Source organism: Tauraco erythrolophus, chromosome 5 (assembly GCF_009769465.1).
Source record: "Tauraco erythrolophus isolate bTauEry1 chromosome 5, bTauEry1.pri, whole genome shotgun sequence".
Classification (NCBI taxonomy): Eukaryota; Metazoa; Chordata; class Aves; order Musophagiformes; family Musophagidae; genus Tauraco; species Tauraco erythrolophus.
In genome coordinates, this window is record NC_141469.1 from 57,084,650 (window position 1) to 57,156,738 (window position 72,089).

A 72,089-nucleotide genomic window follows, 5' to 3' on the forward strand; every position below is an offset into this window, starting at 1 on the left:
TTTTGTGATTAAATTGCTCCTCTTGGACATGTTGGAAAATAACTGTCAGAACACGAGCTGAGCAGCCAAAGTCTTTTATTGTAGGTAACTAATACCAGTGGGGCAAAATCTGAATTAGAACCAAATGGTGGTAAGCTTAAAAAGCAATTGTAAGGGACGTGATGGCTTTGCTCTGTTATTTGAAGTGTTTCATGAACAAGTTTCAATGTGTTGGCCTTCCTGTATTTTCTGTAGCTTCTGTTATGGTTGGGTGTTGAACATTTCTGCGCTTCCTGTTTTCAGTACCCCGAGGTAAGGAGTACAAGACATGGGAGTATAAAACCCAGTTTCCTTGCTGGAAGGTGGAGAAGCTGCTTTTTGCCTGGTTGCCCAAGATTTTTGCAGATTTCATGAAAATGAGCAGCTAGGCAGCAGGACAAACCCAAAAGTTGGGCAATTGCCAACTATATGCAATCTGACAAGAGCAAGTGCCAGATTCTGCACCTGGGATGGGATAATCCTGATTTTTACATACAAACTGGTGGACAAGAGGCTGGAGAGCAGTGCCATGGAGACAGATCTGGGTGTTTGGGTTGATGGCAAGTTGAACATGAGTCAACAGCATGCTCTGGCAGCCAAAAGGGCCAACCATGTCCTGGGGCGCACTAAGCACATCATAGCTAGTTGGTCAAGGGAGGTGACTGTCCTACTCTACGCTGCACTGGTGTGGCCCCAGCTCGAGTTTGCAGTTTTGGACACCTCAATATAAGGACATCAAATGGTTGGACTTGTGGCCTTAAGGGTCTTTTCCAACTTAAATGATTCTATGAAACTACCAGAGTGTGTCCAGAGGAGGGCAACCAAGATGGTGAAAGGCCTCAAGAGCAAGGCTTATGAGGTGCGGCTGAGGTCACCTAGTTAGTTCAGCTTGGAGAAGAGAAGACTGAGGAGTGATCTCATCACACTCTACAACTTTCTCAAGGCAGGCAGTGGAGTGGGAGGTGCTGATCTCCCCTCTGATGACCAGTGATAGGACACAAGGAAACAGAATGAAGCTGCATTAGGGGAAGTTCAGATCAGACATTAGGAAAAAGGTTCTTCACTGAGAGAGTGGTTGGTCACTGGAACAGGCTCCCCAGGCATATGGTAACAGCACCAAGCCTATCAGACTTCAAGGAGTGTCTGGGTGATGCTCTCAGTCATATATTTTAGTTTTATGTAGTCCTGTGAGGAGCAGAGAATTGGACTCGATGATCCTTATGGGTTCCTTCCAACTCAAGATATTCTATGTTTCTATTTCTATGTTGTCTTCAGGACCCTAGAAGGCAAGAGCAGACTAGCTGATTGTTTCAATTTGACTAACACAGTATAAGCTGGTGGATTTATCATCCTAGAGAAACTGATTATAAGAAATAATTATCCATCAGTAATTTACCTGCACCCAGGCATGTAATTTTTACAGATATAATTTCATTCCATATTGAGGCATAGTAGAAGATTATTCTCAAAATTTGTAATAGTACAGTGTTTCTGTCATTATGAAATCTTGTGTGTAATGTGCATGCTATCTAGTTCATGGTATGATACACATTAATGCTTATGGTACACTTTACTAAAAAAGAATTCCGAGCACTCACTACTTAAGAACTGCTGTAAACGCTTACAAAAGAGGTGAAATTATCAAAGACTTTTGCTTTGTCTTCATAGATGCAGTCATCACTAAAACAGAAAAAAAGTTGTGTCAAGTGGAAGAATTGATCACTTGTACCTTTCAGAACCAAAGGAACTTGAAAAATGTACAAAGATTTGAGACTATTGGTTACCTCGCAAATGCTATGGAATATAACCAGATCATTCCATCACAGGCATTACTGTTGTTACTAAAGTAATTTAAGGTTTTTTTTGCACTGCTGCATTAGAATAGCTTCATCTGAGTAGATAAGGCACTAAGATTTGATGTTTAAAGATTTGCACTTCGAAGATTAACGTGAAGTTCACATGTACTAGAAAAGTAGAGCAATTCAGGGCTCTTACATCATCTTTAATGAAACAATCAGTAACGACTTTAGTTTTAATGAATTGCTGGACTGCCATCAAAATATCTGATTTAAAAACATATCTCAGCCTAAATAGCTTGGAAGATCTTGGAAAAACAGTCTTGAACGTCCTTTCACTTTGATACAGCATTTGGCCTCCTCTTCAGCTTAATCCAGATGCCATTACTTGGACGAAGAATCAGTTCTCCAGTTATACCAAGCTCTTCTGGCTTTTGACATGAGTCCACCCAAAAGCGCCGCAGGATGAGGGCTAGAAGAGTCTTCTCCTCCATTTGTGCAAAGCGCTGACCTACAAGTTACAGAACAGAAAAAAAAAAATTATGTTATTGTCAGGTTGCATCAACAGTTGCTCCATTTGCTTGCTCACAGTGAAACCCCTAGGACAGCAAAGACTGCATCTGCCTTGAGAACAGAACTGGCTTTACATGAAAAATCGAGGTCATACAGATACTACTGAAACTAGCACTTTTCTCTTCATGACAACTCTGGCCTTCCCGGGACCACAATCTCTTTCACAAAACTCAAACAGCAAAGAGGAAACAGTCAACGATTTACGTGGAACTAATACAAAACACAGCCTTGTCATGTCTCTTGGATGGACCAGGCAGGGAGGAACAGACCAGAGCAGAAGATGCAGCACAGGGACTGCAAGGAGAGACAAATCCCACTCTTCCATATATGCAGAGAGCAGCAAAGGAGATACAACTTTAACAGAATGACAGGCAGATCTTCCTTTGATGAACACTAAGCATCACACAGACTGACGATTTGGCAGCACAGAAGGCAAAGTTCAATTTACATTTCACAGAAAGTTCGAAAAGGAAAGGGGAGAACAAGAGAAACATAAAGGGAAACCAAAACAAGCATCAAAATCCAGGCAGTTCACTCAAACTAAACTGAAAATGGGAACAGGATACAGAGCCCAGTGCTCCAAACTTTTCCTGTGTTCCTCTCTGTATAATATGCATAGATGGATGTCTGCACACATGTACACAGTGATGTATTTCTGCAATGACATATCATGAACCACCTCTCCTGTACATGATCCTGTACACCCAGGAACTAGACAGACATGTAATATTAAATTAGATTCCTCTTTGGAACATGAGAAGACCTAGTCTGCTGTTCTTGTAGGAAGGGCACTTATTCTCAATGAGACAAATTAAAACCAAACAAACAAAAGAAAAACCCAACCCACAAAAAGAAACCAAACAAAATCAGAAACCCAGAAGAAGTTGTATTTCCTATTGACATAAATGCCATGACAATTGCTGAATTTTCCCCATCTGCACTTAAGATCAGTGCAGGGAACAGTCTTTTCATGTGTTTTACAGTATAAACAACAATGCCTCTACTTTGAGCGCAGATAAATGCCAAGTGTCTCAGTGGCAGCTGAAGAGCTAACAAGTTCTAGGATGGCAGTAAGAACACCAGAGCAACAGCTGTGTCAGAAAGAGGGAAAGAATACATCAGTTGCAGACTGCATGTTTGAGACACCCAGCTGAGATCGTGAGATAGACAGGCAAGATGTTTCCAGAGCAAAACAAGTGCAGGACATTTGCCTTCCCTCGCTCTGTCTTGCTGACACTGAGGATCAGAAATTTTGAAGCAATCCTGTCCTAATGCAGGAGCTCATTAACATGCTGCTGGGTTGCACGGGCAGCAAGGAGGAAACACCAGCAGGATAGACATTGCCCCTTGGGAAGAAACAAAACGTGGCAGCTCAAGCACCAGGCTTGCTGGGGAGCCAGTGCCCAGAATTCAAGGGCGGGGGCGGGTGGGTTGCGGGGTGAGGACAGGACACGACCAGCAGGCACATCAAGACTTAAATTTCTGATACACTCGCTACTATCGCAGTTACCACACCAAAAGCAGCACTGTCAAACTACAAGGGCTCCCTCTTCAGCCACCTACCAATGCAGTTCCTGGGACCAGCTGAGAAGGGCACATAAGCATACGGATGCCTTCCCTTACAATTTTCAGGGAGGAATCGCTCAGGTCTGAACTCCTCCGGGTCAGGGAAGATCTCAGGGTCTCTGTGCAGGGCATAAGTTATGACAAGAACATTTGTGCCTTTTGGTACCTGATATCCTCCTAAAGAGAAAAGGGAAAGAGAGAAGAACAGTCAAAAGAATGACAAATAAGTGACTTTCTATACATAATAGGACAGTAAATAAGTAAAACAATGCTGCCCTTTACTCGGGAAACACCTTCACTGAGGAGATGCTAGCAGAATAGGAAGTGGCAAACGCATGACACCACTTACGAATATAGCAATCCTCTCTCAAGGAACGGGCAAACAGCGGAACCGAAGGGTAGATCCGAAGGGCTTCTTTCACAACACACTCAAGGTATCGAAGCTTCTTCAAATCGTCCATTGTAACAGGACGCTCAGTGTTGCCTGTCCAAAACCAAATAGGGAGATGAGCAAGACCAAAACTCCTCATTTTTGGTTAACCAAATTTATCCCAGCTCCCTCCAGGAACTCTCATCATGCACCAAGACCACATAGGAGAAGGTGCTACACATACATTGAACATGTATGCCTTGCCTCAAAAACATAAGGTTGGCTGTATTCTCTTACAGACCTTCCCGCGCCTGTCCTAATCACCTCTAGCTATTGAAAGCTCCAGAAGGGTCACAAGGCATGTTCCTGCCTCCCCTTCTACATCTAGGCTTATAACGTACCACATCCCCACTCACAAATGCAACGACCACCACAAGCCCAATAAAGGGGGGAATGGAAACATACCAAACACCTCGTCCAGTTCTCTGTGAATTTTCTTCTGGGCTTCAGGATTATGTCCAAGTAAGTACAGGACCCAGTTCATAGCAGCTGCTGTTGTATCATGACCCTAGTGGTCCAGATTTACAGAAATATTAACTTCAACACTAATCCTGTGCACAAGTAGGGTTCATAAATACTTAGGTATACAGGTAGTATGGAAAGTGAGACTTGCTGGTCCAGTGACCATGAGAAAAAACAAAAATCAAGAATGAAGAACTCTATCCAACATGCTGATTATCAGCATGTAAGATGGCCCATGATTCTGTCAGGTGCCTGAAAACTGACCAAAAGGGAAAAGTACTGAAATAACTCAAGCAAACATCCCTCTCCTCCACCTCTCAGAAGCTGCATGAGCTACCAGTATCTACACAATGAAACAGATGCACACTAACTTTTTTGGTTACTGTCTATTCAACAACATAACATCTAGGGGGCCAACGACTACCACAGGAGAGATGCAATGCACTCAATCTGTAACCTTCAGAAAACTATCCAAAAAAGCATCTAGTGAGACCCAGTACAGTGGCCACAGGAGGGCTACTTCTTGGGTTCCTATGAGAAGGGCATCACAGCTACTACAGTTCTCAGCACTGTGTAAAAACTTGGAAAGGAAACAAAGCGAAGGGGGCCCCAAAAAACCCACCAAAACCCCCAAAAAACCCCAAACAAACAAAAACAGAGAACAGAAAAGGGAAAAGCTGACCAACACAGGATTTTTGTACTAAAAAGGTGCACTTGTAAAGTTCAAGATGTTGCATGTTTTCAAAATCCAGCTACAGAAGAGTACAGGAATAGAAGAGTATTTCTCTAGCTTACAACAGCAGTAATATGACTCTGAATTAAGCTCTTCCAAGATAGAATTCAGGTCCACCTAATGGAGGTATATGGAAAACCTGTGAAAGTCTTGTTTAGATCCTTCATTGGACAGAGAACCAGACATGAGAAGACAGTACACCAACACACAGCTGACAACAGAAACAGGAGGTTACAGCCAACGCGTCAAGAGACAAAATGTGAGGAGGGCTGACAAAATGCAAGGGAAAACACTGAAACCGTTTAGAGTTCTCGTTAGCATTAATGAGGTTTGCAACAGGAGCTGAGAGTCCATGGCTCACACATCAGCCATGAAGCTCTTATTATTCACCTGCTTTCATGAGTAGAGCCTGCTCACATAGGCAGGGCCTGCCACAGGTATTGCCCAACATTTTGCCAGGACACACAATTCTGGATCAAATGTGTCTATCCTTTAGTAGTTTCTATCCTACAGAGATTTCCTCTTAGGCTTCCAGGGCTAAAATAACTTCATACTAAAAGCAACCTCCTGAACTACGAAAAGGAAGACTCTACCTGCATACCTGCAAACGCTGAATCTCAAGTTCTAGAGGGGGAGAAAAAAACCAACCAAACAAAAAAACACACATAAAAACCCCAAGGGATTTGTTGGGTACCTCAAACATGAAAGTATCCACTTCCTCACGAATATCTCTGTAGCTCAACTTGTTCCCTTCATCATCTGTTGCACTCAGCAGCATGTCTAGGAAAGCTTTTCTCTTTTTGGAGCCACTTTCTGCACAGGTGCCATCAGCATCACATGTCGTTTGCTTGGTGTTTTCAAGTTCTGCAGCTTTTTCTGCAATGACCTGAGATTAGAACCATGACATTAGATACAATGCACACAGCACACACGCATAGTCTACATCACACAGGTTTGTCCCAACTTATTAAAACAACAACATCCACCTGTAGCAGTCTACATGAGCTACTCAGCACAGCTGTCAGCATTAGCTCATGAACTTTAACTGACTTCTTGTATTAGTAGGTGAAATAAGACCAACCCCTCTTGTCCTAAGCAATAGAGTGAACCTTGAATAGTCTTTGTGTGATGAAGAAAACAGATAGCCAAACTATGCAAACAACCTGTTGATCATCAAGAAGTATAGACACATCCAGAATATCTGGAACAAGCCAATCGTGAATGATAACAATAGCAACAGCAAATCAAAAGACACCACCACAATTTGAACAGACTGATCACTGAGAAGATATTCTCTACCCTATCCAATAACTAAGGAAAGAATCACACCTCCAACCTCTGGGGAACCTAGGAGATTGAAGAGAAGCCAGGGCACCCCATAACCCTGCATCGGGACTACACATAGCACAGCTGGAACTGCTACACTAAAGCTTCCCAAATTTTCTTCAGTATGAGAGCAACAGTTGAACTTCCCTTTTTAAGGTCAAAGCACAGCCCCAAGACACAGATTTCTTGCTGTCATGACTGTTGTCATAACAGCAAAACAGAACCCTTCAATAAACTGGTATTGCCATCAACAACAACAAAAATAATTAAAAACAAAGGCTGTAAAGAATGCAATTCTGTTCAGAGGAAGCATGGAATTGAAAAAAAAAGGCAGTTATATACACATACACACTGTTTCCCTCACTGAACATGCACATATAAAGACACACATTGAACCACCCTTTGTCTCAGTGCTTTCTGACAGCACACACACTCAGTGACATTATTATTTACTGCTCCTTCGTCATCTTCTAAGATTTGGCTTCTTATATTCAGTGCACAAACCTAGCATGGGAAGAGAGAACGTGTTGCCTTAAGAGCCTGTCTCATGTCTCACTGCTGCAATTCCCAATAAAAGGAAGCAAAACATGAACTACTTAAAAACAACACAGAGTCAATGTGGCTCATTATATGTAGTGAAAGTTCAGAGATTATTTCCTTTATCATGGACATTGACGCAATGACATCATGGGGTCCATACATCTATTTCAGGGAAAAGTAGCTTCTCTGGTAAGATCCTAACAGTAGATTTGGCAGGGCAATCATCAGCCAGAACAGCATGGGAACTTTATGGTGACAGAAAGGGGTGTTACTTGCACAGTCTAACGTGGTGAGAGAACACTACCTTTTATGCCAAGTCAGTGACGTATGCGTAATGGTTTCTGTGTCAAAGTGTCTTACTGTTGATGTGGGGACCTGCACATGTTTGCTTGTCTCAGCAGCTCTGCTCCAAATAGGGGAAAATGAATACAGGCTTCAATTCCTGAGGGCTGGACCAAGTGGTATTACTAAGAAGAGCCCAATGCTTACTGCTACAAACTTGGCAGTGAGCTGTTGCAGGTGATTCAGATGTGGAGCATCTGAGGCAGAACAAGAGTTCAGTGAATTCCTGAGTGAGCTCCTGACAGGAAGTCAGTTGTCTTTTTTTCAGCGAATTCCTCGGCATCCCAACAGAGAGATAGTTCTCCTCTTAATAGATGCATATCAAGGGGGCTGAACCTTACTCCCATTTGGAAGCTCTCTACTGAGTGCAAGACTTCATTTCAACAACTAAAATGTATCATTAAATAAATAAATAAATAATCTATACTGTATCTGTAAAATTGTGCAGGATCTTGAGGTTCCTCTCATGCTCTCTTCCTTCCTTGAACAGCATATATAAAAGATCAGGCCAAAGCCAAGGGCTCTTCTGTCGCTGTTGGATTAGATCACTCATCCTAAGGGCACAACAATTACATCATGTAATGTTTCTTGACAAAAAACAAATTTACAGCACACTTTCAAAAACAACAACAAAAAAGTTCTACCTCTCTCAATGAAGCAGAACTTGACATATTGTGTGGGTTTACACTCATTCATCTGAAGGGAAGGCTCTGCTTATTTGTTTCCTGATTTTAAACAATCTCAGAATTTCTGTCCCCTGTCCCAGCATCACCATGATTTATATCTCTAAGCATTTATCTCTGAGAAGGAGAACATATTCTCGTTTAGTTGGAATCCTCTTGAAACAGACATATTAAGTCATCCAATCCAGTCCCACTCCACATCAGTAAAGCATTGACCACGCTGAAAAAGACATGTACATCCTGAAAAGACTACCCATCCCAGGGTTCCAAATATCTGCCCCAAGACCTCAAACAGCCATCTGAAAGCGTTACGTTCCTACTTGGCTGTCCAGAGACCATATATGCCAGAGAGCATACAAAAAGTATTTAAAATAAAGAATATGAGACTTCAAGTATGCTCAAAGACAACTGGAGTACATTTGGAAGGGCTGACTGTCATTACTATTCAGCTCTTGCACATGCTTTTGGCTGCAGAGACTTCGAGGAGTGATTATTACATTCAGGCCAACTTCAGACCCACTTGCGGTGCAATTTGGGAAAGGTCAAGGAACCGATGACAATCAAATCCTCTAATTCCACCCTTTTTTTGTAACATAGGTGTCTCAGCAAGCCCCATCAAAGGCTAGAGGTGAGATGCCACAGGCAGCTACATCTCATCTAGGCTGACATGAGTGTGGCAGGAACACAGACCACACTTTTCCTAATCCACTGGACAGTCACATACAATTTGAATGGTGTAAATACTGCCGTGACCTGCAGAGTAGCAGTGTCTCAGCTTTAACATGCTGTCTAAAACAGAAGCCTCCTAATTCTGCCAGTCATGTTGATGTGAAATGTTGCAGCTCCATTTTTTTTTTTTTAAAAAAACTCCTGTACCAATGGATTAACTGAACAGCAGTTGACACCTTTTCAAAGCCTCAGCCTCCCATAGCATGTACTTGTATCAGAAAACACATCAAAACCTGCAGGAGTTTTTCCTGACTTCTTGGCTTTCTACCTCCATCTGTGACTCCCTGGCCCTCCCTCCTGGCTCACAGAAGATGAACTCCTGACACCAGCAGCATCAGATCCTGCCCAACTACAAAGTAGTAGTCAAGGAAAATGTCCACTTACCTGTAGATAGCACGAACATACTCAGAATCCTTATTCTCCTGAGCACCCACATTCTTGCCCATCGCCGTTTCTAGGAGGAGGAGATCATCAATGGTTCAGGAGTGCAAAGTGAAATGCAGAGTCCGTATGCAGAATAAGTTACTACTATTCCAAGCTTCCAACTGTCCACACCGCCCCTTCGACAGGTGAATACGCACATCCCTTTCCAGGTGATGACCCTGCTTTACATTTTCATGCCCAGGAACCCTGCTCCTCAACACAACCTCACTTCAGACTGCTACCTCTGCCCTGCCCATCCCACAAACTCACTTGCTCAGATGCACACAAGACACCCTAGGAGAAAGGATGGCCTTGGGAGGATGGAAATGCATTCACACCACATGCAGGGACATTCCTCTTCATCAGTCTCCTTGTAAGGCACAGCACAGCTGTGCTCATGAGCCTCTGCATCATTCACAGTCCCACCACAGTAACTGAAGAGGACTTACCACAGATGATATCAAGGGCACACAGAGTGACATCTAAAAAGATATCAAACGGTTCCTTGTCAACATGCTTCTCAAGTTTCTCCAGCAAAATACCTCCTTGTTCATTCATAACCTCTAGAAAGTCAGTTAAGATTGTGAAATGGAATGTGGGAGTTATCATCTTCCTCCGCAACCGCCACTTGTCTCCAGTGCTGCAAAATGAACAGGGAGAAGGAAGGGTTAAAAACTCCTAGTCAAAAATAAAACTCTCGCCATCACAGGAAGTACACAGTAAAAACTGCAGCCTGGAACACCTTCACAGATGGTCATGCTGTAGATGACTCTTCAAGCTGTCCACAGCACTCCCCAGAAGAAGCAAAATGGAAATATTTCTCACTCCAGCTCTCCGAAGCACAAGCTACCATTTCTATAGCTGCTCTCAACAGAAGCAGATGCCAACAAACCTTTAAGGCAATACAGCCTCATTCATCCAATGACTAGAAAACAGGATTGCAGAGAACTAGGGTCCTTGACGTTATACAATGACTGCCTCAAGGTCTGACAAAAAGTACTTCCTTGGAGACAGGCAATCATCTCCCACATGTCAGTGAAAGAGCATGGAGACACAGGGGTGACATCAGCTTCCTGGAGATTCTTCTTCACTTTTTCTGAATCACATGCCCCATAGGCACAAAACTGGCAGCTCTGCTTATAGGGTAAACCATCACACCACTTCTGTCAAGCTGCTATTGGGGCATGTCTCAGGCTAGCTTATCTGCTTGCTGTCTACCACTAATACCCTTAATCAGCCTTCTTAAGGGCCACGAACGAAACTCAGCATAAAAGGCATTCCTCGTTTTCTCACATAAACTTGTGCCTCCCACACCATGTGACCACAGCTGGCTTTTACAACACCATGATCCCATCATGAAGCGCAAGGAGCTCACCTCTGAGGGCTCCAAACAGGCAACAAAGCTCCACTACTATATGGGGAGACCTTGACCTTCTCGCAAAAACACCAAAGAGGCACAAAGGCACCAGAGCCACTCTACACTCACGTTGCTCTGACTCTTGAATATCTGCATGATCCAGATTAAACCTTCCTCAATTCTCCCAAGACTGGAGGACACCAAACCCTTACATCACTGCTCTTGCCTTTCTCCACTCGACTTGCACCCTTACCCAGGCTCACCTCTTAAAAGTCTCCACTTCATGAGGGAAGTGAAGGACAGAGTGCAGATGCTCTCCCATCCTACCCCAAAGCATCACTAATCTCAGGCCCATCCTACTGGTTTGCAGCATCACCAGCTGAGATAAGCAATGCACACAGTCACAGCTCTGCCACAGTCCAGCCAGTCAACACGCATCACAACATTCAAAACATCCAGCACATAGCATTGCAGACCAAACACCACCACTTGCCATAGGATACAGCTTCCCAAAACTCACATTCGTTTCAAGCCTCTGGACAAAAAAGTAACAACAGCCAAATTTGCCAAGAAACAGATAATGCCAAAAGATTTTTATCAGACATTGACTGCTAAATAGCAATCAAGACCATCACAAGTAGTAAAGACTTCTAGAGCTATCATCTACATCTCTGTCCAGAGATACACAGAGCATTCCAGCCACCAAGCCCTCTTCCTATCCTATACCTTATGAGTTTCGAAAAAACAGCAATGCACCCACATTTCACCATACCTTGTCAGAAGTCCAGTACCCAGCCACGGCTGCAGGAATGTGTACAGGTACGATTTCTCTATATGTTTCGAACTGCTCAGAATAACCTGTCGGAAAAATGAAAGAAAAGGAAAAAATATCACTTGTTAGATGGAGAGAGATTTCTTCATCTGAGATTACTTCACATAACCTGAGTTCCTCCACAAAAATGCCCCCAGCCTCAGTAAAATGATCATAGAATGGTTTGGGTTGGAAGGGACCTCAAAGATAATCTAGTTCCAACCCCCCTGTCATGGGCAGGGACATCTTCCACCAGATCAGGTTGCTCAAAGCCTCATCCAACCTGGCCTTGAACACTTCCAGGGATGGGGCAGCCACAACTTCTCTGGGCAACCTGTTCCAGTGCCTCACCACCCTCAATCTAAAAAATTTCTTCCTTATATCTAATCTAAATCTCTCCTCTTTCAGTTTAAAGTCATTGACCAATGTTTCAGTATAAGCCAGTACACAGGGGGAACACTGAGTTCACACCCTCAAGTCTTTCAGTAAATATCCCAATCCTGAGAAACAATGAAATACTCAAAAAGTACCACTCCCACTCCCCTTATCTTCCTGTAAAACAAAAGTCTGTGTTACACAGTCATAGACAGAGCTCAGAGAATATCCAACAGTTTCCATCCTTAGCCAAACTCACAGGTACCACCATCTCTTCAATAAATGCACCAACAAAGTAACAGCTCCCTCTTCCCAGTTCAGGGACAATCACTGTCAGCAGCAAAACTAACGACTACATTTCATGGCACCAAGACAGATCCACCAAGTTCTAACGCTGAAGTCAGTCAGTCAGATACAAGCATTGCAACTTGCATTTCATAATGTTCTACCCTACTTCAGTGGTCCCATCTTCCCTACTATCCACTTGTCCGTTCTGACCTTGGGAGTAGAAGCTTTCACATATGTGAAAACAAAGCTAAAGAAGATGTTTCTTTGTATAAAACATACAGAGTCGCTGCTTTCATTTGTTGGCCATCTTCGGTATTTATTTTTCTCCAAGATTAGGCTTTTTATATTCTTCTGCTTTCAGCCTTTCTTTAGGACTGAGTCAGAGGACAATCTCAAGTAAAATCAGTCGAAGCCCTTTTTTGCAAAAATTATATTGAGAGAATAGAAATGAACAGGTTGGACACCGCTTTGCATGACATGACAGAAGAACAGACAGGAGACAAGCATGCTCACCTCCACACTGTCAGGGTGAAACAAAATCACAACAGGCAATGGTCCTAACCAAAGTTTGAATAATGGCCACTTCCTGAACTCTTCAGTGTAAACTTGTAGTTGTTTAAAAAAACCTGGAATGGAAAAAGCAGGTTAGAATTTTTTAAAAAGTTTTTTTTTTCTGAATAAGTAAGACTTCTCTAATGAACTGTTTTTCATCAAATGCCCTATAATTATTTTTCTGTTGTAGTTTCATCTTGCTACTATGACCAAGCGGCATATTCTGCACCTATCTATTAGCCATACTGCAGGAGCGTGTCTTTATGGCTACACTCTTGAAGGCACTCTATTCTAGAGAAACCCTTCCTAGCTGAAGATAAGGAAATCTGATTTGAGCAATCTCAGAGCACTGCAGCATGGGCCTTTTGTATCGCAATGCCCCCTGTAACAACTACAGAATCACAGAATGTTAGGGATTGGAAGGGACCTCAAAGGATCATCTAGTACAATCTCCCTGCTGGAGCAGGACCACCTACATCAGATCACACAAGAACGCATCCAGGCAGGTTTTGAACATCTTCAGAGAAAGAGACTCCACAACCTCTCTGGGCAGCCTGTTCCAGTGTTCTCTTACCCTTACTGGGAAGAAGTTCTTCCTCATGTTTAAGCAGAACCTCCTATGTTCCAGTTTATATCCATCTCCCCTTGTCCTATCATTGGATGCCAGTGAGAAGAGCCTGACTCCATCCTCATGACAGTCACCCTTTACATATTTATAAACATTAATGAGGTCCCCCCTCTAGTCTCCTCTTCTCCAGGCTAAAGAGACCCAGCTCCCTCAGCCTTTCCTCATAAGGGAGATGCTCCACTCCCTTCATCATCTTTGTGGCCCTGCGCTGGACTCTCTCCAGCAGTACCTTGTCCTTCTTGAACTGATGGGCCCAGAACTGGACACAATATTCCAGATGCGGCCTCACCAGGGCAGAGAAGAGGGGGAGGAGAACCTCTCTCGACCTACTAACCACACCCCTTCTAATACACCCCAGGATGCCATTGGCCTTCTTGGCCACAAGGGCACATTGCTGGCTCACAGTCATCCTGCTGTCCACTGGGACCCCCAGGTCCCTTTCCCCTGTGCTGCTCCCCAACAGTTCAGTCCCCAACTTGTACTGGTACATGAGGTTGTTCTTACCCAGATGCAAGACTCTACACTTGCCCTGGTTGTATTTCATTAAATTTCTCCCTGCCCAACTCTCCAGCCTGTCCAGGTCTCTCTGAATGGCAGCACAGCCTTCTGGTGTGTCAGCCACTCCTCCCAGTTTAGTGTCATCAGCAAACTTGCTGACCCCACACTCTATTCCCTCATCCAAATCATCAATGAATATGTTGAACAATACAAGTCCCAGTACCGACCCTTGAGGGACTCCACTGGATACAGGCCTCCAACTGCACTCTGTCCCATTGACCACTACTCTCTGGCTTCTATCCTTCAGCCAGTTCACAATCCACCTCACTATCTGATCATCCAGACCACACTTGCTCAGCTTAGCTGTGAGAATGCTGTGGGAGACTGTGTTAAATGCTTTACTGAAGTCAAGATAGACCACATCCACTGCTCTACCATCATCCACCCACTGGGTGATGTCCTCATAAAAGGCTATCAGGTTTGTCAAGCACGACTTTCCCTTAGTGAAGCCATGTTGACTGCCCCTAATGACCCTCTTATCCTTGATATGCCTAGAGACAGCACCAAGGATAAGTTGTTCCATTATCTTTCCAGGGATGGAGGTGAGGCTGACCAGTCTATAGTTACCTGGGTCTTCCTTCTTGCCCTTTTTGAAGACCAGAATGACATTTGCTTTCCTCCAGTCCTCAGGCACCTCTCCTGTTCCCCACGATTTAGCAAAGATGATGGCGAGTGGCCTGGCAATGACATCCGCCAGCTCCCTCAGCACCCACGGGTGCATCCCATCAGGACCCATGGACTTATGGATGGCCAGGTTGCTTAACTGGTCCCTAACCAAGTCCTCATCAACCAGGGTAGACTCCCCCTCTATCCTGACTTCCTCAGGAGCCTCAGGGTTCTGGGGCTCATCAGGATAGCCTCCAGCAGTATAGACTGAGGCAAAAAAGGCATTCAGCAACTCTGCCTTCTTCTCATCCTCTGTCACCAGGACACCCTCCTCATTCACCAGTGGGCCTACATTGCCTCTAGTGTTAGCTTTATCTGCAATGTATTTGAAGAAGCCCTTTCTGTTGTCCTTGACCTTTCTTGCAAGGTTTAATTCCAAGGAGGTCTTAGCTTTCCTAGTTGCCTCCCTACATCCTCTGACAGCAGACCTATATTCCTCCCAAGTGGCCTGCCCCTCCTTCCATGATCCGTACACTCTCTTTTTCCACTTGAGCTTGCCCAACAGTTCACCATTTAACCATGCAGGTCTCTTGGTGCCCTTTCTTGGCTTCCTACCTGTTGGGATGCACCGGTCTTGAGCTCGTAAGAAGAGGTCCTTGAAGGCTAACCAAAGAACTAGAGCCAAATCAAACTTTATCAAGGCTATGCTTACATTTTAGCTTTTATGACACTAGCCAAAATGCTATATCAAGACGCTTCTTTACTTTCCAAGTACAGCACTAAGCCTTTTCCCATCTGAGACCTCATTGACAAGTACTACATTTGTGGCGCACACGCAAGTGATGCTGAGCACAGTAATGACAGAGCACTGTGCAGGCACCAGTATCACTTGAAAGGTCTGGTTTCTGATAGAATCATAGGAGGGTTTGGGTCAGAAGGGACCTCAAAGATTATGTAGTTCCAAACTCTCTGCCACGGGCAGGGACACCTTCCACTAGATCAGGTTGCTCAAAGCCTCATCCAACCTGGCCTTGAACATCTCCAGTGATGGGGCATCCACAACTTCTCTGGGCAACCTGTTCCAGTGCCTCACCACCCTTGATCTAAAAAGGTCTTCCTTATATGTAATTGAAATCTCCCCTCTTTCAGTTTAAAGCCATTGCCCTTTGTCTTATCACTATATACCCTTGTAAAAAGTCCTGCTCCAGCTTTCCTGCAGGCCCCCTTTAGGTACTGGAAGGCTGCTCTAAAATGTCCCTGGAGCCTTCTCTTCTCCAGGCTGAACAACCTCAACTCTCTCAGCCTGTCTTCATAGCAGAGGTGCTCCAGCCCTCAGATCATCTTCATGGCCCTCCTCTGGACCTGCTCCAATATCTCCATGTCCTCCTTTGGTTGAGGACCCCAGAGCCCATAGCTGGACTCCTGAAGAAAATCTTTGGAGCCCTTACACCGTTACTGTTTGTCTGCAAACAAATTACTTTTACTCTCTCGCAGCCCTAGCCATAAGTGATGGTTTACAATTTCAGCAGTCTTTTGACAGCTGGCTGCCCCCGGATTGAACTCCACTCTTGTCCTTTCAGAAACCTTACTGAAGGGTAAGTGACCGCTTACAGGGCTACTGTGGATTTGGCAATTCAGATGTCTCCATCTCTAAGGGCAAAGACTCATAGCATCATTTATGCCATGTATCACCTGTGAGATACCACTATTGTCCACCTGCCCATTGGACTTCATACCAGTGAGCTCAGCAACCTGACCAATTCTCCACCCACATTATTATTCACTTATCCAGCCCACATCTTGTCAGTTTAGCTATACAGAAAGCATGGGAAATGGTATCAAAGACCTCACTGCTTCAAATTAAACACCATCTACTGCTCTTCCCTTGCTCACAGATCCAGTTCGCTCATCACAGAGAGCAATCAAGTTCATTCTGCAGTTCTAGAGGTGGGGCTGCTATCAGGATATTCAAGAATGAAACATGCCTTTGCCCTTTCAGAAACCAGATTAAACAATAAATTACTCCTTCCAAGGCCTCTGCAGAGTTGAAAATTCAAAGGTCCCCAAATCAAAGGGGAAAAAAAAAAAAAAAAAAATCTACTTTTTCCAATAGATACTCAAATACAGCATTCCCTAGTCTGAGGCAAACTTCTAATGACACCTCATCCAAAAGGCTTAAAAGTGTCATTATTTTGCAATTTTTTAAATATTTTTTCCTAACACCACCATGATTAAAATATCATAATTTTCCATCATTTGTCTACTGATATCAATAAATAAAATCACCATCAGATGAAAAGTCATTTTTCTTTCTGCTATAAAAAAATTATCCTTTTTCCTACAAACTATCTTTTTGAATTGCCACATTCTTAATGAAAAGTATTATAAATCACAAACTTCATTCATATTCCATAGAATCATAGAATCGTTAGGGTTGGAAGGGACCTCAAAGATCATCTAGTTCCAATACCCCTGCCCACGGGCAGGGACACCTTCCACTAGATCAGGTTGCTCAAAGCCTCATCCAACCTCGCCTTTAACACTTCCAGGGATGAGGCATCCACAACTTCTCTGGGCAACCTATTCCAGTGCCTCACCACCCTCTTAGTGAAAAAATTCTTCCTTATATCTAATCGAAATCTCCCCTCTTTCAGTTTAAATCCATTGCCCCTTGTCCTATCACTGCACGCCCTTGTAAAAAGTCCCTCTCCAGCTTTCCTGTAGGCCCCCTTTAAGTACTGGAAGGCTGCTATAAGATCACCCCGGAGCCTTCTCTTCTCCAGGCTGAGCAGCCCCAACTCACTCAGCCTGTCTTCATAGGAGAGGTGCTCCAGTCCTCTGATCATCTTCGTGGCCCTCCTCTGGACTCACTCTAGCAGCTCCATGTCCTTCTTGTGTTGTGGACTTCAGAGTTGAATGCATTATTCCAAGTGGGGTCTCACGAGAGCAGAGTAGAGGGGCAGAATCACCTCCCTCGACCTGCTGGCCACGCTCCTTTTGATGCAGCCCAGAATATGGTTGGCCTTCTGGACTGCAAGCACATATTGCAGGCTCATGTTGAGCTTCTCATAACCAACACTCCCAAGTCCTTTTCCTCAGGGCTGCTCTCAATCCATTCTCCACCCAGTTTGTACTTATGCTTAGGATTGCCCTGACCCATGTGCAGGATCTTGCACTTGGCCTCGTTGAACTTCATGAGGTTCTCACAGGCCCACCCCTCCAGCCTATCAAGGTCCCTCAGTATGGCATCCAGAAACATCTCACATATACCTGTACTGACATACAGGGTTGGATCCAGAGGAAAGATGTGACTGTGTATCCTTGCGAACATAGGGACCATGTCTCAGCATGTGCCAGCACTGGCTAACATGCATGCCCATGCAGCAGTCGTTCTTGGCTTCACCGTGCTCCCATGACCCTGTTGTTCTCTTTTTACTTGGCAGCACAGACAGGAACGTGTGTGCACAGAACAGACAGGCATACACAGGCATCACAAACACACCCAGGAGAATCTGCTAGTCCACCAACACCACAGCCAGAGCTGCTTTCACACCACAGACTCCTCAAGAAACATGCTCCTGTGCAAAACTGAGTATCTAATGGAAAGGGAACGTGTAGCATATTTGTGCTCTTGAGCACCTGGCAAAAAGAAGGTACCATTGATCAATGTGAGCACAGGAAAAGTTTGCTTTTGAGAGATGTACTGCAAATACTCAGCAAGTTCTTTTGTACCTAATGCATAAATCTAAGGCACAGCTAACTCCTAAAACAATCCAGGAGCTCAGCACGCTGAGGTCCCTTGCACATGCTCACTTGGGGGAAGACCATTATTTGAAGTATTTTCCCTTCCCAAGCCAAAAGCTGTGTTTGGATGGCAGCTAACAGCCATAGAGACACAGCGCTCTGCATTGCGAAACAGCACTTCCTGCGCCAGCACCCAGCACTCCTCCCTGTCCCAAAACCACATTTCATAGCGTTCACACTCCACCTCACCAACAATTGGCAATAGGCTCAAGTCCATGTCATGGTTTGATGGGGGTGGGGGGGAGAGTTCTGGTGGCAGGAGAGGGGCTTTGCTCCCTGTGACCTCCCTGGTTTTGGAACTGGGTCAGACCCAGTTCTGGCCACCAGATCGGACTTCCATCCCTCTCGAGGTTGAGCCAATCGGCGCCTCTGCGAATTGCCCTATTTAAGTCGGGACAAAGGAACTGGAAAAGATACTTTGCCCAGGAGCGAGGAGAGAAGGGAGGAAGGCACTGCCTCCACTCCCTGGCTCCTGGCCGGGCAGCTACCTGCATTGGGCCGGCGCCACCCACTGAGGATGGTGGCAGCAGAGCTGGCTGGGGAACTCGGGGAGCGCCCCACTCCCGGGGTGTCCACTGGGCTGAGTTCATCCAAAGAGAACTGAGAACTGAGAGAAATGGCCGCATCGACACCAGGTCAGTGAGGATGGAGCGGGAGGAGGTGTGCTGGAGCTGAGTTTCCCCTGCAGCTGGTGGCGAGACAGCAGGCGGCCCCCCTGCAACCAGGACGGACTCGGTGGAGTAGAGACCCACTTGCAGCCCGTGGAGAGGAGATGCCTGAGCCTGAGGACAGTCGTGTTGGGATGCACGACAAGGCAGAGAGATATCTGGAGTCTGCATGACGACCCACGCCAGAGCGAGTGGCAACAACTCCCCAAGAATCTGAGACTGTGGTAAAACCCACACTGGAGCAATCCAATGGGGAAGGATTGCATCCTGCAGGTAGGACTCACGCTGGAGAAGTTTGTGGATTTTTCCTTATGAGTAGGGGATCCACTGCAGCAAGGGAAGAGGGTGTAAGGACTCCTCCTCCTTTAAGAGAGAAGCGGCAGTAACAGCATGGGATGAACTGACCTGCACTCCCCCAGTCCCTGCCCCCTGCGCCGCTGGGGGGAGGAGGTAGAGCCGGGAGGAAAAGGAAAGGGCGGGGGGGGAAGGAAGGTGTTGTTTTGAAGATCTGGCTTTGCTTCTTTTTACCCTCTCAAGTAACCGGTTTTGTTTCCCTTTGTCCTTTTTAAATAACTGTTAATAAATTGTTTTGCTTTAAGAAAGCCGAGTCTGTTTTGCCCGGGACCATGGTTGGTGGGTGCTCCCTCTGTTCTTGTCTTGACCCTCAGTCCCTTTATTACGGTTTTCTCCTCTCCATTTACTGGAGTGAGAGACCTGCTGCGTGGAGTTTAGTTGCCGGATCAGCCTAACCCATGACAGCCCAGCATCAGCATCTGGAAGGCACTCCCAGATAGATGCTCCAGCTGATCCCTGACTGTTAACAACCCCACACGTATACATATTCAGTTCTCTCCTTCCCCCTCCACTGTCCAGCTCTAGCACAGATCCCCACAGCCCCAGAGAGCCCTAAAGCCAATGGCACACTCTACAACCGCCCCCAACCAGCCACGGCTCCACCACCCAAGTACCCCACCAGCACCGGCTCCTCTGGCAGCACAGGGACCCCACGCTGGGCTACGGCGCAAGCTGCCCTTACCTTCTCCATCCCGCTTCAAGAGCAAAGCATTTCCCAGGAGAGGATAGCAGGGGCTGATACCCGGGATGGGCTTCATCACCCACCATCGCCTCCCATAACCCACGAGGGAGGGCAGGCAGCGCACGGCCACCACCGTCAACAGCAGAGCGACGGCCCCAGCCCCCAAGGGCAGCAGCTGGGGTCCCCCCGCGGCTCCCTGCGCAGCCTCCATCGCCACCTCCCAGCCTCGGATCCCTCCCGCGGCGAGCGAGCGGAGCGCGGCGGCAGGAGCGCGGGAGGCGGGGCCGCGCGCGAGCCCCGAGGCGCCGCTTCCTGCCGCCGGGACGGCGAACAAACACCCACCGGGCGCACGCGCGGGGCACGCGCTCCGCGAGGGCGGGGCCGCCGCAGGGAGCGGAGCCGCCTCCTCGTCCTCACTTGGCTCCTCTGACTGAAGGGGAAGGGCTTCGCCTGCAACGCCGCTGAAGGAAAAGGCACGAAGCCTCCCTCTCAAGGAAAAAAACAAACGCATCTTTTCCCTGATTTGGGGAGGATGGTTTTTCCCCAACGCCGCCTTTTCTCCACCTGTCCTCAGGTTTGCCGTGCGGACCCGCTCCAGTGCTCCATAACGCAATGCGCGAAGGGTTTCAACTTCCTCAGATTTCCCAATCTTTCTTAAGTTGGGTTGATGGCTCAAAGGGGTTCCGCAAAGCGGAGCTGGCGCAGACCCACGACCAAGCAGCACTGCAAAACACGCTGCTGCTTCTCTGCTCAGACGTCCTCGGCTGATCTCACTGCTGAACGCTCCGGCACAGTGCCAGTAACACCGCTGGCAGCACCAGCGCCCGTGTCACAACTCGCAGAGCACTTGGGTGTAAGTGGTGCTATACCCACCACAAATCCTGCTGCCCTTCTTGCCTCAGGAGGAGCCAGGGTTTCTGCTCACTGCGGCAGAGCTGCAGAGCGCCTGCTCCTCAAAGCCTCCAAAGCTCAGGAACCTTGTGGTCAAACAGAAGTTCAGTGAAAAGACAGCACGGCTCACACGCAGCATCCAAAACCTCACCCCCTGAACACACCACAAAAGCTTCTGATAGCCATGGTCATGTTTCTCCTCTCTGTTTTGTACCAAACTCGACTGCACTGGCATTTTTAGTAAACCAACCAATAGCATAAACAAAGCAACTAAGATAAAAAAACCCACAAATCGAGAAACCTCAGAACATCAGAAGCTAAGGCAGGGCTGATGACCTATGGCAGTAGAGGGAGTAAATTTTGGCACTTTGTTCCTGCAATTTCCCAGTAAATGCTTTATCATAAATGCTGACAGATGCATTTTTCTGCGTGGTAAACAGCTGGAAATGAACTTTGTTACTCTGGCTGTTATTTGTAGTGGTTTGTGACACAAAGTAGCAGATAGATACTCTGTCTTGTAAACACATACGGCAAGCTACATGGCCACCAGTCCCCTCTTTTGTTCAGGTGACATCCCAGGAAGGAAGCAAGCACGCAGGGTTAAGAAGCTCAACTTCTGTCTTTGTAACACAGAGACGAGCTGGGTAATTATACTGCCTTCTTCATAAAAAACTTGCAGTTTGTTGCCTTCACAGAGATGATAGATGAAGCAGCAAATTGTGATTCCAAGTCAAAATCTGTACTTCTGACTGCTGGTAATTCCTTCTGCAGGAAAACCTGTGAAAACCAGTGAAACAGCAGGGACACAGTGAAAAGTCACATGGAAACCAGTAGGGAGCACAGCAGAACAAACATTGCAAAACCCTGCCAACAGCCGGCAACCGTGATGCTGCCGCTAACAAAAGGCAGCAGCTACACTGGAATGAGACGTAAAAGATGTATCCAAGAGAGAAGAAAGGAGAAGTCTGGCATCTCTGAGGCCTAATTATGTCACTAAGACTTTGCAATCATTATGAACCTCAGAGGATGTTCTGTAGGAGAGTAGTTTTCTACCAGATTGCTATTAGCGTTCCTTTTTCACTCGGACAGCTACTTGCTCTGTGTTGAGTTTCAGTGAGCGCTCCACTGGTTAGTGAATCTTTGCTTTTGTAAATGCGCGTAAGTGCAAATCTGCATTTACGCAGCGTCTCACCTAAGCAGAAGACTAGCTGCCCGTGCTGGCAGATGGCATGCATCTTGTACAGCAGCTACGTCGGCCCCCAAGCATGGTGGTAACACAGGCTTCTGCTGGCCCCCAGAATGAAGGTCTGGATTCTTCCATCTGGAAATTGATAAAATCATTGTTACCAGCACAAGAAACAAAAACCCAAAGCAAAGTAAGGATAAAATGAATCGGATATGTCAGAAGGACAAAAGACAAGTACCCAATACATTCTGAAAAACTGTAGTGTGCTCTTTACATTAGTCCTTTGCCCCAGCCAAGACATATCCTGTTTTTGTCATCCCTTGCAAAACACACAGCATCCACAAAAAGCAAGACTAACTGGTTGCTAACTTAGCAATCACTACAATCCATTTGCAATTAGGAAGGGTTTTTCTTAGAACTTCCCTCTTTCTCAGCATACACAATTACAACATGATTAAACTTTATGTAGAAGTTACTCCACTGAAAAAAAAAAAAAAAGTCAATTTGTAGTCCGCAACAGCCATCACTTGCACAAAGAAAACATACCACAGCATGTCTCCATTTGAAAAGACATCATCACTGCTGAACAGCTCAGAGATCTCCCCCATTCTCAGAGAGGAATTTTAGGGCCTGATGCTGAACTTCACGCCACTGTAGCCCAAAAATCTAGGCTTCAAAGCCCAAATCTTGAGGAAGACTCCTTCTGTAGATTATCTTTCCTCATACAGGTAAAGGAGATTAACTGCATTTGAGAAACAGAGACCACACCTATGTTTTTCAGAGTCAGACTGGCTGCTGTGATGCTCACCTCAACCAAGCATACCTTGCTATGGTTTCTGCAACCTGGTGTTCCCTGTTCTCTGCAGAACAACTGCTCGGTTCTGTAGCCATCATTTGGGGCTCCTTTACAACATGAAGTTTTGTGTGAATGAATTATCGCCAAAATAATACAAAAGTTTCCTGCCTCTCTAAGAAACCAACATCTTCCACACCAGGAAGATACCTGCCAGGATAGTGACAAGCCTTGCAACAAAGCAGGTTGCAGCTTGGGCCACCACCCATCCCCGAGAAAACAGCCGACTGTTGTAAAGCAATTCTGATAATGTACCAGTGATGCTGTCATTAATACTAAGTAGCTACCAAATCACCACACCTATGTTTATTCATTTAGGTGTCAAAGAAAAAGCATACTCCCAAGTCAGATGGTCACAACCCACCCCAAGGTCACAGAGATTCTGCCCACTGTTCCGTGGTTTGGCTAGATTCTACAGGGCCTCCTCCTTGCTAAATTCTAGCAAGTTTAAAGAACGTGTTTAGGAGCATGCTACATATTGCACAAAGCAAGCCAGACGTCATGGAGCATGTATTAAAGAGTCAGTTTATGATCTGGAAGAGCTTGTGATGGTGGGTCACAGAAAGACAAGACTGCAAATCCGCCCACCCACACTCTTGCAACACGGAAGATTTGCTCCAGGATATTCACTGCCCAGATCTGATGTGTGTGCATACCCACAGTGATAGCTGAACAGCCTGTTAGAAGCTGTGGTGGGTTAGCCTTGGCCAGCAGCCAGACACCCACCCATTCGCTCACGCACTCCCCTTCCTCAATAGGACAGGGAGAGCAAACATGATGACAAAGCTCATAGGTCACAACAATGTCAGCTACAAAGGGAGGGACCCATGCAAACTATCATCAATGTTAAATATCTGAAAAGCATACAGGTGCCTTCCCTTACAATTTTCAGGGAAGAATCACTCGGGTCTGAACTCCTCTGGGTCAGGGAAGATCTTGGGGTCTCTGTGCAGGGCATAAGTTATGACAAGGGTATTTGTGCCTTTTGGTACCTGATATCCTTCTGATAAAGGGAAAAGAAGGGTCAAAACAACAGCAAACAAGTGACTTTGTATTAACTGTTTCACAGTTTAAAAAAAAAAAGAAGATAAAATCCCTGCCCTTTACTTAGGAAGCCTTCTCAGTACTTTCTCCTGCAGACCTTCCAGCACCCATTGCAACCACCTCTAGCTATTTAAAGCTCCAGAACGGCCACAAGACACGTTCCTACCTCTTCAACCTTAACAAAGGAGGAATGGAAAACGTACCTAACACCACGTTCAGTTCTCTGTGAAACTTCTTCTGGGCTTCAGGACTAAGTCTAAGTACAGGGCCCAGTTCATAGCAACTGCTGGTGTATCATGGCCCTAGAGGTCCAAATTTACAGAGACATTCACTTCAACACTATTCCTGTGCACAAGTAGGCTTCGTAAGTAATTGGCTGCGCAGGTAGTATGGAAAGTGCGACTTATTAATCCCACAACCACGAGACAAACAATAAAAATCAAGAGTGAAGAACTCTATCCAACTCACTGATAATCAGGATGTAAGATAATCCATGATTCTGTCAGCTGCCTGAAAACTGACCAAAAGGAAAAAGTGTTAAAATACTTCTGGTAGCCAGCAAACACCCCTCTTCCCTCTCCACTGCCACCTGAGAGCGTTCCATTGCAGCTCTAGAAATCAGCAAATCTCTCATTTCCTTTTAAACTTCAGAAGCAGATGCTTGTTGCTCTGCTCTTCTCTCCATTCAGAAAACCAGTGACAGGGCTTCAGGGCTCTGTAGAGGTCAGCAATCTTCTCTCTTTCACAAAGTGCCAGAAGAGGAACAACACTTCACTGTGTGGTTCCCACTTCAGCCATGTTACAGAAACAAACCAGCGCATATTCATTCACCTTTTCACTTAGTCCACAACATAAGATCTGGGTTGCTGTGAAGTGTCACAAGATGGTAAGGGACACGTTTTGCCATTGTTTCTCTGCATTCTTGTCAATGTCCATATAGTAGAGGAGGGAGCACTCATGAGTACATTTTGGGCACACCCCTGAAGATGACTTAAATGTGAATTTTGAGCATTTTGTCATCTTTGACCGAAGATTTCTGAAGAAACCGCATCATATTGACCCTCAACTGTATGAAATTAACCTGTGACTCCAAAGCAAAAGCATTCTGCTTTCTCAGATAGTACATTTAGTACCACCAGTGACTAAACTTAGTATAGCCAAAGGAGAAAAATACTAAGCCAGGAAAGTAATTTAAAATGCTTTCATTTACTTAAAAAAATTCAGCGTTTGATGACCACTTACAAAAAAAGAGAAATCTGATAAGCAGTACACATATAAAATATACATTACAAAGGCTTTGCCTTGGATTACCAATCCTTGAACATTCATTAAAAGAAGTGCAGAGAAATGGTATTAGTTCCCAAGTAGAAGAAATCGTTTCTATTCTTAACTGTGCAATTTGGGCAAAAATTAAGTTTTTCTCCTCCTCCTTTTGCCCTTCAGCAATTCTTCAAACACACCTACTTAAACTGCGGGCTCTCTGATGGAAGGAGAAATTCGTGACTGCAAATGCACACAGTACTAATAGCCAGGGACCCCAATCAGGGCTGGGATCTCTGGGCAGAAAGCAATGCCAGTCTTCTCTTTGTATAGACCCAAATGGGAAGATCGAAGAGGTACGAAAAAATGCTGTCATCAATTAAGTTCATATTTTCACATTAAAACTTTGAAGGCTTGGATACTAAAAAATATAATTAATTTGTACAATAATGGCAATATTTTATAAGAAATCTCAAAAGTGGGAATGGTCTTACTGACTTGTCAGCCCACAGATTCAATTGATTAGGATCTACAAACATGTTTGTCCTGACAGGGAAAACATTGCTTCCTGCATACAAAGTTTATTCCAGCAGTTTCAACAATAACTGATGATTAGAACAACGTAAGTAGAAGCAATGAATGAATTCCATCTCAAGAGAATTAAAGGAAGAAAAAGTAGGGACAGACAATATTTACAAGACAGCAACTGCAATAAGCAGACAGACTGAAAAACAGAAAAATGCTGAAACAGGAGTTAAAGAGGAGATACCACAAACTCCTGTTTAAAAGTATAAATTTTATATATGACTGATGAGAACATCTCGTAACACTGAGGACGAAAAAGTGGGAACAGGACTCATATCCTAAACATAACTTATTTGCTTCTATAGGTAGAGTAACAATTCCCTAAGGAAAGAAAGAAAAAGGAGAAAGGCCTGAAAACAAAGTGCAGCAGCAGCAGCATCTTGACTCTGCAAACAGAGCAGAAATCCAAAACTCTGGGATCTCAACCATTTATTTCGTTTTGCTCTAATTTTTAACCTAACCTCTGGTCAGACAACTTTAAAAGAAGGCGATGCAGGCATCCTGAGGATTGCAAGGCTCAGGAGAAACCAGCATACTGTAAGTGTTCTTTGCCACACAAGATACTAGCTGGCAAATTTAGGGCTTCAGTCTTCCATTCAGTGCAGGGGGTTTCTCTTTCTTCCTAAGGTGGGTTAAGAAGCAATCTGAAACCTCTTCTTGAGGTCAGAGGATTTCTCTGAAAGGATCTGTAGTAATGCTGCGAGCCTAGAAAAGATATAACATTGCTTGTTAATTGTGGTAGAATCTGAAAGATATTCCAAGATTACGTATGAGTTACTTCCATCAGCCTGCTCAGATCAATGTTTGCTAACCTGCCCTTATTCTTACATCACCTTTTATATAACTATGACAATCATATAATTATTTAAACTCAAGGAACTTCTGAACAAATAGAGGTTATGTACAAGCACTCAAATACCTCAGGAACTAGCTAGTCAGCTTTATTGTAACAACGGAACTAAATAAGCCAAGCCAGTTCATAAACATGTACTTGCGTTGCTACTCTAGCAGCCGCAAAACATCTAGCCTGTACACCACATACTCTTGCCACAATTGTAAATATACTGAAACCTTAACAAAAAAAAAAAATATGACAAAAATATTTCCTTCCACATCATAACAACAATAATAACAAAAGGAGGGCTAAAGATCACCCCCAGCCCCTACTGGACACAGGGCGTACGTTAGTCACTAGGGATGAGGACAAGGCTGAGGTCCTTAATGCCTTCTTTGCCTCAGTCTTTAATAATAAGGTCAGCAGTTCCCAGGTGAGCTGGCCTATGGTGTCTGAGAGCAGGGAGGGAGAGCAAATCGAAGCTTTTGATATCCAAGAGGAACGGGTCAAGGATCTGCTTCATCAGCTGGATGCCCACAAGTCTATGGGGCCTGATGGTATCCACCCGAGAGTCCTGAGAGAGCTGGTGGATGTCATTGCCAAACCCCTGTCCATTATCTTTGGGCAGTCTTGGCTCACTGGGGAAGTTCTGCTGGACTGGAGGCTGGCGGATGTTACCCCCATCTACAAAAAAGGGCGGAAGGAGGATCCGGGGAACTACAGGCCTGTCAGTCTGACCTCGGTGATGGGCAAAGTCATGGAACAGGTTATCTTGAGTGCTATTAATGAGCACATACAGGTTAACCGGGTGATCAGGCCCAGTCAACATGGGTTTATGAAAGGCAGGTCTTGCCAATCAAACCTGATCACCTTCTATGACAGGGTGACCCGCCTGGTTGGCGAGGGAAGGGCTGTGGATGTAGTTTTCCTAGACCTCAGTAAAGCCTTTGATACAGTTTCTCATAGTGTTCTGGTTGAGAAACTGATAACTGCTGGCCTGGATAGGCACACCCTCCTTTGGGTTAAAAACTGGCTGGATGGCCGGGCCCAAAGAGTGGTGGTAAATGGGGCTAAATCCGGCTGGAGGCCGGTCACCAGTGGGGTTCCCCAGGGCTCAGTGCTGGGTCCAGTTCTGTTTAACATCCTTATCAATGACCTGGATGAGGGGATTGAATGTACCCTCAGTAAATTTGCGGATGACACCAAGCTGGGAGGCTGCGTCGATCTGCTCGAGGGTAGGGAGGCCCTTCAGAGGGATTTGAACAGACTGGATCGTTGGGCTGAGGCCAACGGCATGAGCTTTAATAAGGCCAAGTGCAGAGTCCTTCACTTGGGGTATAAAAACCCCAAGCATCGCTATAGGCTCGGGGAAGAGTGGCTGGAGAGCTGCCTGGCGGAGAAGGACCTGGGGGTGTTGGCTGACTACCGGCTTGATATGAGCCAGCAGTGTGCCCAGGTGGCCAAAAAGGCCAATGGGATACTGGCGTGTATCAAGAATAGTGTGACCAGCAGGAGCAGGGAAGTGATCCTGCCCCTGTACTCGGCACTAGTGAGGCCGCACCTGGAATATTGTGTCCAGTTTTGGGCCCCTCGCTTTAAGAGAGATATTGAGCTCCTGGAGCGAGTCCAAAGAAGGGCGACTAAACTGGTCAAGGGGCTGGAAAATAAAACTTATGAGGAGCGGCTGAGGGAGTTGGGGCTGTTTAGCCTGGAGAAGAGGAGGCTGAGGGGAGACCTGATTACAGCCTACAAATACGTGAGAAAGGATGGTGGGGAGGTAGGGGAAGGGCTCTTTACATTAGTGACGGGTGATAGAACAAGAGGAAATGGGTATAAGCTTAGTCAGGGCAGATTCAGGTTGGATGTTAGGAAGTATTTCTTCTCTGAAAGGGTTGTCAGCCACTGGAATAGGCTGCCCAGGGAGCTGGTTGAGTCCCCATCCCTGGATGTGTTTAAGAATAGGGTGGATGATCTACTTAGTGATATGGTTTAATGGGGATTAGGGACAGTTGGACTCGATGATCTCTAAGGTCTTTTCCAACCTAGAAATCTATGAATCTATGAAACAAAAAAAAGCTTTGCCGGGTTCCTAACAGCCAGAGTTAGGGCTATCTCAGACTAAGTGAGAAAAAACTTCAAAGTCAAACTCAAAAGATTCTGCCAAGCACACCTGTTCTTTTATGCAGAGATGGCTCTCCCTGAGCACTTTACTTCTTGACTGTGCTATCGGTTAATAGCTTTGGTTGGCCTTTTGCCTTCCAAGTTATTCTTACTTTGCCTACCTATTAAAAAACCTTGACCTGTCCCTCTATGGTTAGCAAAATCCATGGAAGTCAGTGATCTCTTTCGTGTGTCTGTCTGTAAAAAGAGAAGAGATACTATTAGCTAGTATAGTATGCTTATTTATTGAAATGGTTTGATTAAAGATTTGACGATATAGTCCAGCAGAGTGAGTTTTACCAAGCTGCAAAGCTCCAAGCAGTACTAAAACTGCACACTTCTAGTGCATAGACACCCTCAAAAGAACTGTTTGATGCATTAGACTTGAAAAAAAAAAACCACCTCTTCCTCATATGATAGTCCTGCTTTTCAAGGTCCCACACCTTCTCAAAGCCTTTTAACATCCTGCTCTCTACTGGCAGCAGGAACCCCAGTACACCAGACTTCAGGAGAGACCCAGTAAATGAGAACTTCTGTAGACCAAGAGTGGGCACGAATGCAAGCTTCTTCACTTTTCCATGTCTCTACTTACATGGTAACGTACCCTGAGTGTATGAGTTGTGTTGGGCCTTGAAAACTGATCAGTAATAACAGTTCTTTCTCTGAGTGTCCACTGCTTCGTACTACCAGGCACTGCACTTGACACTCTGCTGTGAGCATATCGTCCTCGAAGCTGAGAGAATTAGAAAAAGCATTGAGAGAATGCAGCGGTTGAATTGGTTGAAATAATGATTTTTCCGTTGCCATACAAAAAAACATAACAGAAGGAAAGAAAAATATGTTTTCACTAACCAAAAGCACCAATTTCAGGTAATTTAAGGGTTCTCAAGTTTTTCAAACAGATTTGAGACTGTTCCCTAATATTAGTCTATACTTCCACAAAGGTTTATATTAATTAAAATAGTAATAATAATAGACTTTACATGTGTCAATTCAAAATATTATTCAGAAGCAAAATAATATCAAACTGTCAATTTACTTACATTCTGGTACTTATTATTACTTTCTATCCTTCAAAAATAGGCAAGTATCAACAAGATCTATTTTTTTTTTTTAGTCAATATTCTTTTCTACTTCAGTTAGCATAATTTTCTACCTCTTATAACCCCACATTAGTGAATAAAACACTGAAAAGAGCTATTTAAACCCAGGAGCATGTAAGTACAAGGTCACTATCTGGTTAGCAGGTTGGTTACTTTTTTTTTTTTTTTTTTCTAAAAAAGCGGATTTTTCTGTTTTCAGAGGAAAGCCTTTCCACCGTGATCTGTTTGTGACCTGAAGCTAAAACTGGCTCCTCTTGCATTCTAATGGTACCCCAGTGTAACACACATTAGCGTGTTAAAACCATGTATTAAATACGAACCAACACAGACTGTGAAATTACTCATTTCAACCAGTGACACAGAGCAATTTCTTTCTAAATAGCTTGAAGTTTTTCAACAGTACAAAAATAAACAACTTACAGAGCTCTGTTGCAATCGAGGTACTGAAAGACATTGTTCAACAGCCTCCGAGTTTATTGGTGGTAACTTGTTCCGGGTTGTAGGTGCACGAGCAGAAGATAAACAATCTGAGCTGGCAACCCTACAGAATTTTAAGGGTTCCTCTTTTACGAAAATTCATATTAAAGACTTCTTCACTGAAACAATGTGAAATTATTAAGCAGTACATTTCTTTATAGAGCTAACTACACAAAGTAACAGCACCCAATACAGCAAAAAAAAAAAAAACAGATCCCTCTCCTCAAAAAATATGGTTCTGCTTGCTTTCTTTCTCTCTGAATTCTAAAATCAATAATAAATCTCAGGTTAGTTCTCAAGTATTTTGCAAAATTCTTCACTGGTGAAATTGCAGTAAAGTTCTGAGGAAAGCAAAGAAAAAAATGAAAAAACTCACAATTTAGTCCCCCTAAGGATTTCATCATTGTACATATTAGGAGCTTTTGAGGAGAGTTGGTCAGAAGTGATAGAAGGTAACCTACGATGGCTTGATAGCTTCCTAGCAGATGTCAGCAGTACCCGAGACGATGAGAGAATGCTGTTATCAGCAATCCTCCCCAGCCTAGTTTGCACTGAATTTGGAGCACTGGAGCCAATGCTATGCTGTTTGTCTTCTTGCTCATTCCTAGGAAAAAAGGAAGAGGAACAAAAGAGGGAATGAGGATGAAGAAAAAAAAAGTAAAAGGATTTCTTAACAAAGTATCACTGCAACCTCTACAAATTATTGTCGCATCAGTGATACACACAGAGATGACTGCCTTCTTATTGTCTTTTTATAATTGCAAAACATCTTATTATATAATATGAATTATGCCACATTTTCAAAACATCGATACCAACACGTACTGTATTTTTTCTAATGTGGCAACATGCCTCTGTTGGAGCGGTTTTGCTTGAATTGTCATCACACCATCCAAATCACTACAGAAGTTGCTGGAAAAGCGGTGAACCTAGTAAAAGCAACAAATATGCATTAACCTTAACTTTTTTTGAAGGAAGACCTCAAAAAGGCCATATTTAGAAGACTTTTTACTCGTTTGTTAGAAAAGTTTCTGTTACAATGGTTCAGTAGAATTCTCAGTAGCAGATGGTGCAAATATGCTGTTTGTATTTTAACCATATTTTAAACAAAACTTGGGTAAATTGGTTACTGAATTGGAACTCACTCTGCAATATAAGCTTATTATTACTTATCTAAGCATTTTACTTTTGGCTGCTGGGATGACTACAGAACCACACGCGCCAACGGGTGCACCAAGACTGCTGTGCTCTCTTCCACGTTTCTTGATACTTAGCAAGCATGGAAAAAGAGCAGATGAAAGAGAATGAAATTGTTTGAACTGAAGAGAGAGACAAGAAGTTAAAAAAAAACACAACAAACAAAACCAAACCAAACAGAAGCAGTGTGGCTGGAAAAGAAAAAAAAAAAGTGCATAATGGGGGACAGAGGGAAGAGGTGGCAAGAGGGACAGAAAAGGGCATTTTATCAATACAAACACGAGCTTCCACAAAGACAGGAAAAGTCTAGTGCCAGCACGCTTGTAGACATACAGCACAGTCCCCTTTTACAAGCAGCAAAGGAAATGAAAAGAGAGAATGAGAGAATGAAAATGAGAGAATCTGAAACTCACAGGGTTGCGACGTGAGCTGCAACTTGTGTTTTAGTCCAGCCAGCAACTAACAGCCGCTCTAACCCAGCAGCAACTAACCCAGCCGCTCGCTCACCCTCCCCTACCCCAGGGGAATGGGGAAGAGAATTAAAGGAAAAAGGGAAGTAGGCTCATGAGTTCAGATAAGAACAATTTAATAATAACAATATTATAAAATTAAAAGTAATAATAATAACAATAATATATGAATATATATGTAGTGATAATAATATATATATAAACAAGCAATGCACAGTATCATTGCTCACAATCTGGTGACCAACATCTGTCCAGCGACTGACCATGAAACAGGTAAGACCCAACATCGCAATCCCAGACAAGCAAGAGGCACAAAAAGAGGGTGAGAGAGACAGAGATAGAACTTCAAGAGACCGAGAGAGCCCTTGGAAGAGCAAGAGCTTCTTCCTGGTCAACCCTCACTTATATACTGGGCATGACGCTGCACGATATGGAATATTTCATTGGCCGATTCAGCCCTCAATCCTAAATCTAAGTTCAAATCATAAGGGAGTTGTGGTCGCTTTGTCTCGGTCATGCTCCCCTCAACCTGTTGTGCTCCTGCACACTGGCAAGAACACGGCAAGCTGAAAGGTTCTTGATGTCTCAGTATCAACTATAAACATCAGGGAGCTATCAACGTTCTTCTCATAACAACTCTCAGGCTAAATCCAAAGCACAGAGCTCTTCTAGCTGCTAAAATTAAAAACTAACTGTCCTGGTCAAAACCAGGACACAACTTCACATCCCTGCAGTCCAGGGAAGAGACTGATTTGTTTTCTTAATTCTATCAACAGGAAATGACTGGATCACAATTAAAAAAAAATTGTTTTCTAAGAAGGGAATACAGTCTAACTGTTCTTTTGTAAACCAACCTCAGAAATATCTTAGTGGTAAACGGCACCTTTAAGAACCACCAAAGAAAAAGTGATAGTACAAGAAATGCACATTTAATGAACCTTCATTTTAAATGAGATTAAATATTTTAAGTATACCTAATTGATTTTTAAAAAATAAGAAAAAAAAAATTTAAAAAGAGCCTTTTCTAGCTTCAACCAGGACTCTGTCCAAGATTAGCAGAAAAAAGAACACCGTTTGACACAAAGTTATTTTTACCTGTGAGGAAACAAAAGATACACTTCGTGCTTCAGAGCCTCTGGAAAGAGGAATGCACCCAGCGTCCGCTGTAATATGAACAACTGGCAAATGTGGCAGTTTTGTTGTAACAGCTTTCAGTTTTTCCACCTGTTTGTCAGCCTCTGTACAATAGTAAAAAAAAAAAAAAAAGCAGAGAGAATAGGAGATATTTTGTATGTTTACTAGCCATCATTTGTTGGGATTCAAATAACACTATGTTTCACAATAAATACAGACTTTCATAAAGTTTTAAGTTTCCATTATATTTAAAAATCTACTATAAATTACATTTTCTGAAAGCATTCCGATTTGTTTATGCTTTCTCTCACATTGACAAACAAGTTGGTCTATACAGGTAAATATTGCTAAGACTCCTGGAATGTTATTTAAAAATTTGCAAAGATTTATTATTTTTTTTTTAAGCAGAAAAAAAAGACTGTTGATCTTATCCTTGTCTGACAGCAGCTACACACTGTTTCATCTTGGGTATATACCACCATCTTATTTCTATTATAAACCCAAATTCTTTTACATTTCTAGTTGAAATAACCTCGGTTAGCTCTCTATTTGTCATAAGTTTGTGCCCTTCATAAAGCTAAAAGAGCACACCTACCACAAAACTGCTAAGCTATCCTCTCTAAACTATAATATTGAGCGAAATAATCCACCTGTGGTATGAAAAGTCCTTTTATATTTCAGTAACACCTGAAACGTTAAGTTCTGATGCTGCGAGCATTCTGCGAAATTTTGCCATTTCTTACTTTGTTGTAGACTTACATTTGAGGTTGAGTGTACCTTAGAGGTAATTTCCAAAACCCACCCCCAGCTATTCTTCTGTTACTACCCTTTTAAAATACACTGAAATTTCCCTCAGCTTCCAAAGATGACACATGCACGCTAAATAGAATTTCACTTCTAGTTAATCTTCCTAGCTTTTGCTTTTCCTCACTATAGTCTGTTAGAATACAAAAACATAAAATAAAATAACAAATAACATGCGTCACCATTTCCTCATCCTCTATTAAACCTACAAACTCCCGTACTGTCAGCAAGGCTGTCTATCTTGCTTTATGATCTGACTACGTAAGGGTTCTTTTTATTAACAAGGCTCAAAGAATGAGGACTAGATTTTGATTCCTACGTTCCAGACTCAGATCACATCATCAGTGATCCCCTGGTAACAGAACCAATTTGCATCCTGCATCAGTGATTAAGATACTTACATTTTTTTAAGCAAGCTCTTCTGTAATGAAGCTATTTCAGTCAGTATGCTTTTTTTTTTTTATATACCTGTCATACAAAACTTCCTGAAAATTAGTAAAAACGTTTATAGTTTAGGTGCAGGAAGACATTACATATCTTATAGTGCTGTACTTTGAAATAATCACATTTCCCAAGCTTTAAGAAAAACAAACAAACAAACACCAAACTAAACTCATCACTTTCCAGAGTTACATTTGACAAATACTGTATCTAAAAACATCAAGTACCTGTGATACTAGTTTCCCAATTTTTTTTGATCAGTTCCTCCAATATTCCAATCACATTGCTCCAGACACGATCAAATACTTCAGAAGCCACAGCATCTTTGATACAGGCATTGGGAGAAACAGGGGGAATGCCACGCTTACTCCTTTTCTCAGCAAGATGCATTTTCTTTTGTTCCCAGCTCTCATCATCACTAATAAAGGAAAAAAATGCAAGTCAATCCCCATGGGCTTTGACTTTCCTTTCCCCTCCTTCTAATACACGGAATGAATAGAAACATACATATGGAAGAAAAGCCAGTCAGATGCAGATCACAAAAAAAAAAAAAAAAAAGAAAAATCAAATTCAGACGTACAGAGTACCCATGAGAACAGAATCTATCAAATACATAGTGATTCCTTTTTCTTTTGCTTGCAGGTGAAAAATTAATAAAAAAAAAAAACAAACATTCAGGCCATTACAACAGAAAGATCTGCAGCTCTAGAAAGAGCAGCTTTATACATGGCACTTAGCCCTCCTGCCAAACACAACAGACAACAGTTCCCTTATGTTATGGTAAAAAGCACAGGATTTAGTTTCAAATGACTACCACACAGAACATTTCTCTTCTATCATGCCCTCTGTACCTGCACACATCTGCAACACTCTACCACTGATCAAAGACAACTTAAAAATATTTCTGCAGCCTGACAAGAACAGCAGAGCCCACAGCCTTACACTCACCTCCTCACCCTTCCACTACAGTGAGATCTTAAATTTTTTATTTCCCCCCCCTCCCTAGGGAAGCACAGTGTAGCAATATTTCCAAACTTGGTCTTCTAATACACCTCTCAGGAAGAAAGTTTTAGCCTTTTTCTTTTTTTTTAATGCCATCATATTTCTTTCCAAGGAAATGCAAGGGTTTTTGAGATTACAAAGATGATCCCAAATTCGTACTGGTTTCTACTATCTCTCTTTCTCTTCTCAGTCACTTCTTCCTCGAAGTGGACTGCAAACCTCTTAACTATAACTGAGACTCAGTTGAATGGTCAAACTCACAAAACAACTGACCTATTTTCATATCAGGCTTTGCAACGCCCAATGCTTTAGTTATGGAGAACAAGATATTTCAGAATTGAAGGAAATAAGAAACAACGTATCAAGGAGGCACAAAGGAGAGAAATGCACCTTCAGTCAAGTCTCTCTCCCAAATTAAGTTTGTTTACTTAGCAAAACGAAGCGAGAAGGAACCTAAGAGGATTCTTAAACCCAAACTCTTTCCAAGAAGGCAGCCATCCACACTCTCTTTTTCAAAAACAGGACTGAAAGGGTCTCCGTCTGGTTCCTCAGTTTTCCAGAACAACTGTTATTTTTTTCCTGTAAGCGCACTGAGCTTTAGCACAAAAAGCTATGCTTTATGCCCCACTAGTCCTATCAAAGTTTCCCCCTTGTAGAGACCTTTTAGAAAACATCACGTCATGGTCTTTCATCCACTCAGTAGCCTAACTGCTGGAACATTCAACTGGCTCACGGGAAACCTAGGTTGCACTGTCGAGATGACAGCTGCACGACTGCTGTCACTCACAGGAGTGCTCTAAACGCAGGTTGTATCCTGTGCCTCTCCTCACAAAGCTGTTATTTGCTGCACAGAAAGAATTTAAAATTCATTAGGGCAGACAATAAGAGCACGTACGGTGTAATGGCCCTGAACAACCTGGTGGTCAAGCCACTCACTAGGGGAGAAGGGATTCCTGCATTCTACTCCCTGATTCAAAACTAAATATTCGTTTTATTGAACCTTCATGCACAAAACACTTCAAAACAACCAGTGGTTAAGACACATTCCTCTGACATGGGAGATGTGAGTTTTATATCACCAGAAAGTCAACATATCTAATCTTCCACATGCCCATGAATGCTCTGACCACTGTGCTACCAAACACAGGGACAGAAGGAACTGAATTTTACAGGGAAGAAACAGTTTATGAACCCTGACTGGTTCATTGATAATTTTTCATTATATTCTTCAAACACACATATATCTCTTATTTACAGCTCCTCGTTGTCAAAGGCAAGATATTCTTCTATTTTTCCATCCACATCATAGATTTCTTCTTCCAGGAATGAATACAGGGATGAGTCAGACACAGAAATCCTAGTGGAACTTGAGTCTAGTGATTTATGTATTGGAGATGCCGTTGGGATCAGTTTAGAGCCTGAAATGCAGAGCCTGAAAAAAATATCAACAGAACAAGAATTAAATATTCAAAGAAAGAAGGAAGTATGTATTTTATTACACTAAAATGTTTCAGAAATACCAAAGTAATATTTGTACATATTTCTGAAGAGGTACGACCAAAAAGAAAACTTTAAAAAATGAACATACTCTTTAATATTACTAGTACATTCACGGAGGCCAGGTAAACACTGAGTATCCACACAGGTACCACTTCTGCTCTGAAAATGCTGAAAGCCTTCATCCTTTGGCAATAGGAGCTGCTTCCCTAGAACTCTGAATAAAAAGGAGAGAGCAAGCGATATCTTAGATGGACATCCACTCCATATGCAAATATCAAGAACACAAATACTTGCACACAGTAGGCAATGCAGAAGTACACCTTACATTTGCTTTGAAAAAGTAATTTTTGAAGGGGCCAGGGCCTTGTGTAATACATTCACATTGCCTAGTATTTAAGTCATTAAAGTTAAGTTGATTTGTGCAAGATTAGATTCTAGCTTAGAATTTCTAAGAGCAAATAGTCAAGCTTGCTTGACAGTTCTGAAGGCAGATAAACACTTCCTTTCTTATCAAAACTCCATAAGAAATATTTAAAAACAGATGCAGAAGACATAACACCTGCTATGACTTCACTTATCTAGCTCGAGTAACCACCAATGCGAGCAGAAGTCCTAATTCAAAATGTTTACATGCATAGTTAAGGCTAGAAAATGCACAAACTCCAATATGCATAATGCAGAGGCAGAGAGAAAAGGTAAAAGCAACTCTATTTAAATGTACACAAAATTACGCTATAAAATAATTTCTGAATACAGTATAGGTGAATAATAATCACTGCTTACTGAACTTTTTCACTAGAATTCACAAGGGATCTCAAAAAGAATTTGCCAGTCACAGCTGTAATGCAAGCAGCAATGCTCAGACTCACCTGAACACGTTTTTTTGAGACTACCTTTTACAGAACAGCACTTTACGCCACTTATGAAGCTCTAAGCAATAGCCCTTTTTACTTTTTATTTTGTAAGCTAAGAATAAAAAGCTTTCCCTTTAAATATCTCTTATTGATGACAGCTCTCAAGTATATTTATTCCCACATGCTGAGCTAAGTATTCATAGCTATTTTACAACCTAAAAAGGACAGCCAGGGAGCTCTTTGAAGCACAACTCTGAGAAATAAATCTGGCAACCCAGAAGCTATTCTTTTGAGTAACTAGTCAAGACAAACTGGGTTTTGAGGTTAACACTTAACACGGAAAATAACTTTTTTTTTTTAAACCACAGGATGTACTGACAAAGAGTCTTCAGATGTCCTCATGGACTTGGTTGGTATTACCAGCATTAGATTTGAATCAAAAAACTCGGAAGCACAGGGAATCATTTACTTGAAAACATTCCACCTTGTGAAAATACTCTGAAAATACAGTGAAATTACTTAATATTTTGAACAAATTAAACAGCACAAAACACGTCATTTTATGCATGTTCCATTAATTTTTACAGTACCTAAAAAAGCATGTCTTAATGCTAGTGAAAATTGCCTCAGTTTTATTTAACAGTTGTCTCTTGTTCCTGACAAAGTGACAAGCTTCGTGAGTTGATTTTAGTTTATATTTACGAGTAACAAGCCTCTGAAAATTATCTAAAAGCATTGAAAGCATACCACAGTTATTGACACTGTTCTTTTTAATGGTGTTAACAAACCATCGACTAGAAGACAGACACACACAGTTCTGTGTGTAGAATAACTCAGAGCCACAACATCTCACTAAGAACGCCATGCCATCAGTTATGAAGGCAGGACAGCGCGATGCAGTGCAACACAGACTTCTGTCCCCTGTGTTATAAGAAGCAGTCATCAAGCTGACTAGACATTTTGCACATCTATGCATAACAATTCTCACTAATAGTGTGTGCATCCTCGTATGTGTTCAACCAGTTATTGTCGGGTTAATATCACACATTGTTTTACATTGACTCACATAGCCTAGGAAGATGTTATGGCTGTGCAGTATATGTGAAGCATGTGGTTGCCTTCATTTTTCATTTCCTTTTAGAAGAATCAGTAACAGAATTAACACAGAGTTTCTCGGAATTTCACAGTACATCTTCACTTACAGTCAAAAAAATATTTCAAGATGTATTCTTTATTTAGAAAAAGTCATTATGAAAATGGTGCGTCATTATTATCTCATTACAACCCACTACAATATCTTTGTCTGCAATCATCGTACTAAGCAAAACAAAGAGCATTAGCTGCTACTGCACCACCACCCAGACTTACTGCGTTAACTATGGCACAGCTCAGTCCTAGAGATCCAGATCTGAATGCAAAGTTGTTACTGATGCCATACATCAAGAGCAATTCACATGAGGGTACCCCAAAAACTCAAATTAGAGTGATAACTGCTTAAAACTAGTACCAGCAAGAAGCTTCCTTACCTTAAATGAGGAAATCGTTCAACCCAGTCTGCACATTCTGCCTGCAGGCTCTGAGTTTGGGAGGTGACTTTTCCTTCAAACAGCATTTCATCAATCTCCCAAAATAACTGCTGAACTCTCTGTGTGTTGGCTTTATCAAATTCCTACATAGTATAAAATTAATAGCTGTGAGCAAATATGCATACATATTTATATTAAAAAAACCCACAATATTTAAATAACGGGACAACCTGGACTGAACTGGCTGAGCATCTCAGAATGGATCTTCAGACTACCTACTTTGGAGACACAATTTTTATGCTGCAGTGCCAAAAAAACCCCAAACCAAACCCAGGGAGCAAGGTAATTTACCAAAAAGGAACTAGCTGCCTAGGATTAGCCAACAGAAAACATGAGTTAGAAGGTGTCTGGACTCCTGGCTCCCTCCCTGCTCCAATATGGAGCGAAGCATGCACGTCGCATCTCTGCGACCCATGGCGCAGAAGCTCCCTGCTCTTCTGAGCAGCACTTTTCCTCTCTGAGTAAAATAGCCAAGAGTGGGCACCTTCCTTCTGCATGACACAGTCTAGCAGTTAGGAAACAACCCTCAGTGTGAGACACAACCTTCTACACCTCTTCACTAAAGTTACAACTCAGTGCAAACAGAAACGGGCGAGTGCAGGGACATGTGAAGGTAACAGGGAAGAGTCTGACTTTATCCAGTGATATGGAAACGAGCACTTGGCTGAGGGTTTCTCAGCTGGGCCACTGTTCATAATGACATTTGGCCACTTACATAAGACACTTTAAAATACAGAAAAAAGTGACAATACTCAGGGCCCAAATCATATATCATATCTCTTCACTTCCAGCTGAGTGTCCCAACCACTTCAGGCTACAGAAGGGATCACACCAACAAGGAATGGGAAAATAACTCTCACCCAGGCTATCATATGATTGAGGGTCAGGCTTTCACCCAGAAGGCTGGAAGTGACAGATGGGGTCAGTAGCCTAAAGGTTAGGATATTATGCAAAAGGTATGGCAGAACTACAGCTACCAGCCACGGAGGGCTTTTTGAAATGAAAAGTGGCAGTGACCGCAGTGTTTCTGGATTTATTCAATGCTGCGAGCCTGCAGCAGGTATGCCTCAGAGGTCAGCCTCCCTCATGGGCTTAACCTCTCTCTGTATCATCTACGAAACACAACTGAGCTTAGGTAAGAGCTAAATATTTACTCAGACTGGGACATTTACATGCATGCTCATGGATGTACTTCACAACTCAAAACACTGAGAACAGTTCCGTTTAGACACTGCCTGCACTATGCAATATTTGAAAACACACACTTTGTCACTCTCTTGGATTCAGAAACCTAAGCCTACCTTCTTTGGTAAAACAGGTTTATTTTCTCCAAATTTCATTTCATATTTTTATTCAATTTTTCTTTGTTTCACATCAGTTACACTAATACCAACTTGCAAACAGAACTGTGTTTTAAATATTCAATTAATATACTTAATCATTAGGCTATCATGAATGAAAGTGGTTAACTCCTATAGGACATGCCGTATGTCTGTTTTCTGTAACAGTTAATCTAATCTACAATATTTACATAAAGCGTACTGTAAAAGTTTGTGACGTACATCATCCCTCCAAGAGTAGACTGAACTTCTTTCAGTAGACAAACCAGTAGCATAGCTGTTTATTCCAGACCAAGAATTTTTCAACTCTGTGGGTGTTGTATGACCACTAGATGAAAGTGATGAAAGTGTTTCACTGCGAAAAGAAGACAAATTAAAATGAAGAATACAATGGTTTTCTGGATAAACGTTTTAAAAATAACACAACTAATCACATAAACGGACAGCGATACAGATTCCTGTGGGATGCAAGATTTTCAAGACACGCTGTTAGAGTCAATGTGAAGAGTTGCAAATGTATCTTTTTAACCAGAGTGCAATGAATACATGCACCTATTTGTACCATTTACTGCCTTAAAGGCAATTCCTTCTACAGCATTACACTTTTATATATATGTATATCATTGCAACTGTAAGGGCACTCTGGAATATATACACACACACACACCAAGTACTTCCATCTCTAACAATTATTTTGTTTTCTCCAGTTTAGCTAATGGGCCCATCAAAACATTAAAGATAACACGAGCCTGCTTTAACCCTATTAGAAGCTATCACAAGAAGATTATGCAAAACTGAACACAATCTATCTACAAATGTTTCAAATAGCATTGAGTTACGTCTTTTATGCTCTCAGACCTGGTGCACTTTGAACCTCGAGCTCTGGGATTCCAGCTCTCAGAAAGCTCTAGCTGATCCCTGCCAGCTACCACCCACCCTGGGATGCAGTGAAAGCAAAGGGCAGCCAGACAAATCCTAACCAGTGCCAGCTGGAACAAAACTTCTTGAAAGTTAACTGAGCTGCAACGCTGGCAAGTGTTATTTGCATTTAACCACGAAGCCTGACTTCCTTTCCAGACTTAATCAGTGCTCTTCACTATGCTCTAAAAGTATGCAAATCCATAACACAAACCAGGATTAAAGTTGAAACCCTCTAAACAATGGGTTAGGTCAATTTATATCTTGAATTATATTCTGCAATAGCTGTCATCCATGAGAATGACTAGAAGCACGACTAGTGAAAATAAATACTAATCTTGAAATACCTATTTAAGCCAAGAGTCCGTTAATGTACCATTTCAGAATTGAATGCATACCAAGTATAATTGTTGATGGCTTCCTGCACATTCCTCTCAAAAACTCCTGGAAGAGACTCTCCACTTTTTCCAGAAAGACACTGATTTGTGGACCCTCTGGACAGTCCCTTCCTATAAACACAGAAACACATCATTCCATAATATTAAATAAGGTTAATTCACACCTCCACTGGAGGGGAGAGGAAAAAAAAAAAAGAAAAAGAAAGATGACAACTGTTGAATTTTTCAATCCTATCCATCAACACAAACATTTGCTTGAAATAAACTACCTCGTTTTAGAATAGTTTTTATTTACCTTATTTACAAATGTTTTTTTCAGAAAAATGTACATTTAATTTCAGACTTATTTTACTCCAAAGGCATCCTCCTTCAATTTTACACTTCAGAATTTGCACAAAGTGCACACAAACACAGCAGCACCTCAGTATTGCAGGAAGAGAGCAAAGGCACAAACCAGTGGTTATTTAGCTATGTGTTTCTGTTCAATCATTAACATAGAGACCATTTTCTCAAACGTCTCTCACCATAAAAAGAAGTTACAGATATGGTGCCAAGCAAACAGCAATCTTTACTAAAACTATGAACTCTCAACTTGGCTGTTTTAAGTTAACTGAGATATTAGTACATCAGGAAACATGGGCATATTCTCAATACATTTACAGGTCACGAAGCATCAGTTCCTCCAGTACTAAAGACTCCTTAAAACTTTCTTAAAAACCAAGTCACAAACTTTGTAGTATTATGCCATTCCAGCATAAGAAATGCTAGAACTTGTCATTTTGCTTCTCTAAATACCTGAACACACGCTGAAATTTTAAAACCATCCCTTACAAACCACATGGATGAATATTAACATACAGCAAAGCATAGGAATGCCTGCACTTCTATTACTAGCCTTAAAAGAATACCTTTTAATGAAGAAAGAAATCGTACATTTCTGTAATCTCACTAAGTTCTGCAATTAATATGTTAGACTCACGTCTGCAGAATATACACAGATGTGTCAAAGTGTTCATCAGAAACACTTTTACAGCAACAGATTACTTCATCTGTGGAAGTTCTTATTTTCATCCCGTAACATCCTCAGGTCATAACTACGAATAGCACCATGATTGCATCAAAGTACATTTGTGAATGAGTAACTGTAAGGAAGCAGCTCACAGTTCAAGAATTTTCTTGATTTCTTAGCCAAGAGCTGTAGATCGGTCTTGTAACAGTTAGGATTGCTCTGCCTTCTTCCTGTCCTTTCTGATCTTTACCTTGTGTTTACACAGATTACAAAGATATATATGTCAGAATCTAACTCCACATTCAAACAGACCGCATCACACATCTACTCCTATGCCTTGCCTAACAAGCCACCGGAAACCTACCACAAGTTTAAACTTCTCATCAGAGAAGACCTTGAATTGTAAATTCTTGGAGGCTGGTACAACAGCAGTGGAAAGCATCTCTATGCGTTTGTTCAAAATTTCCTCACTCTTCCCTAGGCATCTGCTTTTCGCCACTGTCAGAACCAAAAAGCTTTATGAAAAGTGGTACAGTCCAGTCCCATGAAAACTTCATTTTGTCGTAACACCAAAATCTATCTCTCCAGGCAATAGCAGTGAGCTCACAGCCCATCTTCCACATGGAAAGCTAGTTCCTTCTGTTCATGTACATCCCTCTCTGCCGTTTTGTTTGCCATGTTATTGCCCAGGCATCCTTATAAGGTCTTTCTCAATTTTCTCCATGGCTGACCCTTGTCCTTAGTATTTTTCCACAGCTTAGTATCTCCACTGAGCCTTCTCACTTCACTGCTCACCCCTTTACCTGGTCAACTAGCTTGAACTGTCCAGGACAGGTCCCTAAGAAACACCATTGGAGGAGAAAACTGTTTACTGCTACCCTCTGTTTTCTACTCTAGTTATTTGCCTGTGCAAGAACACTTTCCTTTTGTATTCCAGCTGCTTCATTTACTTGACAGACTTTTGGCAACCCAAGCTAACTACACTGACTGGATCTCCTGTATCTGTAAGGCTTTTTGACTTCTCAAAGAATCCCAGGTGGAGGGTTTTTTGTGGCTTTGAAGGAAACCTGAACCTACAAACATGAAAAAACAGAAATATCACCAAGAAAATGTTATAGACTTTCTGTGAAATAAAGCACGTGCATTATACTTAACAGTATAATACACGATGTGAGATGGAGGGGAAAAAAAAAGTGTTTCTGCCGCATCATTGCACTGCATGCAGCGGTACTACTCTTCCTGACTCCTTGGCCCACATGCCAAGATGAGAAGATGAGCCAGCAAACGACTGCAGTAAAACAAAACGAAAGGAAAACCCCCTCCCAGCACATCCATAGCACGCTTCCCCAGCGCTGGCAAGCGAATTCCCTGAAGCCAGGGACCGCAGCAGCCAGCTGCCAGCTGCTCTCCGGCCCTAGCCGGGGTCTCTGCAATAGCCGGCGTTAAACGATGACGGTACAAAACAACAACGCTGCCCGCCTACACCCGCCGCTGCTCCAGCCGCCGCGGGGCGGGGGCAGCACGCCGGCCCCGGCCGCCTCCCTGCGGCGCGCTGCAGCCCCCCGCTGCCCGGCGAGAACCGGGGCGCAGTTCCCCTCACTCACCCCACGACGAGGAGCCCCCGGCCGCTGCCGCAGCCGCCCGCCGGGCCGGCGCCCCGCGCCCTGCGCATGGGGGGCGCGGCGGGGCGGGGGCGGAGCGGCGGGAGCCCCCGGGCGGCCCCTCGCACCGCCCCCGGCCGCGGCGGGGCGGGAGGAGGCGGCGGAGGCCCGGCGGTGCCCGCCCCGCAGCGCCTCGCCTCGCCCCGCAGCGGGTACCCCCGGGCCCCGACCCCCGGGGCCCCGCCCCAGAAGGGCACCCGCAAAATTAAGCCCCGGCCGGAGCGGGAGCGGTGCACATCTCCCCCACCTGTCTCCTCTGTGCACAGGCTCAATTTAGAGTCTTTCTCCCCAGGGAGGGTTTCCAGAGCCTTTATAGATGACAAAAAGTGTTACGCGGTGCTGGACAACTGAATAAAGGATTTTCCTCGTCAATTAACTGAGTTCCCCTCCGAACTACCCTCGCGGAAATCACTGATCTCCCAGAGGATGGCTGACAGGGCAGAGCATAGGCAGTCAGCTGCAGATTTACACTGGACCATTCATCTCTAGCCACAGTATATAAATTCTGGGGTCTACGTATTTTGCTGAAAGCCCCTCTCAGAGGACGAAGTACATCTGCTCATAAGCAAGAAGAAAATAAACATTCTTACTGGGAAAGAAGAAAGGCAACATTAAAAATGCTGAAAATTAAGCCTGAAAAAGTACAGTGTATGAAACCTCTCCTCACAGGAAACTAAACAGCAGCATTCATACGATGTTTAAAGTTTCATAACCAAACAATACTACACACTAAGAAAGGTGCATGGAAAATGACTATGAATTTTTCCCCTGATATGTAAAGAATTCTCACCAAATAGCTTTAAGAAAAAGTTCCACATCCATGTAAAACAGTAAGAAACAATTTGCGTTTATGGGTGCTGTAACAGGTCTCCTTGTCCTTAGCAACTGTTCTTCTATAAGGGTAGGTTTATCCAAAATCTCATACACAGACAAAAAAAGTGCATAATGATTTTATCAAGCTACATGTAATCCAACAAGCAGCTGAAGATCTAGAGTAACAAGTTATGTCCAGGTTAAGAAAATGCTATTTTAACTCTAAATCACTGCACATACATATATACATATATATGTGTTCATGGAGTGCAACTTTTATGAACAGAACAGTGTACATCTTTGAGAACTACAACTGCACTTCCAAGAATATTTAGAACACAAAGCAAATTGCTTCTCTGAAACCTTCTGAAGATTTTCTATATCTTATTTCAAACTACGTATCCTGAAGCCCCTTTTTGAGCTAAGGGAACTGAGCCCTGCAGTGGTATGCAGATGCTGAAGGGATTTTGCTATCATCTAGCTTTTGGTCACTTCTATTCCTAAAGACCTATCCACACACGTACAAAAATAGTCTTTAAGAGTATTTTTCTTTTTTTTATATATATATTTTTTAATCTGCTAGAACAAATTAGAATGAAGGCAACACATTGCCTAACAAAGGGCCAAGACCACGCACTGTACACAAAGTCCAAGCAGGCAAGCTTAGCAGCAGAGGTTAACTGTATTGGTCCAGGGACAACGTGTATTTGCAGGCTTCACTTGTTGACACATGCAAGCAGCACAAGATGGCAAGCAAAAATGCAGACATGAAGTTATCAATCACTTTTTTTTTTAAATGCTTGTGTTGAGGGTCGCAATTATGGATGTCACATAATTAATTATCCTACAAAATCAATACCATGAGCAAGATTGACATCTACAGTAACTGTCTGGCTGCTGTGGTCACCTCAGCTTCCTCTCCCCTTCAATATACCTTACAACTTACACTTCAAAACATTTAAAGAAAAAAAAAAAAGCATTTCCACAGTAGCAGAACTCCAGTTTTTGTGTTATCTCCAGAAGCACAAAACGGTGACGGCAGCACTGGCTGTTACTTCAACTCAACAAAAGGTATCAGGAGAACATGTTAGCACAACCATGGCAGTGGGATAGCTGAAAGCAAAAAGAAGCACATCCGCAGTGCAGGCAACTGAAAGCAAAAAGAAGAAACTCTAATCTTTTCTGTAAATCCCCAAATCTTGTGGGACAGCCATTTCCATTAACAGTTTATTAATAAATAGGCACATACAACAATGGAGTGTGTTTAAACTCGTTCTACTGCGTGTAATTTGTTTCTTTTACAACACTCACAACACAGAGCCAATGCACAAAAATCCTACTTTAGGCTGAATTAACCACAATCAAACTGTTGGACATGCTGTTTATTTCAGACTGCTCTAAGTCACTACATTTCCTTACAGGAGGTAAAATAGTTTCAAACAAAACTATGTCAAAACAAAGGAAAACACAAGGCTGCTCGTGAGTTTGAGTGATGTGAAAAAAGGGTCTTAACTGAAACAGAGCAAAATAAGAACACAACACAGGAAAAGAGAAGGCCTTAGTAAAATGAACCAGCTTGTCTCTTCAGTCAAAGTATAAGATCTTTGGTTTATATTTGTTTATTGTGAGAGGCATGGGGGGGTAGAGCCTTGTGGGCAGTAAAACAGTCTTCAGTTTGGTCCATCTCATATATTCATCGCAAGGCATGCAAGAAACATTTGATTTTTCTCCCCTCTTTCCTGAAGCAACACACAAAATTTGTCTAGTTGCTTAGATTAAAAAGGGATAAAAATAATAAGCCAGCTAAGTGTGTAAGTTTCACAGGTGCATTGAAATGTCAAACAGTGCTCCACAATTGTTTATACCATCAACCTCCAAATGCTAAACAGAGGTAAGAGAGCCCTTTGGTCTACATTTAGAAGAAAAGAAGAAGGGAGCATCAGATACAAGAAAAAGTAGACTAAAGAGGAAAAAGTGAGCTTGCATGGACAAAAAGCTGAAATTAAAAAAAAAATAAATAAATTAGAGCTTCAGGTTTCCTTTCCCTTTACAAGTCAGGAAAAATGCATCCCATCACACATGAAGGCCTTAATATGAAGGCATAACAGAAATTTTAAAGAGAAGTTCCACGCTTAGGAGAACACACAAAAAAAAAGGCAAGAGAAATTATGAATATGGAATGAGAAATCTTTTGAGATTATTGGAAAAAAGGAGACGAGGATGTGAAGGAAGAGACCTAACATAAGATGCACAAGCCGTTACCTTGCATGAGGTTTTACAGACAAAGAGCTGAAAGGTGGCATGTGAGGTCAGAGTTCTGAAGGGGGATAAATATGTATGTTGTCATCAGTAGAAGATTATTTCCACAGCTAATTTGAAGCATAATTAAAGAGGATGAAAATCAGAAATGCAAAATAGAAAGGTGTCCTCCAAAGTCAGGAAGAAAAGTTGAAATGGAAATAAACAATAAACTTTGAAAGCTCTCCCCTTCCTGCTCCAGAAGAAGCTCCAGAAGCCCTGGAGTGTGGTGTCCTTCAAGTGTTGTGTGCAACTCACCTCATCTCTCTCCTCTAGAAGAGGACATAAAACGTCTCACGTTTTACAAAGGTTTACCTCATGTTTTACAAATTTTGTCCTTGGAACATAAGTTTTAGCCTTGGGTGCTCCTTCCACCACCACTATGTACTCAAATGCATATACAAGGTCTTCTATTTTGGTCACTCCTAGCTGTAATAGTTACCTAAACAATGTAAGAGCATAAGAAATGTCCTACTGGATAAAAACGAGACTCCATTTTCTCAAATTTTAGGGGGTGATATGTGTAGTCAGGAGCAACACACAAGTTGCCTAGAGGTTAAAGAGAATCCCAAAAATAACAGCTCAGGTAATAAAACTTCCCCCCCTAGGGGTGCTGTGGGGTCGAAAGCCCAACTTACGTGCTTCTATACGAACGCACACAGTATGGGCAATAAACAAGAGGAACTGGAAGCTCTTGCTATCCGGGGAAACTATGACATAGTTGCCATCACTGAAACATGGTGGGATGACTCGTATAACTGGAGTGCTAACATGGATGGCTACAAGCTCTTCAGGAGAGATAGGAGAGGTAGAAGGGGTGGTGGGGTTGCCCTGTATATAAGGGAAGATCTAAACTGTTTAGAGTTAAATGTTGGGGATGACCTAGTAGAATGTCTGTGGGTGAAAATCAAAGAGGGGCCTATGAAGGCGGATATTGTAGTGGGTATCTGCTACAGGCCACCCTATCAGGACAGTGAGACTGATGAGCTATTCTTTAAACAACTGGGGGAAGTCTCGCGCTCACTAGCCCTTGTCCTTATGGGTGACTTTAACCTGCCTGATGTCTGTTGGAAGTATAACATGGCAGTCAGGAAACAGTCTAGGCGGTTCCTGCAGAGTGTGGAGGACAACTTCCTATCACAACTGGTTAGTGAACCGACTAGAGAAGGAGCTCCCCTAGACCTGCTGTTTGTGAACAGAGAAGGTCTTGTGAGAGATGTGAAGGTTGGAGGACGCCTGGGGCATAGTGACCACGAGATAATAGAATTCTCAATTCTAGGGGAAGTTAGGAGGGGGAACACTAAAACGGCCAAGCTGGACTTTGGGAGAGCTGACTTTGGGCTGTTTAGAAGTCTGGTTAACAAAGTCCAATGGGAGACAGCTCTCAAGGGTAAGGGGGCGCAGGAGGGATGGCTACTATTCAAAAAGGAAATTCTGGAGGCACAGGAGCGAGCTGTCCCTGTGTGCCGGAAATCGAGCCGCCGGGGTAGAAAACCAGCTTGGATGACAAAGGAGATTTGGGAATATCTCAAAAGAAAAGGGATGTCTACAAGTCTTGGAAGAATGGGCAGGCATCCAGGAATCAATACAGGGAGGAAGTTAGGACATGTAGGGAGATAATCAGGGAGGCAAAAGCCCAATTGGAACTTAGACTAGCCAGCTCCATAAGGGACAACAAAAAGTCTTTCTATAAATATATTAATAACAAAAGGAGGGCTAAAGATCACCTCCAGCCCCTACTGGACTCAGGGGGTACGTTAGTCACTAGGGATGAGGACAAGGCTGAGGTCCTTAATGCCTTCTTTGCCTCAGTCTTTAATAATAAGGTCAGCAGTTCCCAGGTGAGCTGGCCTTCGGTGTCTGAGTGCAGGGAGGGAGAGCAGATCGAAGCTCCTGTGATCCAAGAGGAACGGGTCAAGGATCTGCTTCATCAGCTGGATGCCCACAAGTCTATGGGGCCTGATGGTATCCACCCGAGAGTCCTGAGAGAGCTGGTGGATGTCATTGCCAAACCCCTGTCCATTATCTTTGGGCAGTCTTGGCTCACTGGGGAAGTTCCGCTGGACTGGAGGCTGGCGGATGTTACCCCCATTTACAAAAAAGGGCGGAAGGAGGATCCGGGGAACTACAGGCCTGTCAGTCTGACCTCGGTGACGGGCAAAGTCATGGAACAGGTTATCTTGAGTGCTATTAATGAGCACATACAGGTTAACCGCGTGATCAGGCCCAGTCAACATGGGTTTATGAAAGGCAGGTCTTGCCAATCAAACCTGATCACCTTCTATGACAGGGTGACCCACCTGGTTGATGAGGGAAGGGCTGTGGATGTAGTTTTCCTAGACCTCAGTAAAGCCTTTGATACCGTTTCTCATAGTGTTCTGGTTGAGAAACTGGTAACTGCTGGCCTGGATAGGCACACCCTCCTTTGGGTTAAAAACTGGCTGGATGGCCGGGCCCAAAGAGTGGTGGTAAATGGGGCTAAATCCGGCTGGAGGCCGGTCACCAGTGGGGTTCCCCAGGGCTCAGTGCTGGGTCCAGTTCTGTTTAACATCTTTATCAATGACCTGGATGAGGGGATTGAATGTACCCTCAGTAAATTTGCGGATGACACCAAGCTGGGAGGCTGTGTCGATCTGCTCGAGGGTAGGGAGGCCCTTCAGAGGGATTTGAACAGACTGGATCGTTGGGCTGAGGCCAATGGCATGAGCTTTAATAAGGCCAAGTGCAGAGTCCTTCACTTGGGGTATAAAAACCCCAAGCATCGCTATAGGCTCAGGGAGGAGTGGCTGGAGAGCTGCCTGGCGGAGAAGGACCTGGGGGTGTTGGTTGACTACCGGCTTGATATGAGCCAGCAGTGTGCCCAGGTGGCCAAAAAGGCCAATGGGATACTGGCGTGTATCAAGAATAGTGTGACCACCAGGAGCAGGGAAGTGATCCTGCCCCTGTACTCGGCACTGGTGAGGCCGCACCTGGAATATTGTGTCCAGTTTTGGGCCCCTCGCTTTAAGAGAGATATTGAGCTCCTGGAGCGAGTCCAAAGAAGGGCGACTAAACTGGTCAAGGGGCTGGAAAATAAAACTTATGAGGAGCGGCTGAGGGAGTTGGGGCTGTTTAGCCTGGAAAAGAGGAGGCTGAGGGGAGACCTGATTACGGCCTATAAATACTTGAGAAAAGATGGTGGGGAGGTAGGGGAAGGGCTCTTTACATTAGTGACGGGTGATAGAACAAGAGGAAATGGGCATAAGCTTAGTCAGGGGAGATTCAGGTTGGATGTTAGGAAGTATTTCTTCTCTGAAAGGGTTGTCAGCCACTGGAATAGGCTGCCCAGGGAGGTGGTTGAGTCCCCATCCCTGGATGTGTTTAAGAATAGGGTGGATGAGCTACTTGAGGATATGGTTTAATGGGGATTAGGGATGGTTGGACTCGATGATCTCTAAGGTCTTTTCCAACCTAGAAATCTATGAATCTATGAAATATTTTGTGTGACAGCAGCAACAGGACATACTATCTAGGGGAAGCACATAAATCTGGCAATCATCTACAGCGTATTTCATCCTTCTCAAGTAGTATCCACTATCATGAGTTAAGAGATGTTAAGAAAGTACATCCCTGCCCAGACCTTTCACATCCTTTTAGGACTTCTTGTCCACCATTTTCCTGAAAACAATTCTGAACCTGCTGATACTATTTGCCTCCACAACGTCCTGTTGCAACAAATTTCAGAAGTTACTGTCCATTCCGTAAAACACACACATACACACCTCCCTCCAAAAAAGCATATCTTCTCCCCTAAGTCGTTCTGATTATTCTTGTGCGATCTGATCTAGGTGGTCCTCCTCCGGCAGGGGGATTGGACTAGATGATCCTTTGAGGTCCCTTCCAATCCCTAACATTCTGTGATTCTACTAGTTCTCCATGTACGCCCTCTAATTCTAATATTGCAGCATCTCATAAGCAACAGGTTCTCATCCTGGTTGTCCATCACATTACAGCCACAGTTCTGTACGCAGCACATCTGTGGCAATCACCACACCCTAAGCCTCCTTATCTCAAAACCGGCAAGTTTAACTTCATAATCTCTCTTCTGAAGGCAGGTAGTTACTCCCCACAACCATCCCAATGGCCTTTCTTGAGATGTGAAACCAGAACTGCACACAGCACACAAGATGTGACAACGCTGCAGTGAAATGGTGCTTTGCACTCTGTGCCTGATGAGGAACAAGATTTTATTGCTTTTTCTGCATACCACCCTACACAGAGTCAATCATTCACAAAGCTGCCAAAGACACTGCCAAGATCTCATTCCTGAGTTGTAGTTGCTAGTTTTGAGGTCAGCATTATACAAAATAGGTTTGATTTTTATTCCCCTAAATACATGATTTTCATTTATCCACTCTTAAGCTTATCTCCCACCTTTTCCTACATTCGCTCAGTGTAGAGACTGAGACCAAGAGCTAGATTTTGTATAAATTTTTGCTTTGTGGAAGGCTTGTTTATCGTTGCAACTGCCAGAAACAGTCATTGGTCACCCCGCACACCCTATCACCAAGTTATATAGAAAAAATTAATGGGAAAAAACGCAATAGCAACTCCATTACTTTAAACCAAGCCCTTTCTTCCTCTCTTCCCACCAAGGCAATGATAATTTTATGGATAATTAATTGAGGAGTATATTAGTATTATTATTACTACTACTACTACTTCCACCACCCTAATTTGGAACCGGAGAGTGTTATAAAAGGAGATGCTAAAAGGCATTCAATCAGAGGAGTTTCGAAAATTCAACAGAGAAAAATACTAACTTCACTATCTATTATACATGCATGAGACCTCTGTAACAGAAGAGTAAAAGTCTATTTTGTAGCCACAGCCTCCAATAAAAATATTTTTCATACCTTGCTCCATTGCCAACAACATATAATATCCTAATCTCTAATAAAGCTGCTGCCTTGTTGTCTGAGAGAATTAATTGTCTCAGGTCACCCATCTTCTTTACATACTATTTTCTATTTTGGAAGCATGATTTGTAACAAATGTAAACATACTAAATACATCATACTCTCATAACATGACATGCTTTATCTTATAACCTGACATTATTCATTTCATTCACACTCTCTCTTTCTGCTGGTTGTTCCATGCCACGCTTAGTTTGTAAAACAAAGAGATAATTTATATGATAGATTTACAGAAAAATTTGATATGAGACTATTAAAAAAAATCAAAATATAAGCTCTCTTTAGCATAAACTTATACATCTATGGGAAGAAACTGATTTTGAAATCACACCATCCTTTCCTCCATTGGTTTGGGACAATTACCACGGGAGCCTATTTCTTATTATTCTTTGAAGTGATATAATGAACAGAAGTTATTACCTCACAAATCCACTCTGCTTTAATATTCTTCTGTAAAGGGTTACTGCCAACAGAACGCCCACCTTTCAGGAGCAGTTTCATAGAAGTGAACAAACCACTGCTGCTCATGATCTTGTTCACAGAGCAGAACATACAAACTTAATTACAAACGACACTGAGTTATCGTCACTGCACAAGAGGGCCCTTCCACACATCCCCCAGCTGCTTTCCTCATCAATGATGAACAATATTCCAGGCATGCAATGCAGCATTGTAGCTGAATGTTTATACTCCAGAACGTACAAAGCTCATCAGAAATACGTACACCCTTTTACCTCTAGGCGAGGTAGTCATCCATCCAACTTGCTTGCAGTGAACCATGGTACACTCTCCCTGTACTGCTTGACGAGACAGATGTTTATCTACTTTTTTTTTTTAAATGGACTCAGGGGACCTTCAAGATGATAAGAGAGCACTTTCATCCTCTTGTAACAACTTCAATGACCACAAACTGCCAAGTATGACAGACAGTGTGGAACACTGCTGGCAGATCCTGTAGGAGATGTATCTGAAGACTCCGCTGTAGCAACAGCGTTCAGGGCTGAGCATACTTACATGTGGTTAATGCAACAGTGCCAAATTCTTCCTTCAGCAGTCTGGGCCTTTTATGAGACAGATCTAATGACTTTTACAACTGTTGAAAGCACTCAGTTTGGCTTAGCTCTTAATTACTAAAAAAAAATACGTGGAAAAAAAAAATGTGAAAATAACTTCTAAAGCATTAACAACACACATAACAGTGCACATATAGTATCCTCTTCATCTTCGGGGCTACTTCTAAAGAGGTGGAATAAAGGAAAAACAGACCATAATTTTTAAGCGGCAAATGAGACGCTACACTGCACTGGTGAAGCCTCACCTCAAGTACTGTGTGTGGTTTTGGGCACCACAAACTATCAGAGTGTGTCCAGAGGAGGGCAACCAAGATGGTTAAAGGCCTCAAGGGCAACATTTATGGGGAGCAGCTGAGTCACCTGGTTTGTTCAGCTTGGAGAAGAGAAGGCTGAGGAGTGACCTCATCACAACCTACAACTTCCTCAAAGCAGGCAGCGGAGGGGGAGGTGCTGATCTCTCTCTAGTGATCAGCAATAGGACACGTGGAAATGGTATGAGGGTGCATCAGGGGAAGTTCAGATTGAACATTAGGAAAAGGTTCTTCACTGAGAGGATGGTCAGTCACAGGTCAGTGGAACAGGCTCCCCAGGAAAGTGGTCACAGCATCAAGCCTGTCAGAGTTCAAGGGGCGTCTGGACGATGCTCTTAGTCCTATGGTTTAGCTTTAGGTAGTCCTGCAAGGAGCAGGGAGTTGACTTGATGATCCTTATGGGTTGCTTCCAACTTGAGATATTCTATGATTCTAAGAATAACAACACAGCATTTTAGGTGGATATTTGTACTACACAGACTTAAGTGCAATGCCTAATATTAGGCACTTTCATATTGAATCCTGAAAGAGATTTAAGGCTTTTGCAACCATTATCCATGTTGAGTTCTGCTCCTATCTTTACAAGGCAGAGTAACAATAAACTGTTCCGATTCTAAAGCTAGACTTAGTTCTTTAAACTATACGTATATAGTAAATTTATTCTTCTACAAATTTTAATATATTTCAAAATTATAAAGCCTTTAAGATGTCATGAGGTTGCTGACTATTTTATATATATATTTTTATTTATTTCTAATCTTGATTCACTGTGAAAATGGAAACACAACTATAATCCTTGTTTCTAGGAAATATAAACAGTATCTGAGAACAAGAGATGCATATTAAGTACCTCTTCTATGTATAGAAGTAAATCTGACTTTTTAATATAAATTATGAATTAACATTAAGAAAAATATTATCATCTTAATTAACTGCAATAATAAAAAATGCTAATTAGTGTCTTAGAGAAAGTGTTTTATTTCTTTTGATCTGATATAAGGCATTTACTGCTGCAGGATCAAGTGTCTGTGAACAAACAGAGAGGGAGCACCCTAACAAAACACTTGGAAGTGGTCCACAACATTTTCACTTTATATCCTTGTTACTGGTATACATTTGGAAATTCAGTTAATCTCTTTTCATAACAGACTTCTTTCATCAGCATAACATCCAAGAGATCAGAACAACTTTCATTTCAAGCAATGAAGTTGTTTAAATCTGTTTTAAATACCTTATAAAACTTTGCAGTGAGGTCAAGACATGGAGTTTTTAATGTTAATATATATATAGCCACTGCGTCTAGTCTGCTTTTCAAATGATTAAAGCTGTATTTCCACTTTTGTTCACTTAAACTACCAGATAATGTTCAATACGCTATTTTATCTGCTAGGTTGCCAATAACACTCGGTACCAAACTTCAGCAAGTGATCCAATACTCTGCCAAGGTATTACATTGCAGAAGCCTCTTTTTCCAGTTCTGTAGCCGTTAGTAACAAAAATAAGGACACAATTGAAATGCTGCCAGTACTGGCAGCACACACATCTCTTCCAGTGCTTATCTCAAGTACTAATGAATCTTGCAGTAAGTTCCCAGAGCAGCATGTCCTTATTTCAATGTTTTTCTTTCATATCAGGAGGCATTAAAGAGCATATTTCACATATTTTAAAGCACAAGTGCTCACTATGTAAATATGCTGAAATAGAGGTGTATCAGCCAGAGCAGAGATTACACGGTGATGATGGAGCATGTTCAGATAGGTAATCTCCTGCTGCACATGCATGAGAAATCCCTCATACACACTGCCGCTTCCTGATTATTAAGGAGAGCTATCGAGTCGCTGTGCTAATCCTCTATTCCTCGCTGGCTGCAGCCTGTGGGATACATCACCCAGCAGCTGCCCAGCTTTCACCTGTTAGCACCTAGAAATTGAACAAACATAGACAGCAGCGCTCAAGCTGTGTGTCCATACATAAATTAACCGATAAAGGCATTTCTTTTTAACACAGGGGGAAAAAAATATGTATGCTGTAATTTCAGGTTATAGAGAGATAATAAAGAAACCAAAATTAAATTCAAGTGTTGAATATTGCATTAAAACCTCTGGTCTCACTGTTGAGATAAGAAGAAGGGTTTAGATAGCAGATAGAAAGACAGTAACCAATCTGTTTGGAAGACTCTACATGGTCAAAAAAGGATGTATTTTGAAGGCTACTAGGAGTTAAGCACACCTAGTCAGAAGGCAAGAGTAAGGATGTAAAAACTGTCACTCATTCAGAAAGTGTTTTGAAAAGCAATGAGCAGGAGGAAGAGGGGGATTAACATGAAAAGGAGATGACAAGAATGGAGGGGACATGAAAGCCACTAGAAATAGACTGTAAAATAGAAAGCAAGACAAAAGGTTTTGGTTCTTTGTGTCATGTTTTAGTTCCTCTATATTAACCCTTGTAGCATAATAACCTGTAATAAACAATCCATAGGAATTTACATTTTGGTGAAGAAAATTAAAGTTCCCAGTATGCTCTTTGTAAAGAGTTGCAACACAGTCACATCATTAAAAATATTAAAATAGTCAAACAGTATGATTTTGTGCAATTGGTCACATTAAATATTTTTATCAGAATGTGTCTTCCTTGGTTACAAATCAGACATACTTTTTAAATATATATATTTAACTCTAAACATTTATTCTCTACAACTGTACACACAGCTTGCTTCTACCCCATCTCAGCAGCTATGCATTATTTAATGTTTTATTTATTATTTAATGTTTTACTTCTGCACTGCTTAGGTAGCTGGGAAACATTTTAGTGAGTGACAAGTACAGATTATCGAGGTAGAATTTGCTCAACTTTGACATATGCAATCCCATATTTTTAATCTACTCAAATTGTGAAACACTTTTATACGTGCTTCTGTTTTAGTTACCAATGGATAGTTATTTACTGACCATACAACTGAATACTGTTTAATTTTGCCTCACTATGAAGATTTCTGTCTGGATGAAAACACTGTAACAATATTCTCAGAGACTGTTAAACTGTCTCGTTGCAAAATACCTCATGGCACTGTTCAAAGCATACTATTTAGGATTTATCTCTTACAGCTTATAGAATAAAAGCATTCTAAAGTCTCTGACGAGAGTATGAAGTGTGTATATATAAATATTTTTAGCAAAAACGCTAAAAAGCTTTACACATTAATCCTTGCATAGTTCCAGAGCTTTTATGAACTACTTAGAACGTGTTTTTGTAAAAAATACAAGGGTATGGGAAAATCACATTTTTAGGAATTGCTTCCTGTATTGGTTACTTAAGACTTTCCCTTCAGAAGAAATTATCTGGTAAAAATAACCTGTGTGTCAACTTGTGTACATTACATAGATGTGTTTTCAAGTGAAGGAGTCAAAACAGCATAGAAATCTCCACTCTTACTATCCATATAGCATACATGTACACACAAGCATACACACCCCACTTCAAAAATTTTCCAAGATTCCGGCAACCACTACAAAAGACTGGCTCATTCAGTCTCAAGTTGAGTATTTTGTGAAGACAAGAAATCTCCAATTCCTTTAGAACTTGATCAACCTGACAGGACCGATTTCACCACTGAAAAGACCATGAAGGTCCAACAAACTACTGCAGGATCCAAGAATCTTCTACCTTATCAGAAACATTGTGGGGGGAAAAAAAACAATGATCTGGTGCCACTATGGGCCAAAGTGAAACTAAAAAGCGTAACCCCACAAGCAACTGCACGCTGAACTCTACACTGACAAGCAACAAAAAAAGGCATTATAGACACTATAAAGCAGAATACGTTCCTAGCTCCCAACTCAAGCTCAAGATTTTAGAGGAATTCACAATCACAGTTAAGTGTAACAACATGAGGCCAGGGTGCTCCCTCTTCTCCTTTCCATGGTTAACACTGGTGATCCTGCTCACCAAGCACTGGATCAGAAGTTAAATGCCTGGTTGCAAACATACCACCTTAGTTTCCTGTATACGACACAGACTAATATTACAGGAACACAAGAGTAAGTTCTTAGCATGTGAAAGCAATAAAAGCCCTTTGAGGAAAACTGGGATTCTTTGGGTTTAGGTTTTTTTTTTTCTCCCTGCCCCCCCCCCCCTTTTTTTTTTTTTTGACATTTACCCTCTAGCTGATTATCTACTTGCTGGAAGTTTGGTAAGACTTTAACAAAAACCTAATGTTACCTATAACATTATGAAATGTTAGGAATTATTTTTAGTTCCATCCATCTAAAGGAATATTGACTTCCATAGTACCATGTAAAATTAAAATTTACCTGTAAGCTCTTTTAAACTTATTTGCAATGAAAAAAAATAGACCATAGCAAAACACCACATTACTACATTTACTCTTTTAGATCAGTACAACAATGGAAATGAGCAGCTAAGTAACACTGCAATGCTCTATCTAGGTTAGTATGCATTACAGCGTGAAAGAGATCTATTGCTTTTAGTGGTTAAAAGAGGAGACAGGGAATCCTAGTTTCCATCCTCTTCTGCAGCTCATTAAGTTACTCACACCCACATTTTAAAGGTAATCATATTGAAGGCCAAAGCTTGAGCTACTGAGAAATAAAAGCTGGCAGTAGATCATGACGTTTTTACATTGCAGATAAAGCTATCCTGCTCATACCAAGTTCACAAACACGTTTTCCACGTGTTGGAACTATCCGAAAATGAGGAGTAGTGCAACTAATTTCTACAAAATATTACTCACTTCTACAGAACGTAACTTTAGCCTTGCTCGATTTACCTTTAGATCAGCGAAGGGCTGTTATCTCCTCTACTTATTGCAACATGTTAAGATAGTAATAATAATGTTTCTTTAAAAAGGAATCTATGTATCTTGGCGTCACCAGCATATTGTGGTAAGTGCATTGTATTATCCTCAGAGGAATTTCATTATCTTATATAATCGAGTATATTTTTTTCAAATAACAGTAATAAAAGTGATTTTTTTTTTCTCCATTTGAAGAAAAAGAGATTTATACACTACCACTCCTTTGATTTGATTAGAAGAATTTGAAATCACTATATAAATAAACGGTAAATGTAAAATCTTACAAAGCACTGCTAGAGTTTAGCCCTACACAGTATTAGGACCAGTTGTTGGTACTTGCAGAGCTCAGAAAATTCCGAGTACCTGGAATCTGAGTACCAGATTGCATTTTGATTGCTATGAACTTGTCAGCACCTAAGAAAAATAATAGTTTAAGACATAAAATGGATCCTCTCTTTTATTAACCAATTACTCTTAGTTAAATTCCTGTTAACGAAAGCACACTGGCCATTGACAATGTCTTCGAAAACATTTGAAACAGCAATAAAATTTGTCAAAGGAACTTTGTTTATGTAAGCAAAAGCTTCCTATGTGTAACTATCATAATATAATATTGTATTCTGTAACTCACAAATTCAAATCTGAAGTCTAGGCAAGGAATACTAAAGCTTTCAATATTTAATTAAGATGCTTCTTCTAAAAGCTTAAGTGGAACCATCTAATTAAAAAATGCTAATGCAGAGGTATAGACTTTCCTTGTCAAAGTGACCTATCTTATTCCTTCTTCGACATCTTTCTGGTTTGGTTTTGTTTGGTTTTTTTAAGACAGACAATACCTTATCAGAACAAGCTGAACTATGAATAAAATATTTAAAATGCCACCATGCATACAAAAGTATAACAGTTAGGAGATAATTAAAGGATATCAGTTAGAAGTGCTTCAGTAGCAAGTCAAAATAAGCATTTTGCTGCACACAACCAGTTTTAATGTCATAAGGTTTACTCCCAATACAACCAATTAGTTTGTCTTAAGAATGAATTTCATCCTTTTATTTTTTCTAATGATAAAAGCTGCCAGCACTTCAACAGGAACACCAATGCATACAGCATTATACTCAGTTTTATTTTTGGTACTAAAGAGAGAAAGAACTAGTGGGAAATTACAGGCAAGCAACACTGATTTGGTTCTGGTATTGTTTATATAAAGCAACAAATACCTTCTAAACAGAACTCTGTCAATACACTTCAAACTGGATTAATCTCCCTATTCCAGAAATGCTACTTTAAGTTTAAGCCTGAAAGAGCTTAACATTTTTTCCAAAACAAAACCAAATGTACTAGATGGGAGGAGTAGGGGGAAAACAAAAGTAGTACATCAGGGAGGGTTTGTGTTCCTACTTGTATTATTTTCAGTGTTACATGGCTTAGTTTTCTGGTAATTACGATATTTCAATTCGTATTTGCTAAAATAAATTTATAAGTATCTAGGTAAAAGTATGTATTTATTTACAAAAATGTCTTGTCAATAGTTATCCAGGAAAACAACAATCTAAAGCACTTTTACACGATGCTGACATTGGGACTGGCAGTTACAGTTCAGAAAGCAATCCTGGAGTCATCATGAACTCAATACACAGCAACAACCAAAGCCACCAACAAAACACTGCTTTACATCAGGAAGGACACTGAGACAGAAATAGAAAGCATCACTTTGCTGTTGTGTAAAACCTTATTGCATCCACAAACAGAACACTGTATGTAGTTCTAGTCCCTGCATCTCAAGAAATACATACTGGAGTAAGAGACAGGCTACAAACACGACTAAGGGAACCGAGAACCACCTTCAGAAGGCAGGCTAAAAACGCTGGGACTCTTGGAGAAGGCTAAGAGATGATGTGCTCAAGGTTTACAAAATCATAGAAGAGGCAGATAAATTAGAAGCTGAACAAATGATTACTATACCCTGCAACACAAGACATTCCTTGCAACAAGTAGATCAGTTTAAACAGGCATAGGGAAAAATGTGTTTTTTTTTTTTCTCAAAACAGAGCAGGCAATGACTTTCAAGACATCTTTGCTACTAAAGGTTACAGAAGCAAACACTACTAGCACATTCCAAAACAGATCAGCCACATTGACAGGCATCAGGCCCATAAAGTGATTGCAAAAAGACTAAATAGGTGCCTGCCTTCTAACATACTTACTCTAATGACCATGGACGTTGGGGAATAAACACAATAAACACAATTTCTCTGCCAAAGCTAGAGACTGATTCAGAAAGCCAGAGGACTGTCACATATTATATTACATGGAAACCAAACTGAAAGTAGAGGTTCTAAAATCCATCTTGAAGTTTAACAGAGTCCTACAGAGATTTCAGTCCTAAAGAGTTAAAAACTTCACTTTCCAAAACATATTAATTCCTATTGACACCTGACAAAATATTAATGTTTTTCTGATTATCAGTAATATCAAAGCCTAGTATAGTTCAGCACTACAGAGACAGCAATTGAAGACGTTCATGTAATATATACAGTAGCCTTTTTTTGAGTATAAAATACTCTGCTAATACAGTAATACAACTACTACTGACTTTAGTAAGCCCTCCTGCTTTACACATGCTAGGAAACCACTTTCTGCTTTAGCAAAACATCACCAACTGAATCTACAGCACACACACTTAACAAAAGTTACCTTCAGCAAAACCTAAACGTTTTCGATGTGTAGCCTGAAGATTAAACACAGAAGCATCCAAACAAAGTTTCATACCCGTTATTGACACTTCAGATTTTTACAAGGCAGTGACAGAAACGTCTGCTTTGATGCGCAGCTGCAACGTCGGGACGGACTTGGATGAGACTCATGCACCTGCGTGCGGTATCTTTACGATCCCTGCTCAAGCTCGGCACTCCCCGCTCTCCCTCCTCAGCCTCTCTTACAAGCCCCGGGCGTTGTTCCCCTCGGGGACGGGGCCGTTTTCTTCCGCCCGTGCGGGGCTGGGCTCTGACCTCCGTTCCCCCGGCACACGTCCCCTTTGAAGCGGGGATCCCGAGCACAGGGATCCTGTGGATTCCTACAGGCGCCGAAAACAGCCCTCGTGCCAAAGAGCCCCTCTGCCCTTGAAGATGCTCTTCCCCACCTCCAGCACAGCCCCGGGGAAAGGAACCTCCCGCGTAAAGAGATGTTCAATGCCCTTCCGCACACGCGCAGGGGGAAAGGGGTGCGTGGGGAGGAGGAAAGCGGGAACACTCCGTTCTCCCCCGGTTTCAGGGGGCGCGCACTCACGCGGGGCGCCGGGGGCCGCAGGCTGCCTCCTCGCCGTCGCTCGCCGCCGCCTCCTCGCCGATGTCGGGCAGGGTGATGAGCGGGGCCTTGGCGCCCGCCCGCCCCCCGGGCTCCTTCTCCGCCGCGGCGGCTGCCGGGCGCGGGGAGCGGCCGCCCGCTCGCCCCGGCGCCATCGCCCTGCCCGGGGCGCAGCCCCCGCCGCACGGAGGGCGCGGGGCGCGGGGGCCGGGGCGGAGCTCGGCCAGGAGGGCGCCCGGGTCCAGCGCCGCCGCCTTCATGGCGGCGCGGCGGGAGCCCCTTCCCGCAGGCCCGGGCGGGGACGGCCGGCGGCTCTCCGGGCCGGGGCTGCCCGCCGCCTCCCGCCCGGCCCGGCGGGCGTTGCTAGGCCAAACAAACCCCGCCGCGGCGCGCACCGCCCTCGGCGGGCTGCAAAGCGCCCGCCAGCCGCCGCCAGCCTCCGCACCCGAGAGTCCTGCGGGCAGCAGTGACCTGTTGCAGCCTGCGAGTTAAGGAAATAAAGTGTGGCGTTTTCCTTTTCATTAAAATCCCACCTAGCATTAAGGGGCAGAAACCAACGCCGTTTGCCAGCGTCGCACGGCCCCTGCCTTTGCGCGGCGCTTCTGCACAGAAAGGTTTTATCGGAAACAGGGAATGAGACCGACTCCATCCAGGACACCTTTTTACACCGTGTCAGGCAACCTCAAAACGGAGCTGAGAAGAGCAACAGCCCAAAGATGCTACCAAAAATCCCGGGCAGCTTAGAGAGCAGTAGAGGGTGACAGGATCAAACACCTGTCTCTCTTTTGCTACGTACGAACACCAGGCAGCTGGAGCAAATACTGCTCTAGCTTCGCAAGATAGGGTTGTCTGTCTGACTGTCTGGAGAGAAGAGTGGGCATGCCAGCAGCAGTCTGGGAACACTGTAGTGGCTGGTATTATGGACAAGGCAAACATTGTGTCACCTCAGAATATGGCAGGTGGCATGGCCCTTGGCAGTGTCCAAGAGAACAGCACATGCTGAAAGACAGTACAGTTCCTTTACACGTATGAGCCCTGGATCATACATCAAGCAACTAGTTGCACTATCAACTGAAAGCTGGCAGCTGCTAGATGACAACCAAGGATACAAAGCAGGGAATTTTATCCCTGCCTTGTCTTCCTAGCACATCAAAGAGTGCAATGAGGTGGCAGGGTGGGGCGCAGGTAATACCATGTACTGAGATTTCAAACTGCGATATTCTTGGCCTTTTTAAAAAACACAAGTATGTTCTGACCAAACCTTATGGAATAAGCCCACATAAAGCTAACAGCAGCATGATCTGCATTTATTCCTCATGATGCTGAAAAGCCTTGACGAAGCCACAGTGAAAGCAGAATAATTGCTGTGTTGTATATTTATCTCAGCTGCAGCCCTGAAGCAGCCTTGCATGAAGACCTGGAATAGAACCTGTTATGAACATCACTGTCTATAACTTGATCATTGCTCCCTGTCATTCAAGAACGACAGAAACAGTCAGGTTCCACCCCAAATCTACAGACTTCAGCATTCTGCCTTGCTCGAGTCCTTTAGATACTCTGCTTTCAATACAGACAATTCCTCTTTAGTCCCAGGTAATATCTTTGATACTACAAGCCTGGAACTACTTTTTATTTATTTGGTATTCAACTCCTCAGCAAATCAGCATTATATAGTCCAGTGCTGCCCACTGCAAAGAAACTACACAGCTCAGATATAGACTGTTAATCCTGAATGCACTTACAACTCTTCACCATGGTAAGCCCATTTATTTACTGTCAATAATATTGTCAAACAAATGTACAGGAGTAGCAAAAGTAGGTAACTTTCAGACAAACAGAGAAAATGTATATGAAAACTTTATGTCAAGTATTATTGATGATTACCATTGGACTTGTGCTTACTGCTTTTATGCTTTTTTTTTAACATTAGTCTGATTCTCCTGAGCCTCTGTAAGGTCTTTTTTCTGTTGTAAGTGATCTTAAACTGAATGCGGGTACCAAAATAATGGTTTAGAATGCATCATCATATTTTTTATCATTTAAAATTATTTTCCCTCATCAGCAAGTAGTTTTAGTTTGTATTCTTAGCTATTTTACAAAACTAAGCATCTATGGATGACATTTTCTCAAGGTTCTGAGACCGATTTTGGGGCCATTTGCAGTAACAGGAAAAATTTTTAGAGAATTTAGAGACACTGTCATTTGTCAGGTTTAAGGGCCAGAAATTACCATTTGGTCATTTAGTCTGACTACTTCTATCACATTTCACCTCAGCATTTCTCCATGCATTCTCTGCATCTTTATGTCATTTTTAATACCCGTGTGAACTGCTAACATTTTTTAAACAATTTATATTGATGTGAAATGAGAAATTCCGCTACTATGTGTCATCACAGATTTAAGAAACATAGGAATCCTTCACGTTAGTCTTTAAATAAGAGAAAGAACGATTGACATGGTGCATACCTGGCACCCCATCCTTACCGACTTGCCTCCTCAACTTTCACCACCTAAGCTCAAAGAAAGAATTTGTCACTTCGCCTGAAAAGGTCAGAAAGATGAGATGAAAGCATCACAATGGAGATAATCCTATTACTGTAATTAGGGAATCATCATCTATCACTTCAACTGTAAACAAAGCCTTTTTTGTTTTCACTCAGGACTTCCTGAGCAAGTGAAGACCGTCTACTACACCCCCTTTACTCTTCTGATGCATGCAAAATCTATTTCATTAGGCTTTTTTTTTTTTTCATTTACATTTATCATCGTCATAGGACATAAAAACCTATCAAATCTCAACGTTTTTCCTCTATGCCTATAACAAATAATGAGAAAAGCTGCTTCAAATGTTAAGTATTGACTATCTGAAAGCTGTTTTCTAAAGTAGTAAAACAGCATTCTTGGAGTAATAGTGGTGTCAAAATTGATGAGGGAAATGCTAGGTGAAAAAAGCAATTTAAAAATATTCCTGAGCTATTGAAGGATCACACACCTACTAAAAATTGACAATGCTTTGTAAGGTCCTTAGAGCAGCAATTAAATATTAACAAAACATTAAAATTACTGTCTAGTGTCTATTTACAATAAATTGTGCTCAAACACTCCATAAAATTACAACCAGTCTCAAACATTATGAACATCATTTCACCGCACGCTTTGCTGGTTCTCAGCTCTCTCCAGATCGAGGCACCAGCCTGTATGTTTGAACCTTAATGCTCTGACAATTGCCAACTAGCCCATCTTTCTGTAAGGTATGCTAAGGAAAAAACAAACTAGATTAACACATAAGAAATTAAACTACAGAATTATTTCTGATTTTCTTTACAATTTCCTTGCCAGCTATTCCTTTGCCTTGCAAAACTATATACAGTCACGAAGAAAAAGGAAAACAAAAATTTGAAATTAATCTTCTTTTGAAGTTTTTCTCCCACTCTACCTGTAACTAGTCACAGTAATATTTCTGGTACCATTTAAAACTGTTTCTTTGGGGTTTGGCTTTTTGTTGTTGTTGTTTCACTAGTAACAAAGACTTTGATAATGAAATTAGAGTAGCACCACCTCCCCACAAAGTTGTCTTCTGGTTATGCTACAGAAATATCTATGCCTTTACTCATCTTATACAGGTGCCCCAGCTGTGCCTTGGCCATGTTTCACATTGATTTCAAGTTCTGTTTAATGGCCTGCATATAGCTTTATGCACATTCAAAGAATTAAGGTGACATCTCTCAGTATAAATGTCTTTCTGTCAGCTCTCTGAATTTCAGCAGGGAAGAGTACAAAAATTTTTTTTAATCATACTACATTGCTTAAATCTGTTGACTCATTAGTCTGAAAATCTGTTTTTGCTAGTCACCAGCACCAGCCCCACCCAGAAGGCATAAGCAATCCTTCACTGGGTGTTTTGAACAGGCGGCTCACAGGGTCAAGTTTCTTTCTGTGGCTTTCTCTTAAAATAAAGGTTTTAAAATTCACTTTGAAACTCTGCTATATTTCCTGATTTCAACTACAGAAATAGTTTTCCATGTTACTTACTGTGCCTCATGGAAAGCTTTCCGATTTTAGTTTCACTGAATCTCCTCTTGCATTATGAAAGCAAGCAGTAGTGTCTGCTCCACTTCTACATAGAGTTTGCTATTTTATCATTATTGCGTTCTCTTTTACATATCCCTTTCAAGTAGAGAGTCCATGTCATTTCTGCACTACATCAGGTGGACATTTTTCCTAGAACATCAGTCATTCTCACTGCTTTTCAGAATTTCTACCACATTTTTGATACACAGACTGAAATGATTATCAGTCACGATCCATTTTAACATGTCAGTTCAGTGCAGGTGAATTAAAAGATCAGCAAGAACATGAATACAGACAAGTAAATTTAAATTATAGTGTCTTTTACATATCTTTCAGCATGACAAACTTTTTTTCAGGTTTTCCTGAAGGCTTGATAGTTTTCCAATGACAGAACATATGCAATGAAATGACCCCGTAATTCAAACCCGTACTTTCAAAATTCAGTGTGCTGTACTATTAGATTTAAGTGCCATCAGTAATTGCTGATGAAAGGCACTGATTCGTTCTTTCTGGGCTGGCCAGTTCAAGACACAGCGAGATCTGAACATTCCTCTTCTCAGGTGAAGAGCATGATACAACTTGTAATCTTGGATATCATGAAGAAAGATCAGTATGATGGAGTCCCAACTTTGTTCAATAGCTTGCTGAAGAGCATGATATACTTTAAACCTGAAGCGAAAATAAGACAAAAATACATCTTTTCTTTCATGTAGAGGGAAAAAAATGACAAAGAGTTCTTTTAATAGTTCGCATAACAGCACATTGTAAACTCAAGGACTGGACTCAAACAGGGGTCTTAAATGTCTACTCTATGATATAAAATTATCATTACTCATGTTAAACTAGTTACCTTCTAACTAAAGAAAAAAATCATCCTCTAAAAATGTAACCTAATTCTACCATCTTGATTTAGCCTTGTTGAACAAAGTTCCTTTCTTTTCAAGATCATCTCATAAGAAAGGTGAAAAGGCTCATTTAAAGACAAACAAAAATCATATTTGGATGCTAGTGATCTCATCCATTATTGCTCTTTTTAAAACATGTAATTTTAAGGAAAGCAATCTGCACAATCTGCTTGAATTTAAAAAAAAAAATACATTGACTGAAAGACTTCCACTAGTGTACACGTGGAGCAATTAACTTTAATTTAGGAATTATTCAGAAGTTATGATATATTAAATAAATATATTATAGTAGAATTTGCATGCTGTTTATTAAATTACACAGCAAAAAAGATGACCTTGTTAAGAGAATCCGTTAAGAAATTTTCTCCCTTACATTTATATTCTACTCACTTTTTGCAGCAGGGATCCCGTAAGAGGTGTTCAGTCACAACAAAAATAATCTTCCTGCTCATTTTTATACTGTTAGTTATGGCTTCAAATTTAGAACTGCCCGCTTCAAAGTTCCGTTCGTCAAAACAAAAGCGAATTTGGTAATTTTCTTCCAGAGACGATAAATTCTTAGACACCCAATTCTCGTCCTGTCCTGCGCAAATAACGTAGGCATCATAATCAAACTCTTCCTGTTGCCTGTCAAGTTCTTTAAAACCAAGTATTCGATTTACTGAAATATTCCAGTAGAAAGCTATTCTCCATCCTTCAAAATGGGTGATAAGAGCAAAAAAAATTACTAGCATCACAATAGTGGTGGTGATCAAAAACAGAAGTTTAAATGGAGCACTGTCTTTGCAGGCTGAGCTATCAAAATGCAACACCAGACTACCATGATATTTAGGCGGGGTGTTGCAAACGTACTGCGACCTCAATCCAGGTATATATGCTTGCGTCACATTAAGCCAGTCAGAAAACCAAGCAATGCTTTCACAGGTGCAATCGAATGGATTGGAATCCATCTCTAGTATTCTCAAGCTCTTGAAAGCTGGGCCAAACACTTTTTCTTCCACTGAGGTTATCAGATTTTTCTGAAGGTTCAATGAATTCAGAGAGGCTTGGTCATCAAACAGAGTTGCTGGAAGCAAATTCAAATTATTTGATCCTAAATCCAAGTTTTTTAATTTAAACAGACCCTTGAAAACCTGAACTGGAATCTCATCAAGCCCATTTGATTTTAAGTTAAGAATATGCAAGTTGGGAAGATCTTTTAGAAAAAGAACAGGGCCACCTGGATTTGCATGTTTCCAAAGTCGGGCTAAATTATTGTGCTGCAAATCCAGAATGTCAAGTTTGTGAAGTCCATCAAACAAGTCATCTTTTATGTTTGCTATATTGTTATTGCTGATGTCCAGGACAGTCAGATTTTGTAGAGGATGAAAAGGTGAAGGAGAAACTGCCAGATTACTGCAACCTACCTTCCTCAGCATCAGTTTTCTAAGGCTTGGAACAAAAATGAATGATTCACTTCGCAAAGTCAAGTTTTTGTTATAAGAAAGATAAATATCTTGTATGTTATTGAGACCTTCAAACTCATGACCTGTGAGCTCTTGATTAATTTCATTGAGACCAAGATCAAGAACTTTCAGGTGTCCCAAGGAGGAAAACGCTCCACTTTCCATTGTAGAGATTCTTGTTTTTGTGAGATTGAGAACTTGCAAACTGGAATTAGCAAGTGATGAAAATGTTTTATTGGTTATTCTTTGTAAGTTTATGTTGCAGTTACAGAGACTTAGGTATTTCAGGTTGTTCAGACCTGTGAACATATTAGCAGTAATTCCTGGAAAATTGTTATTATCCATTATAAGGTACTCCAGGTGGTATAACCAATGAAAGGAAAAATCTTCAATTTTCCCAGTAAGTGAATTTATCAGATTCAGATATTTGAGGCTGGATAGTCCATAAAATAAACGTGAAGATACATGAATGTTATTATGCTTCAGAGTTAAGTATTGTAGACCTGAAAGCCACTGAAATGAGTCATCTTCTACCACAGACAGAGAATTTTGGGAAAGGTTTAAAACTGTAAGATTTGTTCCTTGCAGTCCCTGGAAAGTTGAGTTGCCAATGTATGAAAGCTTCACATGGCTCAAGGAGAGGTTCTGAATCGCTGTCTTCGATAATTCTGTACAAAGTTGCTTTGTGAGATTTTCACCAAGTTCAACATTGTTCAGTATGAGGCCAAACAGGTTTCCAATTGCATGTAAACATCCTTTGTGAAACTGAAAGGAAAAAAAAAAAAAAAAAAAAAAGAGGTTTGACCTAAACAAGGGCATTATGTAAGAAAACAGCCCCATAAAGCCAAAATTTGGAAAGATTTTAAAATGAGACTTTCAAGCTGAACATAACTCTTACACTCAGAGTTTTCCACAGCCAAGTTCAGATAAACACTTCTTGGAGTTTATACTTCTTATAATAATAGTTCTAAAGTTTGTAACGTAATTATGATAATTCTGAGTAACACTCTTTTATAAGAAGATAGAAAATTGCTTAGTGAGATGCAAGTTAATTACAATTTTTTACCCAACTAGTAAAACTCTTTCACTAGAAGCATTTTAGAAATTGAGATAATCTCAATACCAATTGAGATTATATATATATATCTATAAAATATATTATATTATAATCTCAATACCAATTGAGTATCCAATATTGGGATACCAATATACTAGTGCAAAACCAGGTATACTGTAAAAAAATTATTTAGGCCTTCAGACAGCCAAGTTTTGGCTGTGAAAAAACAGTTTTTCAGTGAAAACCCAGTTTCTCTTCTTTCTATGCTCGTGAAACATGATACTACACGCTTGCTTCCACAATATAAATCACAAGCCTCCATCATAGTGCTGACCCTTCGTCTTGATTCAGACAGCAGCTAATGATTAACCACTCCAGTTGTCAGAACGATTCAAATGCATGCGACTGCTTTTCAGACAGCAGTACTGTAAAATCAGAGCAGGTTAAACTAGCACAAAGTAGCACTGCCCAAGAGAGGAGCAGGCTCATCTACTTATGCTGTGTCCTTGTGCCAGTATGGCCCTGTATGCAGTTACATGGTGAATTAGATCGAGAACCAGCCTGACTACAAGCTAACCAAGCCAAAAAATCTGTAGATTTTCCTCTAGTAACCCAGTGCATGCCTTCATTAAAGCTTGTACCAGAAAGAGGGAGGGATGAAGCAGCTAAGGGAAAGATGACAGTGAGATCGCCTCCCAGTAGTGGTACAAGCTCATGCCACTTTAAAATATTCTTGTAACTTCAATATACATGTTCTTTACAGATCAATCAACTGGGAAAAAATCAAAGTAAATTCAATGCAAATTCAGTATTCATATGCGGAGGGTCAACCAGTTTAGAACTGCAATACTTACCCTCACTCTTCAAAGAATCATCTTGTAACACTGCGAAGCAGGTCAGAGAGAACAGTGAGGTAGGTGGCAGAGAAAACACCCACTTTTTTAAAAAACAGTGAGTATACTTTTCTGCAATAATTATTTTTCTGGGGTACCCCACAGGCACAAATCAACGTTCTCTTTGATAACTCTGAAGTGAGACCTAGATTGTATAACTAGCCTTGCATAATATCACTTTCTAAGTGGGGAAAAAGTGTATGTCAGCTGTTCACCTTCAGCATGTATAAAAAAATCCTGCATAGAAAATACCTGGTAAGGGTTCACAGAGCTACTTGATCTAGCTCTTGCTCAAGATCTGTGATCTACAGGGAACCAGCTCTTGCTGATTTCAGTGGGAGAAAAATAATTATGTGTATCACTACTGGAGCTCAGAAATAATGCTGTACACAATCAAATGGTTTTATCTTTGACCTCAGTGGATCAAAAACATAATGTAAATGCCGTACAATCAGAAAGGATAAATCAGGATAGTTCCATTTATACTTGCATCTGTTGAATTTCTGTTGAAATGCTTCCTACCTCTTTCAGTGGATTTGATGACAAATCAAGGCTATTCAATGAGGTGTTGCTAAGAAAACTGAAGTCTTCCTTTGTTAACTCAGTGATTTGATTATTATCCAGCATGAGCTCACGAAGATTCTTCAACTGTTGCTGCGATCCTAAGTTTGCTGACTTCAAAAAATTATGAGATAGGTCCAAAATACTCAAGTTCTGGGGACAAGATGCAAACAGAAAAGTATAACATTCTTTTCCTTTTTATGTAACACAAACCATTTTGAAGTATTGCACTTTAGTCTAATTGATTAGAAATTAGTTGCGACACTGCAATTCAAATAAATTTGCAATAGAGAAAAGGCAGCTTTCAAGCTCCTTCAGAAAGATGCCTTCTGTATCTTTCACATGTGTAACTTTCATTGTGTTCATGGTCTTAACCTGCTAAAATATCTACTGCAAAGCAAAGAATTACTTTATCTAAAATGCCTTAACTCACTGAAAGCCCTCCTGCTCCAGATAAAGTGATAAAAGCAAAAACCTACAGCTGGCTGCAGTTACAACTACTGCAGTTAATACCTTGTGTTCCACCCTCTTCAGTGTGGCCCATCCCCATGAATGGAAATGAGGAAAGGAAGAGGA

General features: G+C 42.0%; 3 protein-coding genes across 3 annotated transcripts in view; all 3 read right to left on the reverse strand.

Annotated features, from left to right (window-relative positions):
* Positions 1 to 2,149: 2,149 nt before the first annotated feature.
* CYP4V2 (cytochrome P450 family 4 subfamily V member 2) lies at positions 2,150 to 20,515 on the reverse strand. The gene is made up of 11 exons (XM_009982844.2): positions 20,305 to 20,515; positions 12,966 to 13,078; positions 11,751 to 11,836; positions 10,071 to 10,261; positions 9,583 to 9,652; positions 8,214 to 8,340; positions 6,273 to 6,464; positions 4,789 to 4,891; positions 4,303 to 4,437; positions 3,951 to 4,130; positions 2,150 to 2,325 (listed from the first exon to the last, which is right to left on the reverse strand). Exons 1-11 carry the CDS (start codon positions 20,513 to 20,515, stop codon positions 2,150 to 2,152), a joined length of 1,584 nt encoding a protein of 527 aa, XP_009981146.2.
* Positions 20,516 to 22,399: 1,884 nt separating this feature from the next.
* Positions 22,400 to 45,023, reverse strand: FAM149A (family with sequence similarity 149 member A). The gene is made up of 14 exons (XM_086612491.1): positions 44,956 to 45,023; positions 44,302 to 44,424; positions 42,343 to 42,453; positions 41,249 to 41,381; positions 39,627 to 39,769; positions 37,335 to 37,460; positions 37,002 to 37,178; positions 34,972 to 35,162; positions 33,461 to 33,603; positions 31,524 to 31,627; positions 31,075 to 31,302; positions 30,642 to 30,762; positions 29,723 to 29,851; positions 22,400 to 22,516 (listed from the first exon to the last, which is right to left on the reverse strand). The coding sequence occupies exons 1-14, from the start codon at positions 45,021 to 45,023 to the stop codon at positions 22,400 to 22,402; spliced, it is 1,914 nt and encodes a 637-aa protein (XP_086468617.1).
* A 20,918-nt stretch (positions 45,024 to 65,941) lies between these two features.
* TLR3 (toll like receptor 3) overlaps positions 65,942 to 72,089 on the reverse strand; it is a 10,575-nt gene continuing 4,427 nt past the window's right edge. The window contains exons 3-5 of the mRNA XM_009986371.2: positions 71,475 to 71,666; positions 67,948 to 69,767; positions 65,942 to 67,321 (exon numbers count right to left, since the gene is read on the reverse strand). Coding sequence (XP_009984673.1) covers positions 67,093 to 67,321; positions 67,948 to 69,767; positions 71,475 to 71,666 — 2,241 coding nt within the window. The 3' untranslated portion in view covers positions 65,942 to 67,092. The remainder of the gene's footprint in view (positions 67,322 to 67,947; positions 69,768 to 71,474; positions 71,667 to 72,089) is intronic.

Excerpts from the sequence above, each read along its gene's own strand:
- FAM149A (XM_086612491.1), bottom strand. The coding sequence starts at position 45,023 with ATGCGCAGGGCGCGGGGCGCCGGCCCGGCGGGCGGCTGCGGCAGCGGC. Across the intron at positions 33,604-34,971 it reads TTGGGAAACTAGTATCACAG|AGGCTGACAAACAGGTGGAA; the intron begins GTACTTGATGTT and ends ACTATTGTACAG. Across the intron at positions 30,763-31,074 it reads ATCCTTAGGGGGACTAAATT|GGTTGCCAGCTCAGATTGTT; the intron begins GTGAGTTTTTTC and ends AAAATTCTGTAG.
- CYP4V2 (XM_009982844.2), bottom strand. The coding sequence starts at position 20,515 with ATGGAGGCTGCGCAGGGAGCCGCGGGGGGACCCCAGCTGCTGCCCTTG. Across the intron at positions 13,079-20,304 it reads CTTGAAGCGGGATGGAGAAG|GTTTTTTTAAACAACTACAA; the intron begins GTAAGGGCAGCT and ends TTTCCATTCCAG. Across the intron at positions 10,262-11,750 it reads GGTACTGGACTTCTGACAAG|CACTGGAGACAAGTGGCGGT; the intron begins GTATGGTGAAAT and ends TTCATTTTGCAG.